Source organism: Trachemys scripta, chromosome 7 (genome assembly GCF_013100865.1).
Source record: "Trachemys scripta elegans isolate TJP31775 chromosome 7, CAS_Tse_1.0, whole genome shotgun sequence".
In the NCBI taxonomy this organism is placed as follows: Eukaryota; Metazoa; Chordata; order Testudines; family Emydidae; genus Trachemys; species Trachemys scripta.
In genome coordinates this window covers 32,356,576-32,425,554 of record NC_048304.1, presented here as the reverse complement: position 1 = coordinate 32,425,554, position 68,979 = coordinate 32,356,576, and the positions used below count along the sequence as shown (strand labels likewise).

The 68,979-nt window shown below is 52.7% G+C and overlaps 3 protein-coding genes across 9 annotated transcripts; 1 reads left to right on the top strand and 2 right to left on the bottom strand.

Annotated features, from left to right (window-relative positions):
• Nucleotides 1-9,699: 9,699 nt before the first annotated feature.
• TIGD3 (tigger transposable element derived 3) lies at nt 9,700-18,554 on the bottom strand. The gene is made up of 2 exons (XM_034776316.1): nt 18,309-18,554; nt 9,700-17,057 (listed from the first exon to the last, which is right to left on the bottom strand). The coding sequence occupies exon 2, from the start codon at nt 17,000-17,002 to the stop codon at nt 15,560-15,562; it is 1,443 nt and encodes a 480-aa protein (XP_034632207.1). The 5' UTR covers nt 17,003-17,057; nt 18,309-18,554; the 3' UTR covers nt 9,700-15,559.
• Nucleotides 18,555-25,071: 6,517 nt separating this feature from the next.
• Nucleotides 25,072-33,513, bottom strand: SLC25A45 (solute carrier family 25 member 45). Of its 5 annotated transcripts, XM_034775067.1 has the most exons (8): nt 33,201-33,512; nt 32,666-32,810; nt 30,360-30,429; nt 29,546-29,589; nt 28,801-28,872; nt 28,345-28,530; nt 27,696-27,963; nt 25,072-27,412 (listed from the first exon to the last, which is right to left on the bottom strand). In XM_034775067.1, exons 2-8 carry the CDS (start codon nt 32,708-32,710, stop codon nt 27,144-27,146), a joined length of 954 nt encoding a protein of 317 aa, XP_034630958.1. In that variant the 5' UTR covers nt 32,711-32,810; nt 33,201-33,512; the 3' UTR covers nt 25,072-27,143. The 5 variants fall into 5 exon arrangements, with proteins under 5 accessions (XP_034630958.1, XP_034630963.1, XP_034630959.1 ...); XM_034775072.1 differs by lacking the exon at nt 28,345-28,530 and having other exon boundaries at nt 33,201-33,513; XM_034775068.1 differs by lacking the exon at nt 32,666-32,810.
• A 61-nt stretch (nt 33,514-33,574) lies between these two features.
• FRMD8 (FERM domain containing 8) lies at nt 33,575-52,900 on the top strand. 3 transcript variants are annotated; one of them, XM_034775065.1, is made up of 11 exons: nt 33,575-33,653; nt 34,467-34,551; nt 35,502-35,669; nt 39,291-39,392; nt 39,863-39,921; nt 41,546-41,712; nt 43,921-44,139; nt 44,516-44,639; nt 45,032-45,178; nt 45,581-45,779; nt 46,370-52,900. In XM_034775065.1, exons 1-11 carry the CDS (start codon nt 33,648-33,650, stop codon nt 46,489-46,491), a joined length of 1,398 nt encoding a protein of 465 aa, XP_034630956.1. In that variant the 5' UTR covers nt 33,575-33,647; the 3' UTR covers nt 46,492-52,900. The 3 variants fall into 3 exon arrangements, with proteins under 3 accessions (XP_034630956.1, XP_034630957.1, XP_034630955.1); XM_034775066.1 differs by lacking the exon at nt 39,291-39,392; XM_034775064.1 differs by lacking the exon at nt 33,575-33,653 and having other exon boundaries at nt 34,449-34,551.
• Nucleotides 52,901-68,979: the final 16,079 nt, after the last annotated feature.

Sequence of the window (68,979 nt, the reverse complement as noted above, 5' to 3'; positions counted from 1 at the left end):
TGGAGAGGCAGCCAGCCTGGAGATGGAGATTCCAAATCTGCCTGGAGGTGTTTGTGTCCATGGTCAGTCGCCCTCCCTGGATAAACTTGGAGTCTTGTTTGTGACTTGAATCCAACCATTGATTCTTCTTCTGCTTTTTGTGGTGAGGATAGAGAGCTCTTCAGTACCAAGATCTGCTCCCCAGGATCGCAATCAAATCCCCTTTCAGTGTGCTTTGTGAGAAGCTAAACAGCCTCCCACTGGCAAGCGTTTTCTCCAGTCTTGGGTGGTTTGTGCGGCTCTTCTGCACCCGCTCTGGTTTTCAAACATCCCTTGTAAAATGCGTCAATATTTTGTTAGAACCCAGGATTGTTAGCCGCCCGCCCTGCTGTGTGGTGTCCGTAGTCCTACCAGAAATGCTCACACAAAACCAATTGGGCAGGTGTTTGTTCTAGGAAAGCCTTTTTGTTGTGTCACACACTGCTGGGCGGCAGGCAAAGTAGTTAACAATGGTGGCATTGTCAGTCCCATTTTGCTTCTGAATTAGCACCTTGAACGGGGCAGTGCAGCAGTCCAGAGCAATCAGCTCAGACTCTCTGCAAATTCAGGCATGTGTCACTTTGTCAGTTACAGGTCCCCCCTCATGGAGCAATTAGCTCCGGCTCTCTGCAGACTCAGGCAGGTGTCTCTGACTCAGGTCACATTTTCAAGGTTTTCTTCACAACCAATGTTGTGCTTGAGTCTCTCCTTTGCTTTCATTTATATATTTAAAAAAAAAAAAGAGAGAGAGAGAGACTTTGCAGAGTGTTTACAAGGTCAGGAGGCTGTGCAGCCCCTGACCTGCTGGGGACCCTCCAATGTTGGTCGGGGGGTGCATGTGACATTTCCATAATACGCCACCTAAATTGTTCTGTCTCACTCCCCATGGAATGGGGATGCAACATATCTGGCTGCTGTGATCCCAAGTGTATGTGGGAGGCTGTATCACCCTGTCCCTCAGCCCCCAGTGTGTGTGACCACTGCTAACTTAGAAACTAGCCATCTGCCAGCCACCGTGTTGATGGATATTGTCAAACTGTCATTATTTCCTGCTATCCGACAGGATAAATCTGATTTTTGCCCCCACCCAGCCCTGTGGGAACAACTGGTGAATGTTGGATGTTTTGTCTAAAATACATCCTGTGATCTAGTGGTTAGAGCAGGTGGGGGCTGGGAGCCAGGACTCCTGGGTTCTCTTTCCCTGCTCAGGGAGGGGAGTGGGGTCTAATGGGGGCAGAGACAGTGGGGCAGGACTCCTCAGTTCCCTTCCTGAACCATTGCTTTTCTCCGCCTCTGCCCCTTAGGTGTGAGGGAGGCTATAGTTAGATATGGGCTATATTGAGCGAAGCACCATGTGTCTGCAAAGACACAGGGTTCCTGGTATAATTCCTTCACCACGGTCCTTTCAAGCCCCAGCACTTCCCCACCCTTTGAAGCCTCTGTATTGAGGACGCCATTTGAATCTGACCTGCTTTTGAGCGGGGGGGATGAAACAAAATCAGAGAATTTTTTTGTTCGTTCTTTTTTTCTTACAGAGAGAGAATTGAAGTCAGCCTGTCAAAATATGTTCGTCTCGTGGGGCCTCCTGGGATGGGGGGGGGGGGGAGTTGTAGTGGGATTTATTATGCAGACTAATTTTATATTTATTCAGGCGCTTTGCATATAATTCTCCAGGCATTAAGTATTCACGGGGAGTAACGCGCTCCAGCAGGTTTGCCTCTTAATGATACTGGGACGGGGAGAGAGCAGAGAACCGTCCATCTTGAGGGTGTGTGTGTGTGTGTGTGTGTGTTGTGTGCCTTCCCCATTGAGGATGGATGGATGCACGCCTGTGCGCGTGCACACGCGCACACACACACACACACAATGCAGACCTCTGTAAAGCAGCCTCCCTGCTGGCACCCAGTGTGTGCCCATGGAAGGATGGGTAGGAAATCATTAAAATGCAAATACCCGCACTGTGATTAGTCAGTTTCTCCCCTCTCCTCTGTGTGTGCTGGGCATATGGAGCAGAGCAGAAGAGAGGTGGGACCCATCCATAGAGTTGCCTGGACAGCAGGCGTCTAGAGGGGCAGGACATGGAGGGAGGGAAAGGGGGAGGTATGGGAGACATGCGGGGGGGGGTGTCCACCCCAATCTCTCTGGGGGGGGGGGGGAAGCATCCACCCCGACCTCTCTAGCAGGATGGGTGTCCCCTTCTATGCGGGGAGTCTGTGCATGGGGGGCGGGGGTCATATCACCCCATATGTCTGGGACTGGGTGTATGTCCCTATTAGCATCCTTCCCCCTTTTTGCTGTAGGGTCTTGCGCTGGTGGGAGCGTGATGGGAGGCTCCGTAGGGGGTGCTCTCCTCTTGCAGACACTGCTGGTGCCCTGGTGTGGTGCTAGGGTGTGCTCTGCGGTAGGGAGCAGGATGGGGGGGACTCTCCCCTTGTAACCAGCACTGACCCCAATGTCCTGGTTCTGGATAGGTACCAAGTCCTCCTGTCCTAGTTCTCTAAGAAGCTGCATTAATTAGCTTTACCCCCTGGAACTCTGTGGATACATGGCGTTAGCAAAGCTAAAACCACAATCTTCCTGGGCCTTTGTTAAAATGAATTCCCACCAGCTGCTAGCAGTATAGGATGAATGAGACACAGTGGTGCAGTTCTGATACCCTCCACCAGGAGGCAGTGGTGTGGAAATGGTCTTTCCCCAGCTCCCTGCACTGAGCAGTTTATATCATTCTTTGTCTCCTCTCCACAGGACTTGGGAGCCATTGACTCAAATTTCCAAGAGTGACTAGTTATGTTGGATGCATCCATTTACTTGCCTTAAGGGGGGCACGTGGCTTTTCAGAAAGAGCTGAGCACTGGGGAAGATAATCAGCCCCCTTTAAGGCTGCAAAACCTGCCCCTGCCTCACCCCCCAGAACCACTCGCCACTGCTGGAAATTCTAAATATGACACGAAATGGATCAGGGGAAAACTGAGGCAGAGGGAAAGGGTGGGCAGGACTTAACCATCTTGCACAGGTGAGGAATGGAGCCCAGGTGTCCTGCATCCCTTCAGCATGAGGGGGATTGTTGCTTGGGCTGGCACTCGGGCCTGGTATAGGGCACACAAACTGCACCTGATGTGCTGCATGGGATAGTAACTAGTATGACAGGCAGGCGTTGGGTTTGGCTGCAGTGCCCCAGCTCAGCAATCCATTCTTGGAAAGTGGCACAGACTGGCATGATACCTCATGCCGCAGGCCGCCAGAGCTGGCTCCAGCCTGGTCTCCAGCTAAGCAGGGTGGGGGCAGGTCAGTGTGTGGGGAGAGCAGATGCCCTCTGAACACCAAGGGTGTTCTCCCAGCAGAGTTACTGGAGTTACTCTCAGTGTGGTGCTATGAGGCCCTGAGCTGCAGGAAGTGGGGTGGGGGCTCACTCAGTAGGGGGTGCTCTCACCTCAGTGCTGGCAGCAAACCCAACTGAAATGCTGGGGGTGTAGGAGGTGCCGTCTTTTGGATGCAGTGCAAAACCAATGTCCTGTCTGCTCGTAGTGATGAAAAATCCCCTGTATAAAGGGATCCCACCCAGCCTCCATGCCCCACCCCAGAGGTGGCTGCATCCCAGCATCAAGCAAGGGATCCCTGTATAAAAGCACCTGCCCCAGCCCAGAGGCAGAGTGTAAAAACTTGCAAGGGTTTTTCTAAGCATCAGCGTCTCTCAGATCTGCTGCGCCTGGATTTTTCTTCCTTTCCAAGGTCTTTATTTAGTGGGTGGCAACTTTATTCATCTTTATCGCCAGAGAGATGGTTACAAATGGGGCCAGTTGTTCGTCCCCAGAGATTTATCCATCCCTCCAGGAAGGCGGGTGGGGGGAGAGAGAGGAGAAAAGGGAAATTCATAAAACACATGAAATGGCTCATTATTTCCTGAAACAGATGGAGATGCCGTCGCCAAGTCACCCCTCACTCTGACAGCGCCGGGGCTGCGCAGGGGGCGGGCAGGGAGAGACGAATGGGAGATCAGCTCTGTGTGTGTTAGGCCTGGCGGAGACGTTTGGATGCAGTTTCTTTGCCCCCAAAATGGGAGACCCATTGGAGGTTTTGGCTAAAGCGATGGAGTTCGGTTTCCATCGAACAGCAAAGCGCCGCCGTGTTTGGCAATGAAGCGTGGTTTGTTCAGCAGCAGACCCCTGGGGAAAACCACCCAGAAACAACCCCTTCCGCCCCCCCCCCCCCTCGTCAGTTTGGGGTCGAATGAAACATTTTGTTTGACGCTTTAGTTTTGGTTTTTCATCTTGGCCGTGTGTGTTTGCGCCTTCAGCAAGATCTCCCTCCCACCCCAAACAATCAGGGAATAGTTGCTGCACTTTGCATTTGGGCATAAGCAGGGGAGTGAAGATGGGGGGGGGGGGGAGTCCATAGGGAGGATCAGGCAGGTTTCAGGTGTGACTGTATGTGGGGAGGGGACGCATGTGCAGGGGGAGGAGAGGCATCACCCTACCCCCCCCCCCCCCAAATAATATCTTCTAATTTCCATCCCCAGTATCTCCAAGGCTTTTACAGACAGGAATGATCCCTGTTTAACCCCACTGTATGAGGGAGAGAGGAAAGAAACTGAGGCATGGAAAGGTCCGGGACTTTCTCCCTTCCCAAAGACCCACAGGCCAACAGCACAGAACCCAGGAGTCCTGACTCCCAGATCCCCCTGCTCCTACCTACTAGATAAGTGCTTCTCAAGGTATCTGATGTGGGGGACCGGCAATTTTTTTTTCCCCCAATGTGCCAGGGACCGGTGCCATATTATTATCCTATTCAGTGCTCTTATGAGGAAACTCGCCGCGGACTGGCACCGGTCCGTGGACCACCACTTTGAGAAGCACTGTACTAGATCCCACTCCCCTCCCGGAGCTGGGGCTAGAACCCAGGAGTCCAGATGCCTAGTCTATAGATTGCATAGACTTGGGGTAAAAAATCTAGCAGTCACAAAATCTGTGGTCAATGCTTGGATGGGTGACTGTTAAGGAAAACAGTCCATGCTGGCCCCACTAAGGCATTAGGGGGTACTGTGCTGCAGGGAGGGTGGAGGTGGCTCAGGAGGGGGCGTTCTCCCCTTGCAGTCTGTGCTGCCCCAGTGCACCATTAGGAGGCGCTGAGCTGCAGGGAGCAGCATGGTGGCCAGGGAGCAGGCTCAGATGGGCGGGTGTCCCTGGCTTGACAGCCAAATTAACACCAATCGATGAACCTCTCCATCTGTGGCTGTAGCATCCCCTGTGTGAGGATGTTCTCAAGCTTCTGAAAATAGCCCCCTGGGCTGATAGAGCTGGTATCTCCATCCAGAGCCCCTTGCCAGATCCCTGTTGTGACCCTAGAGGGGCCGTCTGCCCGCGGGGCCTAAAGTATCAATTGCACAAACTCTCCCCACCCTGGGCCAGAACTATGTATTACAGAACAAGTTTGCCTCTTTAGTCTCTGGGAGGGAAGTGGGGTCCAGTGGTTAGAGCCAGGGCTCCATTCCCAGCTCTGGGAGGGGCGTGGGGCTAGTGGTTAGAGCTGGGGGGGGGGAGCTGGGAGTCAGGACTCCTGGGCTCCATTCCCAGCTCTGGGGGGGGGGGGGGCTAATGGTTAGAGCTGGGGGGGCAGGGGCAGGCCTATGTCCTGGGCAGCAGCGATGTACCTAGGATGTGGCCTGGCATGGCAGGTGGATGGATGGGTAGCCTTGCGTCACGCCCCCAGTTCTCTTAGAGGCCAGACTGTCAGAGCTGAACACAGGGGCGTAGGGGCTGTGGGGGCAGGGCTGGTTCTGCAGAGATTAGGGATGGTGAGCCAGTGACATCCAGATTTATCAGCCCCAAACTTGACCTACTTTTCGCCTCTTCAGTTCTGCCTTTGAAAAAAACATTTTCTTTTTCCTGAGCCGGGGAGAAGCAGCCTGAGTGAGACTTGGAGCCTGGCGCTGTCAGGGGAGTGGGGTCTAGTGGTTAGAGCAGAGGGCGCTGGGAGCCAGGACTCCTGGATCCTATCCGCAGCTTGGGGGAGGGGGGTCTAGTGGTTAGAGCAGACAGGGCTGGGAGCCAGGATGCCTGGGTTCTGTCCCAGGTCTGGTGGGGAACAGAGTGACTGGGATGAGGGCCAGGGTGTGTTTCAAGACTGTGCCTCAGTTTCTCCACTCCAGGGGGCCCACCCGCTAACAACGTTGGAAGCCAGGGCTTGCTCGGCTACCTCCCCAGCAGGACAGAATGTTCCTGACCAACAGCAACGGAGACCAGCTGCCCGTCATCTCTCGCTGGGCTCTGACCTGCCACAGATGCTAATCCCACTGGCTGGGTAGAGGATGCCCTGCTGTGCTTGCTAGCTTCAGGGGTCTGTTGCCATCTGGTGGGAAACGTGTGAATGGCAGCCCTAGAACCCAAGGGGGGGGACTAGTGGGTTTGCACTAGTGCAAATCCTTCAGTACAAGTTGTGACAAAGTGGGGGATTTTCTTGTTTTCTGTGGGTTTCCAATGGTTTGCATGCGGAGGGGTTGGACTCAGTAACACCCAGGGTCACTGGTTTAACAAGGTGAGGGGAGAGGGAGTTTGTTGTTAGAAAGGACCGGAGAGGGAACTTGGGACCCCAGCCGATGGCCTGGAGGATGGATACCCCAGTGACCGGTGACCTGATGACCTGGAGACCCAGCTCAGGAGTCGCAGCCGGTTCAGGCCAGTGGGAGGACAATGGGCTGCAGAGAGAGGACCCAGTGACCTAAGCAGCCGTTTCCAGCCAGAGGACAGAAGCGAGGAGAGGAGGCGACCCTGTTTACCTGGAGAGAAGACAATGGAAAAAGGTGGGGCTTGGGGCCATTGATTCAGATGCCCAGCTGGGAAGCAGGGGGGCTCTGGGCTGGAGAGGGGGAGCAGGCGGAGCCCACCTGGATGCAGGGTGACTGGGTTGTGCTGGGCTGAGGGAGGCCAGGTCTGAGGCCCTGAGAGTTTCCTGTGCTGTGTTCAACTCTCAGTAAACCCTCCTGTTTTACACTGGCTGAGTTGCTCCGGTCTAGAGAACAGGGTTGCATCATCCCCTTCGGGGGTGGAGGCCCAGGGGGTCCAGAGCAAGTGGACTCCCTGAGGGGGCCCATGGCGAGAAACAGGTGTGCTAAGGCTCAGAGGTGGAGGGGCCTGACCCTGAGAGAGGACCTCCGAGAAGGGCTGTCTCACTAAAAGCAGCCCCCACGGACTGCACGGGGCCAAGAGTGGGCATGATCTGTGAGTCTGTGACACAAGTGTATTTCACCAGGGAGGTTATTGCAGCATTGGTGGTGGGGCCAGTGCCAAATCACCCCCAGCTTAAATTCCTGCTCCAGCGTGTCCGTAATGGACGGTTTGCTCCATGCCTGGCAATCAGAGGGCCTCAAAAGTCCTTGCAAATGTTCATTGAGCTCAGTGCCCCAAAGGTCACATTTTACAGCTGGGGAAACTGAGGCACAGAAAGGAGCTGTTCCACCTCACAAGTAGCAGACTTGGGATATATGGGACAGAGAAGCCAGGAGTTCTGACACACACGCACGCACGCACACATGTCCCAAATGCTTTGGGAGGGAAATGGGTTTTGATGGTGAGGGGTGGGAGTCAGGACTCCAGGGTTCTGGTCTTGGCAGTGGGAGGGGAGTGAGATCAAGTGGTTAGGGCAGAGAAGGGGCCGGGATTGGCCACTTAAGATTATTTTTCTGTGTGTTAAGACAGTCTGAAGCTTTTTAAAAAAAAAACTCTGCAGTCACCCGATTTCCCTCGTTATTCACAGCCAAATTGGTCTTAACTTAATGAATTCACCGTTAAGTGTGTGTGCACTGCCAGAGCTGAACAATGTGCTGGAATTGCTGCCGCCATTAGCGTCAATAACTTTATTTGAGGTTATTAACTCAAGTGATAAAATAATATTCGGTTATTAGGGTCATGTTCTCTAGGGAGCTGATTACCTGAGTGAGTTGGGTTGTTAGTAATTAATAGCAATGGTGGGAGCAGATATTTCCACAGCGCCTTTCTTTGCTAAAGGAGTCCAAAGTGGTTTATAGAAAAGCCTTGCCTGGCACTGAGATGCAGCTACCTCTGGGGTGGAACGTGGGGGCTGTTTACACACACATCCCTTGCTTTGCACTGAGATGCAGCTGCCTCTGGGGTGGGGCACAAGGGCCGTTTTATACAGGGATCCCTTGCTTTGCCTCTGGTGTGGAGTTCAGCTGCTTGCTAACACTTGACACACACCTTTAGAATGGAGAATTAAGGACACTCTTGTGTCCAGCTGAAATATGCAGGGGGATAAAGGGAGCTGAAGCAGAACGTATCCTGGCCATTCATGCACTATCTTGCTTCCCTGGTATCGTTAACAAGAGGTGGGCAGAGCCTGTCTTCACAGCTGAGAAATTATGTCCCAGTGCTGCACTGGGGAATTGGGGTCAGCACAGACAGCAAGGTGAGAACACCCCCTACTGCGTCTCCCAGGCTGCAGCACAGGGTCCCCTAGTGCCACATAAGGGGGTTGAGATCAGCACTAACTCTGATGGGAGAGTGCCCCCTGCAGAACAAGTTGTGATCAAACACTAATTTCTCATGTGTGAAATTATGCCCTCTGATATGGAGACCAGGAATATCCAATCTCCACTCCCTTTCTGGAGTCTTGCTAAGCTATTGGTCCCCATGACTTCCTGGGGCAGGGAGTTCCACAGGTTAATGCCTTGTTGTGTGAGGTGAGCATTTCCTTTGATTGTGAATTTCCCACCTTTTAATTTCATTGAACAGCCCCTTGTTCTCATGGTACGAGACAAGGAGAACAGAAGCTCTCATCTCCCTTCTCTAGACCAGTCAGTATTTTAGAGACTTTGATCATGTCTCCCCTCCTTTGTCTCCTTGAAACCCATCCCAGTCTTTTCAGAGAGTGTTTCCAGGCCTCTGATGTCTCTGCTCATTCTGCAATACCCTTTTGGAGATGGGGTGACCAGCAGCATATGCAGAACCTAGCTCAGATACTTGTCTGCACCCCATTACCCTGGTCACTGAGCATCTCACTGGCCATAATGCATTTTTCCTCACCACACCCTGGTGAGGCAGGGCAGTGCTATTATTCTCATTGTATAAATGGGGAAAGTGAGGCACATATAGACTAAGGGACTTGCCCAAGGCCATACAGGAAATCTGTGGCAGAGCAGGTAATTGACTCTGGGTCTCCCAAGTCACTCTAACCACTGGGTCCTCCTTCCTATGCTAGCTAGTATTGCAGATGAGGCCGCATCATTGACATACAGAACAGCAGTAGAATATTTTCCCTATTATTCTCCACCCTGCAGCCTTTTTTGCCCCATGCCCCACATTTTATCTTCCACGCGAGATTCCTCAAGTACCATCTGTGCAAGGGGAAGGCTGTGGATTGAAAGGCCTGGGAAGTGAGTGGCAGCGCTGAGGGCAATGCTAACGCAGCCAGAGGGCACATACTGTGGGGAATGTGCATGCATCCCAGCACCCCCTGCTGGATAGAAGCAGAACTGCTCAACCATGTGTCCTAGATCCAGTATTGCCAAAGGGCAATGAGGATTTTCCTTTGGGCATGGTGGGGGGAGGGGATCAGGGCTCAGGCCCTGCTTGTAGCCAACCCATGGTCACTATTCCTAGGGCCCAATTCTGCACTCAGTATCCAGAGGCAGCCCCACCGTGGACTGACAGAACGGCATTTCGATAGAAGGACTTATTGATAGCATTTTAATTTGCATTCACATAGATTCTCTGAGAAAGAAAACATGGGAAATGACACAGAGGGGGGAGGAAAAGGATGCCTTCCCCCCACCCCCAAAAAACCTTTGTATTAATTGTTACTGGGTCTTTCTGTTCACTATAGCTGCTGTTTCTCACTGTGGCTCTGAATTCGAGAGGCTGGGATTTTCAGGGGAAGTTCAGGACATTCGGCACCTAACTGGAATCCTGTTCTCTGGCCCACTAAGCCAGCCAGTCCCGCTAGAGGGGAAAGGGCCCATATCCCATTCACCTGCCCCTCCATCCCAAGTCAGCTAGTCCCGTCACCTTGGAGCCAGATGGGAGCTGGTGCCCTTAGAGGGGAAAGGCCCTGCATCCCGTTTCCCACCTCACTGAGCAAGCCGGTCCTGCTGCCCTGGGACTGGATGGGAACCAGCGCCCCCAAGTGGGGAAAGGCTTTCAAATCCCTAACACTCTGACGACCCTGAATCTCCCAGCCTTGTGTACCAATATCCAGGCTCCATCTGATGACTGTGCTGGTCATGGGGCTTCAGGACAGTGTTAAATTAATTGTGGGCTTGGAATAGATCCTGTCTTCTAGCTCCCTCCCAATCTAAGCAGCACTAAAACCCTCAGTGCCTGGTGAGTGTGAGCTACATCGAACACGCTTGCTCTTTTGTCCAGCGGTTCATTTTCCCCTTCATTTGATTCACCTTACAAGAAAACCACTGCGGGATTCTAAAAAAACCTCCTTTCCCAGCATTGCCCTGGTTTCATGATATTTGCTGCTTTCTTGTTAAAGCTCCTGCTCCTGGAGTCCTGGTATTATGAGACTCATGTAAACCCAGTGTACACTCGGATTTTGCCCCTGGTAAAACTGTCAGTTACAGGTGTGATTGTTTGGCTTGTTTTAACTGCTCTATTCAGATCTGTACATGTCCTAGCGTGGAGGCGGTTAAAGATATGATGGTGACTTACCCTAGTGTATTTATCCAGGAATACCTGTAGCACTGTAAACATACCTAGCTCTCACACCGCACTTGTCATTAGATCTGCCAAAGCACTGGGTGTGGGCCGCCTGCTAGGATCATCCAGGCATGTCTCATCTCATCAATCCCTGCCTCACAGAGGCCTCGGGGACCCTCTGTCTCTCCTGTTCTCTGTCTGGGGCTCAACAGTGGAGTTAAAACACAGTCCTCAGGAGACTAAAGTCATTGGACTCAACACAGGGGTATTTGGATGGAATTGAATGGCCTGCGTTTCTAAAGGAGGTCAGGCTAGATGATCTAATGGTCCCGGCTGGCTTTAGACTCTATGAAACTAATTCAAAGCACTTTACAAAGCAGTTGGTATCACTAGCCACATTTTACAGCTGGAGAAACTGAGGCCTGGAGCTCTGAAGTGACTTGCCCAAGGTCACCCAGCAGGCCAGGGGCAGAGATGGGAATAGAATCCAGATCCCCTGTCCACTGCTCTACCCACTAAGCCACAGCTCTTCTGTATAGACATGGGCTTGGTTAAACTAATGCGACTCGCTGTGGAGACGTGCTTGTATTGCTTCAAACTGGGTGCAGAGCTGCTTGGCTTGCTTCAGTAAATTTGCAGGTGCCGGCTAAACCAGTTGGAAACCAAAAACCAGTTTAAGTAAAACCAATGCAATCCGTGTGTGCATGTGTGTTTTTGTAGCAAGTGTGCTTTAATATTTCCAGCCTGTGGGTGTAGGGAGAAGCTTGGAAACAACTGAAAACCCAGAAAGTAGATTTACGGGGGGAAAGTGTGTGTTTCAAAAACAAACCACAAAACAAAAAACATTTTTTTGTTTAAGCCAATAGCATGGTGATTTTTCAGCTGGCTCATGATTTTGGAACTCCTAGGGGCGGTGAGACTGATTTCCAGCCGCCTGATCCAATCCAAAACGTTGGCTGTATCCCTGGGAATTGTTTAGCTGTGAAGCGCCAAGTGAATTGGAATGGTGGGGTCACATACCCACGTGGTACTGATGGCAATTCTTAGATTTCTGAGACTGGAAGGGCCCATTGTGATCATCTGATCTGACCTCCTGTATAGCACAGGCCACAGGTCACCCCTCAACTAATTCCTGTTTGAACTGAAGCAGATCTGTCAGCCCAACATCCAGTCTTGATTTTAAAAGTGCCAGTGATGGAGAATCCACGCCAACCCTTCATCAATTGTTCCTTGGAACTTGTTTGTCTGGCTTCAACGTCCAGCCACTGGGTCATGTTAGGCCTTTGCTGGATAGACCGAAGAGCCCTCTAGTGTCAAATTTCTGTTCCCCACGCAGGTACTTGGAGACTGTGACTGCATGAACCCAGGCTGATGCACAATCAAAGTTGAAAATGGGCCAGAAGGAAAATTTTTCATCAAAAATATTTGTCCCTGGAAAGTTGGGGTTTTGATTTAAAGAAAATATTTTGCAAAAAGCACCTGCTTCCCATGGGAAATGTCTGGGCATTTTTTGTATTGGTTTGGGTTTTTTGGTCAAAAATCAAAATATTTCAATTTGGAGATGCTGCTGCAATGCTTCATGGGAGTTTTAGTTTGGATGCCCCATGTCCTTGTTTTTCCTCTATGGGCTGGTCTTTTCCAGACAGATGACGTTTCCAGTGAGGTACCCTTTCAAGAGGGAGGACAGCGGTGCATCATGGGAGATGTAGTCTGACCTGGGAGCCTGGCCTATAGAGGAGAATGGGAGCATGAGGTAACTGAAACGCAACTCCCATGAGACACGGCAGCAGCAGCAAAATGGTTTTTTGGGACAAAGTTTGGGTTTTGGCTGACGTCCTTCAACCTTTGCTGTAAAAATCAAAATGATTTTTATTTATTTTCATCAAAATTTTGCAAGGCAAAACCCCGTTTCCTGACCCGTTCTGTTTACGGCATTTGCTTTCCTGCAGCGACAACCATGGTGGAAATTTTGTAGAAGACGAGTCCAAACCCAGTGTATCTTGGGTACTGAAGGAGCTGTGGGTTGAATTAATGGAGACCTCGGCCCTACAGTCAGCTCTTAGCGGGGTGAACCGCTGAAGTAAACAGGGCTCTCTGGACACGGGTGCTGGAACAATCTGGATAATGGGGGTGCTGAGCATTAAACCTAACTGCAAACCCTGTATATAATGGAAACCACTTCAAGCCGGGGGGCAGCCACACCCCCTAGTTCCAGCACCTATGGCTCTGGAACCACGGCCCCAGACCTACTAACAGCCCCGTCTGCAAAGGGTGGTCTTTTTGCTGGAACTGACTGCAGCTCGGAGCTGACAGCGCAGATACCCTCGTTTCAGGGGAGAGCCTGAAACATTAGTCATTAAACTGGATTGAAGTTTGCAATCTCTGCACTTTTCCCAGCCTGGGCTGTGCAGGAGGGCAGATGAGATGATCCTCAGTGGCCCTTGCAGTCTATTGACTAGGTTTGGGGTTTTGTTGTTGTTCCTGTGTAAGGGCCCTGATCTTGCAAACTACTCAGGTATGTGAGTAAATTATTTCTGTTCTGAGAGTGCCTGGCATTTCTGACTAAGACTGGAGAGCCTCCCCCTACCCCTTGGGCCAGGTGCTGTACAGACACAGGGTGACACAGTCCCTGCAAGAGCCTGGAGCCTCAATAGACGAAGGGCAGGAGAGGAAAAAGAGGCACTGAATGGCAAATTGAATGGCTCCAGTCAGTGACAGAGCCGGGAACAGAACCCAGGAGTCCTGACACCCAGCCCACCCTGCTCTACCTCAGTAGATTCAGCTCCCTACCCAGAGCTGGGATAGAAGCGACTCCCACTGCTTTCCCATAAAGCCATCCTGGTATTTCCAGGCAACAAAGCAAAACCACCTCACCAATCCTGGGGCCATTGTTTTTTGCAGCAGAACAAACTGGGAACATTTAAACCTCCCGACAGCAAGTTAAGTTTCCATTGGAAAAATAGGACCATCGGCTATTGTCTGTGCGTCAAGCCAGGAATTCTGTCTGTGGCCCAGCTCCCTGGGGCAGTACCATTTCCATAGGAAATATCGTACCATTTTACAGTGAGTTTGTTTAAAGGTGACTTGAAAAGAAGGTGGGGGAGGGGGGAATTAATAAAATGAGGCATCTGCTCCTCTTTATGGCTTGTAAGTCTGGTTTGGTTACCTTGCTTTTTAAAAGGTATTTCCTTGTTTATTAGGAGCATTATGGTAGTACTTAGAACCCCCATTATGCTGGGCCCTGTACACCTAGTGAGAGATGGTTCCTGCCCCCAAAGAGCTGAGTCTAAATAGACAAAGGGTGGGAGAGGAAACTGAGGCACAGAGAGGATTTGGGACTTGCTCAAGGTCAGAGGCAGAGCTGGGAATAGAGCCCAGAAGTCAGGACTCCCTGTCTACACTGCAAAGTCAGTCCAGGGTTAGTGGAACTGGAGGTTGCAGATCTTGGGTTTGTTAACCTAGGGCTTGAGCATCTACACTCCTTTGTAACCCCAGGTTAGGAATTGTTGAACCCTGGGTCCCACCCTAGGGCTCCAGCATCTATGCTGCATTATGCAGGCCTGAGTTCAACTACTGTCTCCCACACTTCCTTGCGCCCTCCCAAAATGTGGCTGCTCTAGGCCTTGGGTCGTGGTGCAGGGTGGGAAGCCTTGCCTGGCCAGAGTACAAAGAAAGTTGACCCATGGGATTGTGGGAGACTGTTGGCAGAGTCCCAGAGCTTGAGTCTACTAGGGCTGCCTCTACACTGCAAAGCAATAGGGCTTGAACTCTCTATTCCTGTGGGGTCCTCTGACCCTGGGTTAGCGCAATTTGTGTGTAGACGGAAGGGGGGTTAGGCCTAAATTCAAGCCCTGGGCTTACATTGCAGTGTAGACACCACAGCCCACTCAGAGCTGGGGATAGAACCAGGAATCCTGAGTCCCAGCCTTCTCTGACCACTAGACACCACTCCCCTCCCAGAGCTAGAAATAGGATCCAGGAGTCCTGACTTCCAAGCCAGTGCCCTACCCTCGGCCTACACTTCTGTTCACCTCTGCAGCCATGGAAGTTAAATCTTCCCATCCAAAGATCAGAGGCTGCTGGCTCTGGGGTGGTGTACTACCTCACATTAGAACATCACTTCTCTTCCTCCCTTTCCTTGGATCCCTGGGAAGCTGAAGGAGGATAAGGTGCCTAGAAAGGAAATCCATTGAATGCGGGGGGCTGTTCTCCCAATCAGGCTGGTGTTGCTATTGCTTTCAGGGGGGTTGGTTTTGTTGAATGCCCTAGCGCTCAAACAATTGGGAGGGAAACTGTCAAAATTCAACTCCTCCTTTCTTTCTTCCCTGGATTTATTTCCTGCAAAAGTGCAGTTCTGTGGGCAAAAGTTTCCAAGCCCGACTCGGGAGTGTTGCAGTAATTGTGATTCCATTAGGACAACAGGAGCCTGACTCAAGCCCCCCTTCTGAAGAGGCCTGGCCCCTTTTGGGGTGGTGACTAGCAGGACAGCCTTGAAATGGGGGGACCCCAGAATTGCCAGTGGAACACTTTTGGCTGAGGCTCCTGCTGAGGGGGTGGTAATAGCAGGAACTAGTAGTGTGGGCTCTTTCAGATCTTTATACGCCCATAAAGATGCACCCAGAAGAAAGAAAAGGGCAGTTCCCTAATTCCTCTCCCCCAGAACCAGCTCTCAGAGGCCACGACAAAGAATAGGGACATGAATCCAGTCCCTCTAGTGCCCCCCAGTGGGGGACTGGGGCATGACTCCAGTGCCCCAGCACTCAGGCACTGGGGGACTGGGCTGGAATCCTGCTCTCCAAGCATTGAGTCGGTGGGGTACAGGGCCACCAGCCCCTCCATGCTCCAGCGTTGGGAGGCCGTCAGGGGCAGTGTGGGGAGTTGGGAGATCACTGGCAGCACAGCCGCTCCACCTCCTCCTCGCAGCTGTAGAACTGCTGGAAGACCCCCTCGGCCGAGCCGTTGCACTCGAACCAGCGCCGCAGGGTCCCCAGGGCCTTCAGGGCATCAGCCTTGGTGGGCAGGCTGCCAAAAAGGTCCTCTCCCTCCCCCTCCTCCTCTTCCTCCTCCTTATAGGCCCCAGCTGGGGGCAGGGCTGGGGGACAGGCCAGCTCTGTCTCCAAGTCAACAAAGCGCCGGAATTCTTCCGGGCTCATCCCTCTGGGGGGGGCATGGCTGGGGGGCTCCAGGGACCCCTTCCCCTTGGAGCAGATGGCCTCCCCAAAGCACCGTTCCACCAGGGAGGGATGGACTTTGTCCCAAGCGGCCGCCACCATGTGGAGGGCGTCCAGCACGGTGATGGAGGCAGCGATGGAGGCGGGGGAGCTGTTGGTCTCGCTGCCGATGGAGGACACTTTGCCCAGAAGCCTGCGCTTGTAGCGGGACTTGAAATCCCGGACGATATCAGGATGGAGCGGGCAAGGCGAGGGGCCGTCGTCGTGGCGAGGCCGCGGGGGCAGGAAGACCAGGCGGATGTTGGCAGGCTCCGGATTGGGGCAGCGCCGCTCAGCGTCCAGCACCAGCGCCACACTGCGTTGCTGCCGACCCATCTCCCGGTCAAAGTCCGTCAACCACTCTGAGAAGAGCTCCGGTGTCAGCTGACCATCAGCGCTGCTGCGGTAAAGGACCGGCAAAGCTTCCGTGTTGACCCCAAAGAAACATCGCGGAGCCAGCCGCCTGCCGATCACCACGGGCTTCCGCTTCTCGGTGCCGCTCCCGTTCACGCACAGCGCCACACACAGCTGCTCCCTGCCCTCCCGCTCCCTGCCTGGCATGGCCTTATACAGCAGCACCACCTCCCCACAGCCAAAAACGTTCTCTGGGGCAAAATCCTTCAGCAGCTGGGGCAGGCTGAGGGAAGCCGGCGCCAGCCCCTTGTCGCACGGGGGCTCCGGGGCATGGACTGCTCGTGCCGGGTGCCGCTGGCCAAAGCAGACGTTGTTACGGCGCTTCCACCGCACCAGCCAGCCGATGCTAGGCACAAATTCCTGGCCCATGATGTCCGCGAGCTCCTTGGCTTTCTGGAGCAGCATGGGCCCCGTGACGTCCCACATCTTGGTGCGGGCGATGTGGAACCAGCACAGCAGGGCCTCGTCGATGCTGCTGTATTTGGACTCCCGCTTGCGCTTCCGCTCCCGGTTGGCCGTCCCGCTGCACCAGTCAGCCAGCAGCTTCTCCTTGTTCTTACAGATGCGGGAGATCTGGGGCTGGGAGACTTGGAAGCGACGAGCCACCTCTGACTGGGACATCTTGGATTCATCCAGCATCTCCAGCACCTGGATCTTCTCTGCCAAGGAAAGAGCATGAAGTTTCTTCTTCCCGTTCAGCTCCATGGCGGCCCTGGAGTGGGAGGTGAAGGGATGTGCCAGGCACTGGGGGCTGGAATATCTAGAGGAGAAAGAAGAGACCCTCCCACCCAACCCCCCCAGAAAACCTTGGTCAGCTATTGGTAAGACAGGGAGACAGAATCCAAGGGAAACTTAACAACCCTGGGGATAGAACACAAGAGCCTGGACTCCCAGCTCCTGCCCCCATCTCACTAAGTTCCATTCCCCTCCCAGAGCTGGGACTAGAGCCCTGGAGTCTTGGCTCCCAGAACCATGCTCAGTTCACTCAACCACAACCACCTAAATGTAATTTTAATAAATATGGGAGACATTTCTGGGGAGACCGTCTCAGCTAGTTAAATGCCTAATTTGAAGGGAACCACCCAGCTCAAAATTGCCCCCAAATTTAGGTTGCTTAAAAATTCAGCTTGTCCAAATGACCCATCGTACCCTTCTAAGGGCAGGGCATGCAGCTCCTGGCACAACAGGTGCCTCTGATCTCAGTCAAGCGAGGGCTGGTGCAGAACCATGGGGCCTCATTCTCAGCTGGGAGTCTGTGTAGTGCCTGACACAAGGGGGCCCTGATCTCAGTAGGGGAAGAAAGAGGTGGCCAATGCCCTGCACACAGGGCCCTGATTTCAGCTGGGACCCCTATGTGTTATCACTAACAGCACAGGTTTTCTGTTATGACATTGTATTGTAATGCCACCTTTCTCCTACAGTGGACACAGCCCAAACAGTGCCTCCTTGGGGAAACTGACATGTAATGGGGAAACTGACTACTACAGAAACCAGGCTCTGAATTCATAACCTGTAGATGTTTTTACTAATAGGAGCAGCCCTGCTAGATAAAACCAGTGGGCCCTTCTAGCCCAGCAGCCTGAATCTAACAGTCACCAGTACCAGGCACTTCACAGAAAAGTACCGGGACCCTGCAGCTATAGGATAACTTGCCCTACGAGGGGGAGGGGGAAGATTTTTCTCCTGACCCCAATAGCTAGAGATTGGCTTTATATCCCTTCCAGCTGTTAGAAATCCCAAATGTGGGGGAAAGATGCCCCACAAACAGGCTTCATTTTAACACACACCCACCCGTATTTGTTTAAAGATCCCGCCCCGCCCCCCGCGCGCACACACAACTAATTTAGCATGATGCTCCCGGGGGGAGCGAAACCTCAGCGGGCGGGGGAATGGCTAAACCTGGCATAAGCTGCCCGGGGGGTGAGGACAGGGCAGCAGATCTGCAGGCCTCGCACACACTTACAGCCCCCGGGGGAAGTCCCCGTGCAAGCTGCCTTTGCTCTGTACGTACCTAGGAGAGAGACTGATCCCCTGGCTCTTCGGGGGCTACAGCAGGGGCCATCCCCGGCCTGGTGGGTTTGAGGGCTTTAGGTTTCCGGATCCTGCTCCCCCCCGAATCTTTAGTTTTCAGTCTGTAGCAGCAGCAGCGGCTCGGAGTAAAACCTGGCAGCTGGATCCCGGTGCTTTGGGAGCGCTGGAGAAACCCATCCGTCGGCTCGTTCGGCTCAGCTGCCCAGGTTTCGGCGATCCAGGATCCGGGTTTATACGCTCCTAAGTACCCTGCAGCTCACACCTTGTCTAGGTCCAGAAAGGAATGTAAATGGGACAGCAAAGAGAGGAATTATCGGTCATTTCCTCCCCTCTTGCAAGTGCCGAAAGTCTGGGGGCTGTATCGGGAGCCTAGCGGGCTTCCACTTAGCCAGTGGCGCGGCTGATGGGTCCGTGTTTCTTCTCCCGTGGGGAAGGGGGGTGAATTTCCCTGGCTAGCAGGACCTTGGATGTGAAAATCCTACAGCCAACAAGAGCAAGAGTTTTGTGTCAGATGGTTTGTTATCTCGTAAGGGGGCCTGGGGATACTGCTGGCGAATGGCCCAGACCTGAGCATGGTTTTACTTGAAGGAGATATGCTGCAGAGACTTTTTATTGTTGAGAGCCATGTATTTGTGGGTGCATATTTATCCTCCAGTCGTGGAACGACAGGGTGTTGTGTGGCAGAATCAGGACTTCTGGCTTCTCTTCCCGATTCCCAGCCCCCCCCCCGCACTAGAGCTTGGAACAGAACCCAGGAGTCCTGGCTGCCAGCCACCCCCATTCCCCTGCTCCAACCCAGGAGTTCCTCCTAGGGTGCAATGGGGGCGATATAAGTTAATCAATCAGCGAAGACTGTGAATGAGGAAGACTGCTAAAAATTGTCTTTAAAATGCATCTAAACCAGCTGGCTGCTAACCCAGTCCTGGCTGCATTGGCATCCCAGGGGCACACTAGAGAGGAACAGCAGGGTACTGTAGTAAAGACCAGAGCATTGTTTTCATGTCATAAGCAATCTGTTGTTTCCTGTGCATCTTAGGACATCTCACTGTATTGGCTTTACATCCCCCTGAATAAATACAGATGGGGGACAGACCCTCAGTATCTCTGTGCCTATATCTACGCTGCAGAGACCATATCGGCCTACCCCTGGAGTGTAGACACAGCCTAAGCTGACAGAACGCAGTTTTCCTGCCAGTACAGGAACACCGTGTCCCCCAAAGGAAGTTAGCAACATTGATGGAAGCCCTCTTCCATTGACACAGTAGCATCTACACTGGGGATTTGGTCTGTGTCTCTGTCAGTCAGGCGTGGTTATGTCAATATCACTTTTCATTGTAGGCCATTGCACTACCAATTTTTCCTGGTATAATGATGTTGGATGAGGTGTGGGATATGTCTGTGACATTTTTATACTGGCATAAAAGTCTTTTTGCCTGTTAGAACTTATTTTGCTCAGGGAACTGGTATAATCTGTACCAGCAACAGGGAACTGGTATAATCTGTACCAGCAAAAGGACTCTTTTGGCCGGTATAAATTACATTTCCTCTAGGCTGGGAGTGGCATCCCACTGAAAGACTTAAAACTATTTAGCCTCCCAAAGAGAAGAGGTTGTGGTCTATAATACTGTACTGACACGGGGGAGCAGCTCTCAGAGCAGAGAGCTCTGTAATGTAGCATGCACAGGCAGGAGATCTGCTGGTTGGGGGCAGAAGTGAGAGAAATTCAGAGGCAAATTTCTAACAAGTAACCATTGGAACATTTGACCTAGGGATGTGGTGGATTCGCTATTGTTTGGGGTCTGTAAATCAAGATCCAGTGTCTCTGTTTAAAATACACACATTAGCTCCACTGCCGGTTATGGGCCTGATGGGTGATTTTTTTTTTTTTAATTTTAGAACAAAAAATAAATTTTTGTGGATTTTTTACCAAATTTTTTGCAGTTTTCAGTGGCTCTTAGCTGAAATTTGTTCACTGATTTATTTTTGTTTTGATTTTCTCCCCAGAAAATGTGCTTTGATTTTTTTTATGGGAAAAATAGTTTTTCACAACCTGCAAAAGTGATTTTTTTTCAGTGGCTTTCAGCAAATTTTACAGTTCAAGGCAGCTCTTGGCAGAAAAATTTTACTTTTTTTAATAATTTTATTTGGCCAAAATATGTACATTTTTCTGCCAAAAACTATTTGGGAGGTTTAATGTAATGGCTTTTGGCAGAACATTTTATGTGTGTTGGTGGTTTTCATAGAAAGTTTCAGTTTTTTCCCCCCTTTTTTGACAATTTTTTTCCCATTGTTCATGGTGGTGGTGTAGCCATGTTGGTACCAAAATATTAAAGAGACAAGGTGGGTGAGGTCATCTTTTTTATTGGACCAACCTCTGTTGGTGAAAGAGACAAGCTTTCAGCTCTGTGTAAGCTGGAAGCTTCTCTCTCTCACCAACAGAGGTTGGTCTGATAAGAGATGACCTCACCCACCTTCTTTCTCTCCAATTTTCCATTGACATTTTTGACAAAACAATGCTTTGGTTTTGTCTTCATTTAAACTATCCCCGGCGGGGGGCAAGGGTGTGAATCAATTTCCAATGACCTCTGATGGCGTCTTTTTGCCTTGCTGAGTTCTACACCAACGCCTTCTAGCAAAACCCACCTAGCTGCTCTGGCTGTCACAGGGTGGAGAGAAGCTGTGTGGGGTGGGGCATGGGAAGTGGAGTGTATAATTAGAACAGCATTGGGGCTGCTCTCATTCTGTTCTATGTAGAGTCATCACCAGGGTATCTGGGCACCTTCCAGTGGTCCACTGAGCAACAAGACGCCACATCTCTCATGTAGGGTTTCTTCTCCCCTCCTCTCCCAGGGGGAGAAGCACGAGAAGTGGAATGTCTTGTTTTGGTAGGTTTTTGAATATAGCTGTTGCTCTGGTATTTGTATTAGCGAAGGCAGGGGAAGGAGATGCACCTTGCACTTGGAGCATAAGGTGGCAAGGTTTGGGATGGGCCTTAGCTCCTTGGGGAGCTCATTCTGCAGCCCACAGAAAGATCTGTCTCCCCGCACAGATGAGCTTTACCCTTATTGTAGAGTGCCACTGGGCCAGAAGCGCGGAGTGGGGGTCTCCATCCTGCAATTATAGGCAGCCTTCTTTTGGTACCTTGGGTGCAAGTCATGGAGCCTGCAGGACCCAGACCTTGAACTTGATTCAGCATTGTATGGGAAGCCAGTGCAGAGACCAGAGGACAGGGCTGATGCGTTAACAGTAGCTGGCACTGCTGAGCAGATATGACCACATCAGCTGGAGTTTCCTAAGAGCTGAAGGTGTCACACCCAGGTCACTGCAGTGCTGTGGTCGAGCTAAGCAATGCCCAGGTCATGGTTGGCCAGGCTGGGGCAGCATCTCTGAGCCAGCTGGAGATGGTAGAAAGCATTAGTCACGGAGTGGGCGCTGGTTCGGGGCAGGGCCTGACTCTGATGGGTGCCGGGTAATTTAAAAACACCTGGGGGTTGAACGATAAACCAGACCAGCAGCCATGTAGCTTTGCTTTCTCTGCCTGTGATCAGCAGAGTTCAAGACAGCTGCATCTTTGAGTCCCCCATTAATTTGTGTTTCACTAAAGCATTTTCCAAAGTCTGGATCTGATGGAGAATCTACCCCTGTCCTTGGCAGGTTGTTCCAATTGTTAATCACCCTCCCTTTGAAAAATGTGTCCTGTATTTGAATGTGTCTGCCTTTCACTTCCAGCCTTTGGTTCTTAGTCTGCTTTTCTCCACTAGGTTAAGGAGCCCTTTAGGACCCGGGATTTTCTCCGCGGGAAGGTGCTTACATACCATGATCAACTCACTGCTTAATCTTCTTTGTGATTAAACTAAACAGATCGAGCTCCTTAAGTCTCTCACTGTCAGGTCTTTTTTTCCACCCATCTTAGTGGCTCATTTCTGCCCCCTCTCCAATTTAACCAACATCCTTCCTAAAACGTGGACCCCAGAACTGGATACACTATTCCAGTACTAGTCTCACCAATGTCCATCACCTCCTGCTCCTGCTTGCTACACCCCTCTTTATGCCCTCTGAGGCCCCCTGCTGGAGGCCTCCTGGCCGTACCACACCCTGCCCCAAAACAGAGCAATGGAAAGGGTCCTCCAAGCTGCCTAGAGTGATTGTGTGGGACACAGCCAATCAGGGCCCACCAGTCTATTATAAGAAGAGCTGCAGGGCCAGAGGGAATTCAGTTCCTTGCGGGAGCTGTAGGAGTGTGTGTGGCTGGCAGCATTGCAGAACCCCAGACAGGGCACCACTGCCAGTACCTGGGGAGAGCAAGAAACTGCCCTGAGCTGGTTACCAGGTCTCCATTAGGACAAGGCCCTGAGGTAAAGATGAAGATGCTGTAGGGAAGTGGCCCAGGGAATTAGAGAAGCCATATGTCATAGTTAAAGGGACACAGCAGACAGCTGTGATCTACAGGGTCCCTGGGCTGGGACCCAGAGTAGTGGGCAGGCCTGGCTCTCCCCCCCCCCACCTTGTTAGCCACTAGGGGGAAATGGCCTGGACATTGAGGCACCCCAGAAGGGGAACTGAACTATAGTGGCCCAACTGGAGAGCTGTAGCCAGGAAGCCCAAGAGGGCGAAGACATTATCCCTGCTCTAGGATAGAGCAGTGCCCCAGGGCTTCCTCCCTGGAGATGATCTGTGTGTGTGTGTGCAGGTGTGCACACTTGGCCAAGGAGGTGTGAGAGGCACCCTGTTACAGCATCCCAGGACTGGATCAGCCTGTGATAGGGTATCCACCTCACACTGGCCAGTAAGGGGTTAATAAAGCCCTAGGAAGGCTGAGTGAAAAGCAGCCAATAGGAGAGGGGCTGTGAGGAGTGGCCACTCAGGGCCCATATAAGAAGAGTTGCAAGATGGACAGAGGAGAGCAGGGTGCATAGCTGCCTCTGGAGCTGGAGGACGAGGAAGGTTTGTATCTGGAGTAGGCTGCAATGCTGTAGCACCTTGGACAGAGCAGTGCAGGCAGGACCCCAGGGAGAGGGGAAGGAGCTCCGGATGAGCTGCTGAGACTGAGGAGGTTGCTGTGGCCCCAGTGAAGTGGCCCAGGGAAATGCAGCAATCATAGAGGCAAATGAACGCAGTAAGTAACTGTGAATCAGAGGGTCCCTGGGCTCAGACCTGGAGTAGTGGGTGGGCCTGGGTCTCCCCACTGTGGAAGTAGGAGGACAGTTTACTGAGTCACCACTGAGGAAGTGACTGGACTACTGAGGAGCTAAACCTCCCCCAGAAGGGGGGACATGGACAGTGCCATGGCTGGGGGGCCAAGCCACAAAGAGGATGCTGCAGTCCCTGAGGCAGCGAGAGGGGCTGCAGTCAGATGGCGGAGATCAAGTGACAGTGTGCAGACTGTCGACCTTGAGTTTCTCCCCAGAGCAACCTAGGGGAGGCACCAGTCCGGTGGTGAGTAACACACAGTGACGCAGCCCTTTGGGCCACTGTTGCACTGGCAGCTCGTATTGAATTGCTTGTCCACTGTGACCCTCGTATCCTTTAGAGTCACTGCTTTCAAGGATAAAACCTTCAAAATGGAAGCCTGTGTTTGCCTGGCATGGAAAACAGACCCATCTTGTTATCAGTGCTCTTTCACTTAGTGAAAGGGTTTCCCATGGCATCTTTGGCTGTAACTTTTCTTCCTGTTCAGCTGCACCCCAGAAGTGGCTGCATATCCGTGGGGCTTTCTATATAGACATTGTATCGCAGTTATGGGGGAAAGACCTTGCACTATATCAAGGGTCGGCAACCTTTCAGAAGTGGTGTGCCAAGTCTTCATTTATTCACTCTAATTTAAGGTTTCGCAGGCCAGTAATACATTTTAACGTATTTAGAAGGTCTCTTTCTATAAGTCTATAATACAATAATAGCTTAATTATATATGTAAAGTAAATAAGGTTTTTAAAATGTTTAAGAAGCTTCACATTTAAAATTAAATTAAAATGCAGAACCCCCCGGACCAGTGGCCAGGACCGGGCAGTGTGAGTGCCACTGAAAATCAGCTTGTGTGCCGCAGGTTGCCTACCCCTGCACTATATCTAAGGATAGGTGGTCTGAAGGCAGAGAAGTAGGAGTCAGAACTCCTGGGTTCTTTCTCTAGCTCTGGGAGAAGAGGATGGTGTAAGGGGTTAGATTGGGGGAGCAGGAGGGCTGGGAGTCAGGACTTGTAGGTTCTACTCCCAGGGGCTCCAGGAGGGGAGCTGGTGAATTGATGTTGGGGGAGAGGGGGGCTGGGAGTCAGGACTTCTGAGTCCTATTCCTAGTTTGGCTGTATTATGCATAAAATATTTGACTCTAGTTAACCTCCTCCTGGACGATCTAATTGATGAGTCCACACCAGCCAGCAATGGGTTGCAAAGGACCCATGCGTGGGAAAACAAGATACAGCGTGATATTATTTTGCACTGAGGCATCTATTCATCTTGGAGTAGGGATGGCTTCCCAGAGGAACAGTGGCTTTGCAGATCACACACACATGCCCAAGGCTGTGTTAGCTACAGGAAAGATGTACAAGCCCAAACTATCAGCCATCTTGTCCTGGGTCTGATTACACCCACCAGCACTTACAGTGAACATCCTGGGGGCTTGGATGTGTACCAATGAAGCATTGCTAACCCCATCTCACATGTATCCAAGGCCAGGAGAAGCATATTCCTTTGCACAGTGACGTCTCAAATCTCTGCAAGCTCACTATGTATTCACCACCAGTCTGGGTATTGCTTTAATATACCAGGCCTTTAATCTCGCTTGCCACCGCTTCGGTTCTGACCTCATTTCTAAGAGCAGCTCTGCAGGATTGACAGAGCCTGTGAGGCAGGCTTTCAAACAAGATCACAATGAATTTCAAGCATTGTAACTGGGTGCTACACAGACCCTCCCCCACCCTCCATGACTGACAGGGTAGGGAGGAAGCATCATGCCAGGTGCTGCACAGACCTGGACCAAACTTGGGGACCTTTGTGCTGGGCCCTGCACAGACCATGACCGAGATCAGGACCCCAGTGGGTCGTGCACTGCCCAGCTAGTCCCTGCCACAAAGATCTTCAGGTCTAAGTGGACAAAGGAATAATTATCCCCATTTTACAGGTGTGCAAGTGGAGGCAGAGTGAGATGAACGTTCGAGTAGAAGGCAGGGACTGAGAGTCAGAACTTGTGAGTTCTATTCCTGGCTATAGGAGCACAGTGAAGTCAAATGGGTTAGAACAGGGGGTGCTGAGCTTCAGCACCCCTGGATTGTATTCCTGGTGCTCAGCACATTGGTGGGGTTTCGTGTGTTAAAGCAGGGGGGCTGGGAGTCAGGATTCCTGAGTGCCATCCCTGGCTCAAGGAGCAGAGTGAGCTCTTATGGATAGAGATGGGGAGCAGGAGCCAGAACTCCTGGGCTCTATTCCAGACTCGCTCTGTGAGCTTCAGGGCATGTCCCTTTCCCGCTCTGCACCTTGGTCCCCAGCCTTTTTTGGCTCCAGCCATGAATTCCAACAGAGTTAGGAAGGGAGTGTCCAATCCTGGCCTGGCTTTCCCTCCATTGCAGTGCAGCGAGCTGTATCATTCAGGGAGGAGCAGAGGATGCTGATTTCCCCCAAGGGAGCCTGCGCTCCGACACCTTCACCGCAGCAGCAAAGGAATCCGTCGGCACGTTGTCGGCTTGCGTTTCCTGAGACATCCCCCCAGGAGGATAGGAGCAGCCAGAGGCGCCACAGGGAGCTGGCAAGGACACGGGGCCTGCCTCTCAGATCCGTCCCCCGCCTCCCCCATGGCAGGTAAATGACCTGGGCTGTTCCATCACATCTATGGCAAAGACCCAGCACCCCAGGTGTTGTGGCAAAGAGCTTGTCTTGGGGATCTGCCAACTGCTGGGTGGGGAGTGGTGTCTAGTGGGTTACAGCTAAAAATCCCAGAGCAGGGAGTCAGGTCTCCTGGGTTCTCTGTCAGCTCTGGCAGGGAAGTGGGGTGTGGTGTGTTAGAGCAGGGGAGGCAGGACTCCTGGGTTCAATTCCTGACTCGGGGGATATTGTCTAATAGGTTTAGCTCGCCTCCACTGGTCCCTGCACATTGCAGCCTGCTCCAGGGTGGCGGTGGCAGGGTCTCTGTGCCCGTCCAACTAGACTGGGCCAACAGCAGAGAGTTTGCTGACTGATGAGAATTAAGTAGATTTTCAGTTGCTATGGAAATGCTATAGATGGGTAAGGAGAAATCCTCCTACTCCCAGAAGTCCTTCCCCCACACTGCTCTGCATATGGCCCCTCCTCCCCTGACATGCACCACTAGGCCCCACTCCCCTCCCAAAGCTGGGAAAAGAACCCAGCAGTCCTAACTCCCACCCACTCTAATCCTAGATCTGGCATAGAACCCACGAGGCCTAACTCGTGGCTCAGTCATGCTGCTAAAAAGCACAATTTCCTGTCTCCTACCCACCCCTGCCCCACTCCTCTGTTTTCTTATTCCCTCTTTCATCCCCAGCTCCCAAGTCACTACTCCTCCCCCTCATCACTGACCGGCAGTTCCTCTCCCCGACGTGCTAAGATGCATGGAAATGGGAAGAACCAACATCACTCAGGACATTTAAATCTAGGATGCAGCCTAACCTTGGGGAATAGATTGTAGGAGGGGTGATCCTGCCTTCCTCTCACAGTTGGTGCTGACCTCCATGCCCCAGCACAACGCTAGGGGGCGCTCTGTTGCAGGGAGTTGGGCAGGGGGCTCAGTTGGGGGTGCTCTCCAATGGCCATCAGAGCTGGCCCTCAGTGCGGTGATGGGGGGCCAGATGCTGCAGGGAGCAGGGTGGGGCTCAGCAGATGAGTTTCAGGATGGTCTCATAGCTCAGGAAGGTCACCGCGTTGACAGGGAAGGCACGGATACAGTTCAGGGCAAGGCCCTTTAGGAAGACCTGGGGTCCCTCATGCCGAACGCTGATGCGGATGCAATCCAAGACCCCGTGGTAGGATACTCCCTTCACCCCGTCCATCTGGAGCCGGGCCTTGATCACGTCCATGGGCGTGGCTAAGATCCATGAGGCGGTGCCAGCACAGCCCCCGGCTACGAGAACCGTCATCGGCCCTGGGAGCAAAGGGGAGAGGGAAGAGAGTTAGGGTTCGGCTGCAGGGGCCGTTACCCCTCAGTCCATGCCATCCCCAGGGCAGTGGTTGTGGTTATTGTATGGTTGTTAAACACCTGTCAGTTTCCACCTAAGAGGTGGCTGCATTATAGCACCCTGTGAAAAGATCTGTCTTAATTGTCTCTGGCCCATCAAAGCACTCACATTACGCAACAGGAATCCCAGTTCCCTACCGTCTCTTCCCCAGCAAGGTGGATTGTAGGGGGTTATCCATTTCCATCTCACCTGGTTCTCGCCCCTGCACTGTCATGGCCTGGCAGAGGCTGGTGTAGGTGAGGAAGTAGATGGCCATAGTGGGTGTATCTCGCAGCACCAGGGCCCAGGTGCCCCGGAACAGGCCCATGACCCCCTCCTTGTGGAATATGCTGGCAGCGCAGTGCACTGGGCCCCGGTACTGGGTTCCAGAGGCCCCTGCTGGACTCCTCAGCCCATAGGAGTGAAGCTGGTTCTGTAGCCGAACTTTGATCAGGTCAATAGGAGCCAGGACCACGGCCTGAGATTGGGGCAGGGTGGGTAGGGGGGAAAAAAAGAGTCCCCTCATGAGTTCCTTAAGGAAAAATACTGACATGCAATGACTTCTGGGGCTGGAGAGAGAACCCCACGTGTCCCAGCTCCCATCCGTGCTTGCTCTAACCCACTTCAACCCCATTTCCCTTCCCTGAGCTAGGATAGAACCCAGGTGTCCTAGCTCCCAGCCCCGCTTGCTCTAACCCACTTCCCTTCCCTGAGCTGGGATAGACCCCAGGAGTCTTGACTCCCAGCCGTCCTGCTCTAAGCACTGGACCCAACTCCCTTCTCCTCCCAGAGGTAGGGCTAGAAGCCTGGAGTTCTGCTCTCTACCTCTGCCCTCCACATGAGCTGCCTGGTCCCTCACCTGCATCAGGCCAGAGAAGCTGCCAGCGGTAAAGACGTGGGCATAGCTGGGGGGCTTGGCGCGGCGGTCGTGGTGGTGGGCAGCGCTCAGGTACAGCAGGGCATTGCTGTAGGCCCCGAACAGCACTGAGTTAACCAGGGCCACGCTCAGCAGTGGGAAACTCATCCCCTTAAAGAAGCCTAGGACCTGCAAGGCAAAGGGCACCATGGGGGGATCAACACCAGCCCTGGGCATATGTGACTCATGGCTCGGCGTGAGGGAGTGATTGGGGAACCCCTCTCCAAAGGCTGACACCCATGCGTACACGCACACACTGCTCCCCCTAGCATACAGCATGGGGGCTGGGCTGATCTCCATCAGGGGCAGATGTGCAGACCCCAGCATGAGGGGAGCCTCTGAGCTTGGGCAGGGGTCTCTTGGCACTGCCCTAATACAAATAAATGTGCTGCCTCAAACCGTTTCATTGCGGTATGTTTTGATCATGCAATCCAGGATCCCCCGATAGCCAGACTGCGTCTGCAGCCGCACCTGGAATGAGACACCATCTTTAAGCAAAGAATTTGCAGGGAGATATTAGCAGCAGCAGTTTATGCAAAGGCCAAACTCCTCCTCAGAGGCATTTGGAAGTAGCATTTTCTAGCAGATTGGACTGTGGCCTGGGACTTAGGACTCCTGGCTTCTGTTCACAGCTCTGGCAAGACAGTGGGATCTAGGGAGATAAAGCTGGGGGTGGGGTTGGGTGCTGGGAGTCAGGACTCCTGGGTTCTATTCCTGGTTCTGCTATTGAGTTGGGGCAAGTCCCTCTCTGTGCCTCTATCTCCCCTCCCACCTTGTCTATTCAGACTGTGGACTCTTGGGGCGAGGGATTCTCTCTCACTGTGGGTTTGTGCAGTGCCTCTCCTGATGGGTAGAGGGCCCTGATCTCATTGGGGGTCTGTGTAGTGCCTGGCCTGACAGGGTGGCCTGAACTTGGGCAGGGAGGGTCTGTACAGACAAAGACCCCTATGTAGGTTAGGTCTACCATCATAAGAAATAAAGGAGTTAAAATAGCTATTGCTTGCCCTTCGAGGTGCTGGACACTGCTCTGAGCTAGCCAGTTCCCCAGCAGGGATGTATCGCCTCATTCTATCTATAGGAGAGAAGTTTTGCCTGTCCCTTCCCACCCCCAATCCCTCTACAGCAGTACCAGCTTCATATTCACCTTCACTGTGTCCACTGGATGCCCCAAGGCCAGCCCCACAGCTCCTGTGTCCAAAGGAAAAACAAGTCAGTTGGAAATTAGACCCCGCTGCTGTCCTGGTTAGGCGAATGGAACCCAGGAGTCCTGACTCCCAGGCCTGCTGCTGTAACTCACTAGGCCCACCCCTTCGGGGGGGCTAGGAATAGGACCCAGGAGTCCTACCCTCCTCCACACATCCATAAACACCCCACCGCCACTTCCTCTTTTTCTTGGGGATCCCAATGCTGCCGGCAAACGTTAAAATGGTTGAAAAGGACACAGACCCCCAGTGCAAGACAGGGCTTGATTATTTTTAACTCACTTGTTAATGAGCAACTGGGAAGTGTCATCTTTTTCAGCAAAACAACTGAATTTGGAACTTAAATTCCACTCTTTTTAAAATGCAACTAAATTGGGGAGGGAGGCCAGCCTTGTCATGGTACAGCTAGACTGGGATTCAGGGAACCTGGCTTCATTCCCTGCTCTACTACTGCCTCCCTGGGTGACTTCCCTGCTCTCTGCCTCATTTTCCCCCTCTATAAAGGGGACAGAATAATCTTTCATTTGTCTATTAATTTAGATTATACATTCTTTGGGGGCAAAAACTCTCTCATTGTGTTTGTGCTGTGCCCGGCCCAATGGGGGCCCCAGTCTCAGTTGGCAGGGTCTGTGCCGCACTTAGCCTGGGGGAGGGGGTTCTCAATTTCATCCAGGGTCTGGGCAGCCCCTGACTCTGAATGGCAGGGGCATGTGTCTGGGCAGCACCCAGGAGGGTATGGATCCTTCTCATTCTTACCTGAAATCCAGCCAGCCACAAACTCCTCCACGGGCATGGTGAGTAGAGCACGCAGGGACTGTACAGGGCTCTGGAAAAGAGGAAAGATCTGGTCAAAGTTAATCCATTTAATCCCTAACTTGTTCTCCTGGGTGCTTCAATCTTTAACCTGATTCTCCCCTGCTCTATGAATTGCCCTTTTCCCAACAGCAGTGCCCAGGGGCACGCAGTGAAATGGAAAAGCAGGAGATTAAGCAGGGGTGACCATGCAGAGTTAGCGTAACCGGGGGAACTCAACTGGTGCCATCTCTCACTGAGATTAAGGGCTGGATCCACCAGCTGGTCTTGCTGCTCCCCCCGACCCCCCGGGGCCTGTCCTCCTCCAAAGGGGCTGGAGCCTCGGGGGCCCCCTTTCAGGCCCACACTCAGGGCTGGATTTTCCAAAGCCCTTCATCCTTGGCACACAGAGCTTCTTAGATGCTGAATGAAATTCATGCTGTGCCATTTTGAAAAACAACTCTCACCTCAGGAAGATTCCCAGACAGAGAGAAGCGCGGAGCCTGCTTTCTATGACGGTTGCAGCTGTAAGTGGCTTGCGATGGGTTAGTAAATGACAGCAGGCTGTGCTGAGCATGTTTCAGGATGGGCTGTTATAAAGGCCTGTTCGGGTGCTTACCGGGAGGCATTTGGACGCAGATCCTTACAACGCTGGAGGCACCCAACTCGTGGAGGCACAATCGCAATCGGGGACGGGGGTGGTTTTTGGCTTTCCTCTGAAGCATCGGGGATCACCTACAGCTGGAGCAGGGATAACAGGTAATGGGGCCGGCGCTCTGCGGTTTCTCTGATGTAGCTGGCTGGAGGGTGGGTCTTGTTCAGGGTGCAACTGATCACCTGATGTGGCTGCAGGCAGGAATCCTCCCCCCCCAGTGGCAGGGACCTTCTTTTGCCTTCCTCTGCAGCATGAGGCGGCTGTTGTGCTCATCAAGGTCCTACCTAATCAAGCTCCCCATAACGCCAGAGACCCTGGTTCTCTCCTGTTCTCTGCATGGGGCTCACAACCCCTTCAGCCAGGGGTGGGCAAACTTTCTGGCCTGAGGGCCACATCTGAGAATAGAAATTGTATGGCGGGACACGAATACTCACAAAATTGGGGTTGGGGTGAGGGCTCTGGGGTGGGGCCAGAAATTAGGCGTTCAGGGTGCAGGAGGGGATGAGGGCTCCGGCTAGGGGTGTGGGCTCTGGGGTGGGGCTGAGGAGTTTGGGGTGTAGGAGGGTGCTCTGGACTGGGACCGAGGGATTTGGAGGGTGGGAGGGGGTCAGGGCTGGGGCAGGGGGTTGGGGGAGAGGCTCAGGGGTGCAGGCTCTGGGCGGTGCTTTTACCTCAAGCAGCTCCCGGAAGCAGTGGCATGTCCCTTCTCTGGCTCCTATGCAGAGGCGCCACCCCTGCAGCTCCCACTGAAGTGCCGGAGGGGGGCCACTGGAGCACGTAGGAGCCAGAGGGGGGCCATGCCGTGGCTTCCAGGAGCCCTGCTCCCCAGCTGGAGTGCCAGCGGAAGCTCGAGGGCTGGCGGGCTGGATCCGGCCCACAGGCTGTAGTTTGCCCACCCCTGCCTTAAACTCTTGAGGGTGGAAATGTTAAAGTCATTGGGCTCAACCTATGACTGTCTGGGTGAAGTTTAAAGTCCTGGGATATTCAGAAGATCAGACTAGATGATCTAATGATGCCATCTGCCCTTAAACTCTGAAACCCTAGACACCACTCCCCTCCCTGAGCAGGGGATGAAACCCAGAAGAAGAATAGAATATCAGGGTTGGAAGGGACCTCAGGAGGTCATCTAGTCCAACCCCCTGCTCAAAAACCCCCTGACAGATTTTTGCCCTGATTCCTAAATAGCCCCCTCAAGGATTGAACTCACAACCCTTGGTTTAGCAGGCCAGTGCTCAAGCCACTGAGCTATCCCTCCCCCCAGACACCCTGCTTTAACCACTGTATCTCCTCCTTCCCACAGCCAGACAGAAAGCTTCCCCTCCCCACCCCCTGACAAAGCAATGCGCCCGCACCTTTTTTCCTAGCCAGGATGAAAGCAGCTTCCACAGTCCTAGGCCAGTGCCTCCATCCCAGCACCCCCCAGCTGCCTTTGCAAACCTTTCCTCTCCCCCTAACCCAAGGCCCTGAACTAGTTTGCAGCACGTGGCGTGTGCAGTGGGGCACTAACAGCAAGCTGCAGGCATGGCCAGACCCTCGCAAACCAGCGCTACATCTTGTGCAATGGCCCTTAGCAGCTAACCCTCCAGTCCTCTCTGCACCCCACGGGCAGACTTACCCCATGGTGGTGGAAGGCGTAACGTAGCCGGAAACTAAATCTCATCGACAGCAACCTTGTTTATAGACATGCGCAGAGGTTCCACAAGGACTCCTCGTTGTTTTTGCAGATACCGACTAACACGGCCCATCATATCAAGCTACCACTAGAGGGAAGCAGACACCTACTTCAGTGCACTCGTCTAGGGCAGGGTCTGAAGACCCAAACTGAGATCAGAGTCCCCAGTACGCCCAGTTAATCTTGACTGAGAGCAGGGTAGGGCCCATGTTGTGCCAGGCGCTGCATGGACCCTGACTGAGACAGGGGCCCCACAGCCCCGCACAGAGACCAGGGGCAGGTCCCACTGGATGCTGCTCAGACCCTGACTGAGGTTGTGGCCCATGTCAGGTCACGGGCTGCACAAACCCTAATCCCGGCGAGCTGTGTGCTACACCCACACAGCGGACAGTCCCTGTCCCGAATTGCTCCCAGCCTAAGAGCCACCGGGGGGAGGGGACAGAGAGGCTCCCGCGCTGGCAAAGCTGGGAATACTCACCCCTGTGCCTGCTTGTGATCCGTGCCCTGCGAGCGAACGCCTTCGTGCGGGGGGACTGGGTGCAACTGGCTGACCCCAGCGTGGTGTGTCGCCTGCTGCAGCCCCTTGTGCAGGGCAGAGCCAGCCCGTTTCTCTGCCCCCGTTGGCATCGCTGGCTCTGACGGGTTAACGGTTCAGTGTGGGGTTTGGGGGCCCCAGGTTTGTACCTCGGCACCACAAACCTGCCCGGGACCAGGTTAACCCACAAGTCGAATTCCGGTGCGGGCGCCGCCGCCAACCGTCAGGCTCGGCTAGGCGAATCTCCGTGACGTCACAGCCAGCGCGGGCGGGGATTGGGCGGGACATCCCTCCCTCCAGCTTCCGGGGCTCGCCGCCCGCGCTGCTTCCAGCTGCACAGAGCCAGGCAGGCAGCGGGAGAGATTCGGGCGGGCGGCGAGCGACGGCGCCATGGAGGTGAGAGGGGGGGTTGAGAGGAGGTCCCCTGGGGCTTTCCGGGGGTCTGGGCTCCCCTCCACCCAAGGGATTCTCCAGGCTTCCCGCTCTGGGGCCCAGCACCCCCTCCCCACCGAGGAGACTCTGCCCCCCGCGCTCCGAGGCCCCTCCCTACCAGTGCCCCACACTCCCTCCAACCCAAGAACCCAATGTTCTCCCCCCTGCTCTGGTGCCCCGCACCCCTCTCACACTCGAGACCCTCTGCCCCGTCCCCACAGGGGATCCTCTGCCCCCCTGCTGTGGGGACCTGCACCACTCCTCCTTGAGCCGGCTCCCCCTATGGCCCAGCACCCCCTCTTCCAAAGGGCCATCTGTGACCTCGCCACCCATCTAGAGGGCTCCCAACCTTGGGGGGCCATGCAGAACCCCAGGATCTCCCGATTCCTCCCCCACAAGGCCCTGGGATATCCCTGGCTTCCCCCCAGGGGGCTCCCCGCCTCCCCCCATCCACTATCTTCCCCCCACCCAAGGGTCTCCCAGTGCTATTAAGATACCTAACTAGTGGGCCCTTACACTTCTACTTGGAGGCTCCTATCCCCCTACTTGTGTCCAGCGTTGCCCTCCTCCCCACCAGCCCAGGTTCCCTGGTGCTTGGCTTCCATCTATGCCCTCCTCGAAGCCCCTGCTCTCGCCCACTGGGGTGTTTACCCCAGTGTGTCTCCCCTCCTGCCCCGAAAAACCCTCTCTATCTGGGGGTGCCTGTCTGGGGATGTCTCTGTTGGTGACAACCCCCATCATGGTCTGAAACCCCCCCCCATGTTTGTGTGTCTGCAGATGGAAGGAGCAGATGGGGCTGCAGTCCCCCCCAGCTTGGCCGATTGCTCCCATCGAAGCAGCATCTCTTCCATGTGTGCCCGATGTAGGTGATATTTGGAAGGCAGGTGGTGTCTCTTAGAGGAGAGTGGGTTGTCTGGTGGTTTCGGGTCAGGGATTGGGAACTAGGACCCCTGGGTTCTTTTCCTAGCTCTGGGAGGGGAATGGGCTCCTGAGTGGGGGTGGGGGGTAGAGAGGCAAGACTCTTGGGTTCTGTCCCAAACTCCAGGACTGGCTTTACTAGAGTGTCTCACACTTCGTAGCTTGTGTAGGATGAACTCATTACACACCCCGGGCTCCTTACGTCTCTCCATTTCCACATCACCCCTTCCCCCCAGCTCCCTGTATGCCATGCCCCCATTCTCCTCTACTTCAGGAACTCCCTGCAACCCCATTCCCTTTTTCCCCCCATGTCAGGGGCTGTATATGGCCCCCCCATTTCTCCCTTTCCAGTTTTTGTGACTTTTTTTCACCAAGTTCTATAGGGGGCTGCCTAGAATATTACTGGAATTAGACAGAGTTGAGTATAAAGGTTGATGTAAGCCAACTCTTGGGCCTCCGTTGAGTCAGCTGTGTCATGGCTACAGCAGGTCAGGAGTTTTTCCACGCATTGTTTGTCACCCAAAGATTCAACTTTGCCAAAACCAAAACTGTTCATGAAACAGGGTCAGTTTTGACAAATCTCCGAGCTCAAAAACTTTTTGGGAAAATAAACAATTTTGCGGTTAACAGGCTGTGTTGTCTTTTTTGAACCAGAGAGTTCTGGGGGTTTGAGTCAAAATGATGTGTTGTTTGGAAATTTTAGCAAATATAGATTTAAAAAGATCGAAATTGAAATACATCAAAACTGATCTGGACTGAAATTTTTTTCAACTCTTCGGTTTGTGAAAATGTTCATGTTTTTGACTTTTTATCTTAGTTTGGGAAGAAAAATTTTTTGGGGTATCAAAAACTTTCATGAAACAGGAAAACTGTGACCCTCTGCTCTCCTCTTAGCGCTGGATGTCCTGGTATATCTGATTGATGATACTGCGGTGCAGCTGAGTGTGGACAATCTGATGTCTGTCACTGTTCATGAGCTACATCGCATCGTCCGGGAAGCCCTGCAGCTTCCTGAGTGTGCCATGGAAGTCTTCGCTCTGTGGCTCATCTCTCCCTTGCTTGGTAAGGTGCTTGGTACATTGTCAGGATCTCTTATGCTACACCCTCTCCTATCACCCAGGGGGGCCTGTGCACAGCCTCCGCTACTGTTGCATTACCCAAGACTTTGCAAGTCTCATCACCCACTTTTACAGGGGAAACTTAGGCACAGAGAAGGGAAGGGATTGGTCTGAGGTCATGTGGAGAAATGGGCTGAGGTAAACAGGATGAAGTTTAACAAAGACAAATGCAAAGTGCTCCACTTAGGAAGGAAAAATCAATTTCACACATACAGAATGGGAAAAGACTGTCTAGGAAGGAGTACGGCAGAAAGGGATCTAGGGGTTATAGTGGACCACAAGCTAAATATGAGTCAACAGTGTGATGCTGTTGCAAAAAAAGCAAACATGATTCTGGGATGCATTAACAGGTGTGTTGTGAGCAAGACACGAGAAGTCATTCTTCCGCTCTACTCTGCTCTGGTTAGGCCTCAGCTGGAGTATTGTGTCCAGTTCTGGGCGCCGCATTTTAAAAAAGATGTGGAGAAATTGGAAAGGGTCCAAAGAAGAGCAACAAGAATGATTAAAGGTCTTGAGAACATGACCTATGAAGGAAGGCTGAAAGAACTGGGTTTGTTTAGTTTGGAAAAGAGAAGACTGAGAGGGGACATGATAGCAGTTTTCAGGTATCTAAAAGGGTGTCATAAGGAGGAGGGAGAGAACTTGTTCACCTTAGCCTCTAAGGATAGAACCAGAAACAATGGGTTTAAACTGCAGCAAGGGAGGTCTAGGTTGGACATTAGGAAAAAGTTCCTAACTGTCAGGGTGGTTAAACACTGGAACAAATTGCCTAGGGAGGTTGTGGAATCTCCGTCTCTGGAGATATTTAAGAGTAGGTTAGATAAATGTCTATCAGGGATGGTCTAGACAGTATTTGGTCCTGCCATGCGGGCAGGGGACTGGACTCGATGACCTCTCGAGGTCCCTTCCAGTCCTAGAATCTATGAATCTATGTGTAGAGTCATTGGTGGAGCTGGCAATGGAACCCAGGGGTCCTGACTCCCAGTCCCCTCCACTCTAACCATTAGGCCACTCCTCCCCTCCCAGAGCGGGGAATGGAACGCAGCAATCTGGTTCCCAGCTCTGAGCACTAAGCCACAGTCCCCCCTATTGCTAGGGATAGAACCCAGGAGTCCTGACTCCTGGTCCTATGCTGAAATCATTAGCCTGTCCTGTCTTTCCACTGACAAAGTATTTATCTGCTTCTCACTTCGCATTGTCTATTCTGGATGTGGTAAATGGTTGCTGTTTGATTTCAGGTAGGTTGGAAATATGTCCCTTGGCTGTTGTGTGACTCAGCCATTGTTTGTTAAAATAAATAAGGAATGAGGAAACTTCCTGTATCCATCCACCTGTGTTCCTAAATAGAGGTTCTGAAATGCTTTCTGTTCTAAACAGCCTCAGCGCCTCACCCCGGAGGTGGCTGCATCTCTGTGTTGAGCGAGGGAACCCTGTATAAACATCACCCCAGAGGTGGCTGCATTTCAACTGTTGTCAAAGCAAATGCTCTGTTTGTAATAAAGTGCTTTTGGAATCTGGCTATTGTTTATACAGAGGTCCCTCAGTGGGTACTGCGGTACGGCTACTCCTAGAGTGAGCGTATGATGTTACACTGATTTACTGTGATGAACGCTAGTAACATTCCCTCTCTTGCACACTTCCTGGACAATCATTTGCTTTAAGTGCAACCAGGAACCCTGTGCAAAAGTCCTTCAACTGGCTCTGCCCTGTGGTGCCTGAGCCTCCAGCCGGAGGGGTGTTAGCAGGAAGTGTTGAATGGCAGGCAGTGGGTTAATCTGGGGCTGTTGATCCTGAGTCTTCCCAGCTGGGAGCATGTCGGGAGCAGAACGGAAACTTCCAAGGAACATCCAGGCAAAATGAATCATTTCATGGCACGGTTCCAGCTAGCTTGGCTGATGTCTTTGTCACCTGACTTGCATCTGTTCCCTTATCTCCCATCAGCTTCCCATCCCTAGCACATCACTGCTGTAACCTGTCAGATGTTCCTTGCTTACTCTCTCAGACCTCCCCCAATCTCCCCAGCCTGCTGGTTTTCATTGACCCTCTCCCAGTAATGTCTGACTGTCTTCAAAACTTAGCATCTCGGGCTTTTTAACAGATGCAACCAGTATTGCTGGGTTTGATTCCCTCCAGTGTGAAAGGAGACTGGGAGTCAGGGCTCCCATCGGTTCTATCCCCAGCTCTGGGAGGGGCGTGGGGTCTAGTGGGTTAGAGCACAGAGCCTGGAAGCCAGCGTTACTATGAGTACAAGGTGTTGCATCTGTCATTAGGGCTCAGTCTCTGTCCAGGTGCCTAGATGCTATGACTAAGACTATGTTTTAGTCACAGATATTTTTAGTAAAAGTCATGGACAGGTCATGAGCAGTAAAAAAAAAATTCATGGCCCGTGACTTGTACTATATACCCCTGACTAAAACTTGGGCCATGGGTGCTCGGGAGGGGTGGGATGGGGAGTTGGGGGGAGAGGGCCACGGGTGCTCGGGGTGGGGGGAAGGGGAGGGTGCTTGGGGCAGGAACTCCACTGGTGCTGGGGGGGAGGGTTGGCAGGGCTGGCAGGTTCCTTACCTGGTTCCGTGCAGCTCCCCAGAAGCAGCCAGCATGTCCCTGCAGGTCCTATGGGGGGGAAAGCCAGGGGGTCTCTGCGCTGGCTCTGCAGCTCCCACTGGCCAGGAACCGAAGCCAATGGGAGCTGCAGGGGCAATGCCTGCAGGCAGGGGCAACGCACAGAGCCTCCTGGCCCCTCCGCCTAAGAGGTGCAGGGACCTGTCGGCCGCTTCCAGTCCTCCCCACCCCTCCCACAGCCTGACAGACACACAGCCTTAGCTATGCCAACAGGTGTGCTATAAAGAACTGCAGGAAGTGGAATATGCTTCAAATCAATGAGTTTTTGGGGTGTGGTTTTCCATCTGCCAGGCTCCGTTGCCACCTGTGCTTCTGCTGCCCTCGGTTAGCAGCACCGCCTCCCCCTGTGGCATCTCAACCTGCTGTGTGAATGGCCTTTGCATCTCCTCCCCCTGTGGCATCTCAACCTGCTGTGTGAATGGCCTTTGCATCTCCTGCTTGGGACTCCGATGGTCAGGAGCACAGCTGTTACCCCTCCTCTGCACCCTCCCCCTGGTCTGTGGGGACAGAGGGAGCATTCACAAAGCGGCGGGCGGGGGGGGAGATGAGTTCTCCCATCCCACCCCACCTGCTGACTGTCCCTGGGCCCTGGCAGTGATGATTTTAGCAGGCCAGGAGGGCTGGTCTTTTATTTCTATTATAGTAGTGCCTAGAGGACCCAGGTGACAACAGGGCCTCTTTATGGGGTGTGCATTATTGGTAGCATGACGGTAGTTCCTAGCGGTCTCAACCAAGATTGGGGCCCCATTCTGGGGTGATTCTGTCCTGACGGCAGGGAGGAGAGTGGGGTGCAGTGGGGGCTGGGAGCCAGGACTCCGGGGTTCCACAGTAGTATTAATACCAACTTTGGGCTGTAGCTGGGTTCCCTGGACAATTGACTCTGGGTCTGGCTCCTGGGCTGTAGGGCTGATGCTCTGTTAGAGACTCTCTCTTTCTGTCTTAGAGGTGCAGCTGAAGCCGAAGCACCAGCCATACAAGCTGTGCCGCCAGTGGCAGGAGCTGCTCTTGCGTTTCACTGATTGCCAGGAGGATGAGATCATGCAGGGTGCGTGTGCGAAGCTTCCTCGCTCCTTTCTGGCCTGCTGACACCCCCGCCTCGACCTTGGAATGCCCTCCTCCAATTGCTGAGCTCATACTGCCTGGCTTAGTTGTACGGGGGGTGAGGGGGTGTATGCCAGTGGCTAGAGCTGGGTGTGTGTGAAAAGAGCCAGGATTCCTAGGGGGATGTAGTCAAGTGGTTGAAAGCTTTGGGAGTTAGGAATCATAGGTTCTAGTCCCAGCTGGGGAAGGGGAGGCATCTAGTGGGTTAGAGCAGGGAGTGGCAGTCAGGACTCTGGGTTTCTTGGGGAAGGGGAGGGAGTCTAGTGGGGTTGGTAGCTGGGATTCTAGGGTTCTCTTCCCAGCTCTGACCTGTGTATCCGGCCTGGCTGGCTCCCCAGTTTCCAGGAGGCAGTGGTAAAGCAGACTCTTTTGGACCACGTACATGTCTTTACTGGGGTCTCTTTTGTCTCCCAGATGAGCCTTCCCTGCAGTTCAGAAGGAACGTGTTTTTCCCGAAAAGAAGGGAGCTGCAGGTGAGCACGGGGGCTCCTATCTGAGTCTCCTCTGTTGGTGTCACTCACCTCTATGACTGTGTGGCAAGGCCTTTAGCATATTGATCAACTTCTTATTGTTTAGCCTCTGATTATCTGGGGAGTTAAGAGCCTAACCCACTGCAAGCCCACAAGAGATGGGGTCCTCGGGAAATCCCAGCCTTGTCATTCGCAATTTCTGTTGCAGTAGCTCTGCACGGGTGTCCCCTCCCTGGCAGCCCAGATTGTGGCCCCTGTTGTGCCAGGCACCGCACAGACTATCCCCCACCCAAGGTGAGGGCCACATCATGTGGGGCACTGCATGGGTACATGCTGAGAGACAGTCCTAGAGAGATGGGGGATTATTTTTGCTGTTATACAAATGAGGAAACTGAGGCACAGAGAGGGGAAGTGACTTGCCCAAGATCACACGGGGGAGTCAGTGGCAGAGCCAGGAATAGAACCCAGGTGTCCTGCATACCAATGCCAGGCCCTAAGACCATTCCTCCTACAAAAACATCTGTTCTGTCTCTAGGCTTTTGTAAAATCTTGCTATGACCAACACGGTGTTCTGGACTTTGTGTCAAGCTGTCAAATCAGTCCCTCTGCCTCCTGCTCTGGTTCCTTAGGCATCATCTACAGCGGGAAAGTCACATTGGTTAACCACAGATTTGAATTCTCACTGGTTCCAGCTCCTCTGGAGATGTTATAAATTCAGTTTAATTTAACTCTGTTCCCGGTGCCATGCAGCGAGAGATTTAAGCAGCTCAGTCTGTTCATTTTACTACAAAACAGATTGAGAGAGGATCTGTTAGTATGGGATATCTTCATGGGGAGAAAACCCCACATACCAAAAGGATAGAACTAGTTGGGAATTCGTCAACAAAATGATTTTTGTTTGGAAAATGTCAGCTTGTGGAAACCAAACTCTGCAGAAACCTCTTTTGACACATGTAGCAGGGAAAACTTCTCCAGGCCCGGGAGAGCCACCAAGAGAGAGGCGGGGCAGTAGTGCAATGGTTAGGACGCTTTCCTAGGATGTGAGAAACCCAGGTTCAAGTCCTTGCTCTGCCAGATTTAGATTGGGAGCAGGGTGTTAAATGTGGGTCCCCCACATCCTGCACGAGTGCTTCTATCCTATGGGGGGGCATGAGAAATTTTGAAAAGTTTCAGTTTCGTTCTCCCATTGGAACAAAAACAAATGTTGAAACTTCAAATTTTTCCATGCAATGGAATTGCTTCCCAGCCAGCTCTGCTACAGGACTCTTAACCTAGCAGAGAGAGGTAGAAGAGGAACCGAAGGGTGGAAGTTGAAGCCAGACATGTTCCAATTAGAAATAAGGCACCAGTTTTTAACAGTGCAGGTGATTAACCACGGCAACAAATTCTCAAGGGGAGTGGCGGAGTCGCCATCTTTGAAGCTGGAAGAGCTTGATCGGGGACTGGGCTCAATACAGGGGTAGCTGGATGGAATGTAATGGCCTGTGTCAGACGGAAGACAAGACTAGATGATCGACTGAGCCCTTTTGGCCTTAAAATTAACCACCCAGGCAGATCCAGCTTGAGCCAGAGGTGGAACTGGAGCCACCCTCTGGCCTTAGCTTTGATCACACCCTTTGACCCGCAGATTGAAAACGAGGCTGTCCTGCGGCTGCTCTACGAAGAGGCCAAGTTCAACATCCTGGAGGGACGCTACCCGTGTGACGTGGAGGACTGCGAGCAGCTGGGGGCCCTGGTCTGCAGGCTGCAGCTGGGGCCCTACGACCAGGATCAGCATACGGCCTGTGCCTTGAAGTAAGGGGAGGGAGGGAGGCATTGTCTAGAGCAGGGGCATCAGTCATCTGGAGGATCAGCCTTTTAACTTTGGGCTGGAGTATAAACTCAGGGCTATGTACTCCCCTTGGATGCCCAGTAGATCTCCCATTGGTGTTGGTTTGTCCCTGGGAGCAAGGGGAGAGCAGTCTTCATGCAGTTACTGGGGGCTGTACGCTTGATAGCTTGCATAGGCCAAGCGCATTGCACAGGGGCTCCGTACATCCCTCCACAGTTCCCTATGTGCCACTCTCCATCTCAGGGGCACCCTCTCAGAAAAACCCTTTCCCCCATGCTAGGGGTTCTGGATGCCACGCAGTCTCCCTACCCCCATATCAGGGTCTCCCATTCTCCTCCCTGTGCCAGGGGTTGTGTGCATGCTCCTATCCTCTTCCCCATCCCCTCCCCCCTTATTCTTTCCGTCTGGGCAATTAGTCATTCGGGGTGTCAACGTGTTACTCTTGGGAGGATGAGCAGAGAGAAGCAGGGGTGGTGGTATGCTGGAGGCGTTAATAGAGCCATCAACTAATTGTTTGATTTATGCACAAGTGCTTGACACTGGCTGTGTGAATCAAATGATAAAGGCTGTATGTGTCCTCCATATTTTCCCCTTGTGGTTTTCTCCCCAAATCCATTGGGTTCTGGCCATAGATGCCTAGAACATTTCCTGAAATTTTGGCAACGATCAGATGCAGCAGTCAAAAACTATTGTTACGTCTATACAGAGAAATGCCATTCAGTTGAGTGTAGAGGCTTTGCAAGCTGTGCCGGCTACGCTTCTGTTCCTGCATCCAAAGCTGTAGGCTGATCATTGCTTTCCCACTTTGGTTCTTCATTCTCCCATCTTCCTTTCTCTTTCTCTCCTTGTTTCTTCTCTCCCTTCCCTACAACAGTTGCTCCCCACCTCCTCTCCCTTTCCATCTCCTAAAATGATCAGCCATGGAATAGTCTGACACTTGTCATCTTAGAGCTCGACCTGCAGTGAGATTAATGTGTGTCATGGGGAGTGGACCCCTTAGAGTATCATTAGAGACTCAGGTGTGTCAGTTACATTCAGGGCAGTTTTCCCTCCCCCACCCAAAGCAATTGGTTCAGGCTCTCTGCAGACTCAGGCAGGCCTCACTGTGTTGCTTGCACTCAGGGCATTCCCCCCAATCCATCTCTGAGCTATTGTGTCGTGCTCTTCGCAGACTCAGGCAGGCACTGTGATATCAGTCACACTCCGGTGACATGGGGAAGCTTGAGTTTTTGTACCATTTGAATGTTATGCAAGCCACAAATACATCATACAGGCCACGCTTGGTCTGCAGGCTGTATGTTTGACATCCTTAATCTAGTTGAGTTTACTTCCCTCCCAGAACTGGGAATGGATCCCAGGAATCCTGGCTCCTGGCCCCCTGTTGCTCTAACCACTGGACCCCACTCCTTTCCTGGAGCTGGGAATAGAACTGAGGAGCACCATCTCCTAGTCCCACTGCTGAATGTGCTTTCCTGTGCTTGGAGTGATGCTAGCGAATGAAGATGAGGCAGGTTTCCCCCACTCTGTGCAGCTGGACACTCCTGGTAGGGGGTCTGCTGATCCCACGCAGCTCACTCGCTCCCAAAGAATGCAAGATTGGCTGGGATCCTGAGCCAGGATAATGGCTCATTGTCCCACCCAGCAATGCTCTGTCTGTGGGGCAGCTTATCTGGGCTTGCTTGTGAACAATGGTGCTATTCAGTGGGGTGGTGCTTGTAGCTGTGCAACACCCACCTCTCCTGGAGAGTCTAGTCGCAGCTGTTTAAAATGTGCCCTCCACCGGCCTGTCTGTGCAGAACGGAGATGATGCCAGAGATGTACTCGTAAATCTTCTGTAAGCTGTGATGCTTCTGATCCTGACCGTGGCAGAGCTTGGACTAGAACCCAGGAGTCCTGGCTCCCTTCCCCTCCTTCCTCCCCTCTAACCACCAGACCGGTGGTACCCACACAAGTTACAATCTCAGAGCGGGAGCTGGAGAGGAGGGGGGATGGTTAACCGGATCAGGAGGCTCTCTTAATGGGGGAGGGTGGAATCTCAGTAAAGAGGGTTGGGGGGGAGGGAGGTGTCATAGCCTTGGAGTGGAGGAGCTGAAGGGGAGGGAGCTGTCCTAGCCTAGGGGCTATGGGGGAGCTGCTGCCCCCCTATTCTGAGAGCTGTGCTGTCCCTGCAGGGAGAAGCTGGAGGCCTTCCTGCCCGCTCACCTGTGCCGGCGGGGGCACAGCCTGCTGACGGCGCTCTGGAAGCGGGGGGCCAAGCAGCCGGCCTACGAGCAGGGGCTGCTCCAGGCCTACCAAGCAGTGCGGGAGGAGGCAGCCTGCGAGGAGCCTGAGGCTCTGCGCCAGCACTACCAGGCCTATCTGCAGAGGTGCCACCAGCTGCCATACTATGGGTGAGTCTGGGCACTTGGCAGCTGAATAACCTGGTAACTTCTGCACCTGTCAGTATGGGGAGGAGAGTGGGGGGGAAGTGGTGTTCAGCAATCCCAATCCGGCAATCCCACCATCTCCCCCGTTCGCGGTCTGCCCTCAGGCAGTGGCCTAGTTGTGCAAGAACCATTTCCTGGCCGGAGCATGACAAGATCTCACAATAGCACCTGTATCTTTGCTATCTGTGAGTCGGAGGACATGGGGGAGGAATATGGTGCCCAGGGGGACAAACCCCCAAGCCTTCCCAGTTCTGTTAGTGAGTGCTTGTGCAATCCGAGCACTTCCCCGTGCGAGGCCTACCTGCCCTGGTGCAATGGGTGTGTGTCTCTCTCTCTCCAGTTGTGCTTTCTTCTATGGGGAGATAGACAAGCCAGCCCAGGGCTTCCTGCACCGGGGAGGACGCAAGGCAGTGTCGGTCGCCATCAGCCTGGAGGGTGTGTACGTCATGGATAGCAAGGAGAAGGTAACGCTGCTCAGGGGATCTCCAGTGGCGGGGGGTGCATGAGAGCTGTGCACAGGGACATGGCTGTGGGATCCCCCATATCCCACAGCGCCTCCTAGTGCTGCCCAGTTCCTCCCTGGACCGCCCAGAGCCCCCTAGTGCCGCTCCCCACACACTCTAGCGCCTCCTAATACTGCCCATGTGTGTGCTGTTTTCCACCCTGCTGAGCCATCCAGTCCCCCTGCTATGGGGCCGGATCACAGCCAGTGCCCCCTAGAAGGGAAAGACCCCATGTCCCATTCTCCCCCCCCCCCCCCCTCCCCCCCCCCCACCCCGCAAGCTCTGGAGCTGGATTATAGCTGGCACTCCCTGGGAGAGAAGGGTCCCATGCTCCATCCCTGTTTCTATGGCAGCACGTCTTGCTGGGCCTGCGGTTCCAGGAACTCTCCTGGGACCACACGTACCCCGATGAGGAGGAGGAGCACATCCTCTGGCTGGAGTTCGATGGGGAAAACGAAGGGACCCTGGTCAACAAGCTGCTGAAGGTTTACTCCAAGCAGGTGACTGGGATCTCTGGGGTGTTTTCGGTCTCTGGGCCCCATCCAGCATCTGCCTGCCCCACGGAAGCTGCCAGCGAGCAGCAGAGGGTATAGTCAGTGCTCAGAGCAATGCTCCCGTCACAGCACTGGCCATTTTCCCCTACTGGAGCCTGGATTTGTTTCACAGGCCAAAAAATAGCCACCGGCCTGGGAACAGGCTCTTCTTGGGGCTGGGTTAGAGGGGGAAGTCTCCAGGTCCCATTCCCTGAGCCAGCCAATTCCTCCTGCATTGGGCCCGATCAGACTTGGAGCCCCTATAGAGGAACGGCCTCCTGTCCCATTCCCCACCTCCCTGAGCCCACCAGCCCCCGCTGCGCCCTAGTGGGGAAGACCCAGCTGACCGACAACCCCTTCTCCCTGCAGGCAGAGCTGATGAGTGGCCTTATCGAGTACTGCCTGGAGCTGAACGCAGCAGCGGAGGCATCGGCCCTGGAGAACAGCACCCTCCAGAGCCCCACACTGCCACCTCTGGCCAGCAAGCAGCGCCCCAAGCTGAGACGGCAGAACAGCGTGGTCTGCAGCCGGATCCAGCACCTCGCCACTATAGACTACATTGAGGATGGTAAGGGGGTGGGAGGTTCATCCTGGGGTGCTGCACCCAGCTTGTAGCCACAACTGGGCCTGCCCTGCCCTCTACCAGTCCTCTGGAACCTCCTGTGTCTCTCGCTCGAGTCACCCCTGGTGGAGTCTCATAGCTCCATTATTACCCCCAGCATTACCAGGGGGACCAAATTGGTGGGTGAGTCAGTGGCAGAGCCTGGGATAGAACCCAGGGGTCCCAGCCCCCACTACTGTAATCCACTAGACTCAACTTCCTTCCCAGAGCCAGGGATAGAACCTAGGAGTCCTGACGCCCGTTCCTCTGCTCTAACCACTAGACCCTACTTCCCTCCGGAGCCAGTGAGAGAACCCAGGCATCCTGGCTCCCAGCTTCCCCCGCCCCTTCCCCCAGTATGGATAGAACCCACAAAACCTGCCTTAAGCGCTGCTGTGACTCTCAGGAGCTGTGTCTCGGGGGAAGCAGTCATTTTGTTAGCCATTTTCAGCTCCCACCATTAAGCTGTGGCCCTGTGGAGTCCAGTGAGTGAATCTAGGGCTGACTTGTGCCTGTATCTCTCCTCCCCACCCTCTTACCCGCTCCCTGGACTCCAGGTAAAGAGATCAAGCGTGTGAAACCCAAGCGGACGGCCTCCTTCTTCACCCGCCAGTTCTCTCATGGCCCTACCTCCTACTCAGCTGTGCAGGCTCCAGCGGAGAGCCTGGAACAGGGCTGAGTGCCGTCTTCGCCGGTGCACAGGGAGCAATGGACCGATCCATCTTGGGGCATGCCCTGTGCCCAGCACGCGGGCTCTCCTCTGAGCTAGGATGCCTAGGTGCCTCTCTAAGTTATTCTGTGTTAATTTATACCAGTGGGATCCCAGCTTGCTGCATCGAAAGTCCTGTCTGTTCTCTCTTCTGCAGCCATTCCAGCCTGAGCCCTCGGGTGCCTGGGCTCCTCTGGTTATGTTGCTTTGAGTGTTCACTGCAGCTGGGCAGTGACACCCCCTCCCTCCCTCCCCTGGGTGGTGGAAGCCTCCCGGTGTGGTTCTACTGTATCCGTGCTGGCATGCCGCCGTTGATTTCAGTTGGCACCGATGTACATGAGGGAAAGAGCAGCCATGCCACCTCGCTGAGCCAGTATTGCTCTGAGATCATCTTGCCCACCCCTCCGCGCTCCTAGGCCTCTGAGAGCTGCCCTGATGGAGAGCGCGCTCTGCATCGTTCCTGCCCCAGAGCTCTGAGTCTCTCCTCCGGGGTGAAGTGTCCCGTCAGCACAGGCTTCACGGAGTGCAGGGCCAGAACCTGCCTGCATCTGCCCAGCAGTTCAGCACGTCAGGGTCCTGCAGCACCTCGCTTGTCCTGAGTGGGGAACTCTCCTGTCTCTGAATGTCGCCTCCCCTTGAGGGGAGGGATTTGTCCGGTCTCCTGCGCAGGGCGGGAAGGGCTGCGCAGCGTTGGTTCATTCCACATCTGATAGAATGTTGAGGTGTCTTGGCCATATCCCCTGGTGGGTCGTTCCATTTTCAAACCTGTGTGGGAGTCGGATGGGGAAGGGGGATAGTGATTCTGACATAACCCCGCCTGCGTTTCTGGGTGAACTGATTGCGTAGCAGCTTTAAGACCTTTTGCAATTCAGCTCGGGGAGTCTGATTTCAAAGCTGGCCTCGCCTCTGGTCCATGGCTAATTCAGTCCAGGAGAGGTAATCACGAAGTGTTCAGTGAAGTGAAGCGGGGAAGATTGCTTTGCTGCTGATGCTTCACTGAGAAACGGGCCTCCTGGGCCTATCAGCTCAGGACATCTCACCGGCCCTAAAAATCCCTTCTTGGCTTCTGCATCTACTTCCTGCCCCAGGAACTTAGCCTGCTTTTTGGAGGAGTTTGTATGTATCGCCCTTTCTGTTGATGGGATATTTTTCTCGATGGCTGGACAAGTGAGTTGCTGGTGCAGGAAATGGGTGACTCCCCCACATGAAGCCTTGTTCAGCTGTGAAGGAGACACACTGGGGTATTAACACAAAGGCTCAGTAATTGACTGCAGCAGGTTTCCTCACTGGATGTACAGCTGTTGGAAGGAACAGGCTCCTTGCCTTTCTGAGGCTGCTGGTTGGTCTATTTCAAGTTGGGTGTGGTGACATATGCCGGGTTCCAAACAGCTTTGCCTTTCCATTCAGTTCAGAGAGGCTGTTTTGAACAACTCAGCCTGTGTCTGTGGTTTGGACTTGAGCCAAAGGGGTTTAGATACACCAGCCCTGTTAACTTTAACAAGAGCTGTGCATCTAAATCTCTTGCTTCATTTTTGAAAATCTTAGCCTTAAAACCCCAGCACTGCATACTTTCCTGTAGGTGCTTTATTTCCCTAATGGGGAAGAGCTCTAGTGGGTGCTTATTAAATGACTGTGTTGCTTGTTAACCTCCCTCCCCCTTTTTAAATCTGCACTGTGCAATCTAAGGTAGGTAGAGACCTCCTTTTATTATGGGAAAAAAACTTTTAGGGTGGGATATTTAAAGGGACAGAGGGGATTTAGTCTCTGAACTCCTGTTGAATTTCACTGGGAATTGGGTGCTGATTGGAAACCCTAGCCTTGCTTACTGCAGTGCTGCTTGGAGAGTGGGAAGCAAGCTGAGAGTATGAAAGTGGAATAAGTCAATTTCCCCATCTAGACAACCCCTTGGTGGCTGGCAGTGGCTTTGTGTGCGTGGGCAATCTGGGGGAGGAGGGACATCACCCAGGGGTATTGAGAATCTTAAGCTACACAGACCTGCCAGCTACACACCTCAGCTGCACAAGCACAGCACATGCTGCTGGGCTCCCCAGTCTCCATCATGCACGTCACCTTGGAAATCTCGCTCCTACGGCAGCGAGGGTTTTCCAGGGATTGTACCACAACAGTTCGCTTGTTGCCTGCTCAGCACATCGCACCAGGGAATCAGATGTTCCTGCTCGTGGACTGAGCCTGGGTGGCAGTTCATTCCCCTGCGTTGCCTAGAGAGGGTAAACGGCCATGAGCTACAGATCTAAACTGCTTATCCTGTGTTAGCTGCACTTGTGCCAAAAAAGCTTTGCCTTCTTCCCCCGGGGGTTGGCAGCTGAGCCCATGGTGCGGTCGGGGTGAGGCTGGCATTTTGAGCTCAGTGTCTTAGATTTCCAAAGGGTTTCAGGCAGCAACTCCCATTGATTCCCCTGCACTCCTTTGGGAAAAACACTAGTCCCCATCTGTTGGCTTTGAGCACTTGTCGATGCCAATCCAGCATCCAAACTGATCAGCAATCAGACTGCTTTTGGAGGGGGGGATTGTCAGTGCCTAAGGGGTTGAAGTGTTCATCTCAGGTTTCCCTTGGGAATTTCCAGGTGGTCTTGTCCTCAGTTCCTTTGGGCCCTCCTGGCATTGCAGTGTCGCTAAGCGCTGATGTTGCTGATCCAGTGGCAGCAGGAGTGGGAGGCGTAGGCAGACTTTCCTCTGGGGCAGAGTTTGTTCACAGATCGTAAGGTAGAAAGATGGAGTTTTTCTGTGTGTTACCAAGTGGCTTGGCTGGTTTCAGAACCTGTTTGACAGCAAAAGTGTAAGGTTGGGGGGAGATCCAGTTTGGGGAAGGGAAAAAATTAGGCTCCAATTATTTTTAGGGTTGGCTGGAAAAGCTGCAGCACTTAGAAGCAGGCCAGCTGCTTTGCCAGGGCTGGCTGCATTTGCACCCAAATGGCATGCAAAGCTTTGGCTCTTGTCAGGGACTGCCTGCATGTTGGGAGGGCTGGACTGGTGCTGACGGAGGCGTTGATGCAGCAGGCTTTTCGATACGGCACGATGGACGCACCAGTGGGTTAGCTGGGCCCAACTAACAACTTGTCTAACTTCCCTCTGGCTTTATAGCATGTGCAGTCCCATGATTAGTGTATTTCTGGAGCGTGTGCCATTGCCTTAGTGTGAGGTCAGTCAATGACTCTAGGGGTTCTCCAGCTAGGGCTTGGATCCAAGTGTTGGGCTCTGTCCTTCTCATCTCTGTGGGAAAGGTGGTCTGCTATGGGGACTTCATAAATGATTTCGCTCCAGCCTTAGGTTCATCTGGGTCCTGGTCTGATTTCTAGCTCTGCCAGCCAGTGCTCTGGCTCCAGCCGTTCTCCCAGTATGATGGCACTGCCCCTTCTGCTTCCAAGCCATGTTTGTGATCAGCTCTGTTTTTCCCCAGTGTTGTTCTGACCCAGTTAGCATCTTGCGCTCACTTTGCACTAACAGGCGCCAGAGCACAAAGGTGCAGGACAGCGGTGAATCTCGTTCCAAGTGCTGAATGGAGCGGAGGTGGGGGTTGCTAGTGATTTGAATAAAAATAAAAAATGGTGCAAAAAAATACAGGGCATGATCCTGTTTCAAACTGGGGGTGGGGCTTAGAACTTTCCCTGGGGTACCTAGCAATTTCTCACTGTACTGCAGAGTCAACATGTTAATGTGAGCATTGAAGTGGTACACCACAGAAAGTGTACCAATTTCATAGGGGTAAAAGAAAAGCATGCTGGTTAGAGGTGATAGCCACGTTCTCTGGGCAGAACTCTGATACCCATATGCAAAGGCTGGGCTCTGTCTTGTGCTATGGGACTGAAGCACAAGGCTTTGTGAGACAGACATGAATTCTTGCAGATTTGGAGTGGAGCACAGGGGGGATAGTTTTTCTCCTGCAGTGTCTGAGGTCTGGGAAGTGGATGCAGGACGGAGCTGGGTGTGCAGAAGGAGACGTGGAGGAACTGCTGCAGCTGTGAATGAGCCACAGGTCAGCTAAACACGAGGGCTCTGGATTTCAGTAGTGAGTTTGGGGGAAGTCCAACCTGAGACTCCTCCAATGGGACTGGATTTTCAAAGGGCAGGTGCTCAGCAATTCCTGCAAATCAGGCCCCTTTTAAGGGTAGCCAAAAGTTGAAGCACCCAAAATCCTTATTCACTGTTGAAAACTCTTGGCTGAGGATCATTCATGTTAAACCTGAGACACCCAGTGTCTGAACCCTGAATACTCTGAGCTGTTATGTCAGTAGAAGGCACCTTGAAGCATCTTGTCTCTTTAATGCCGCAAAAGCCTTCAAAGCAGACAAAATGCCTACGTTCTGCATCTGATACGAGGTTCACTGCAGTGCCAAGTGGGTGTGAAACACTGCTGGGTCCTTGCATGCACTCGGGTAAAATTGCTACATGAGGCTGATGGAACCAGGCCCAAAGTATTCAGGGTTCCAGTCCCCCTCTGCGATTGGATTCCAGCTGAGTTGGCGCTTTGGCCAGTGCCTGTTTTGTGATCAGCTTTGGGGACTGCCATGGGGGCTGTTTAAAAACGCTGAGCTTGGCCTTCATTCTGCACTTCCCGTTCAGCTTGTGGTTAGCAGGTTGGGAGGGGCCACGGGAGAAAATAGTTTGCCTCTTAGCCATTTGCAACTGCTAGTGCTTGCATAACTGGATTCCTCCTTTTACTAGGTCATATGTCACATCCTTCTGAAAATGATCCCACAGTTCTTGTTGCAAACAATAGGAAGACTTTTTAAAAGCCCCTGGGTGATTTTGGAGCACAAATCACTCAGAATTGCCTGATACTTGTGCTCCTAAACACCAGGCCATGCGTCAAAATTCCCCCCTTAATGATTAAAATTGGGCAAAATGTTTTTGGGGTTTTTTGTTTTTTTGTTTTGTTTTTTTTTTAACCCGTTTTATATTTTTCTCTCTTAAGGGCAGTTAGTTATAAGTCAGTTTCACACTGAGGTTTTCATACTCTAGCACAATGGCTGCAATGTTTTGGGTTTGCAAGATTTTTTTTTTTTTTTTTAAATAATGTAAACACTGCTGTTGGTTTGAGGTTTGGCTAAAAACGCAGGAGGGGGTGTTTTTTAACTACACTTGGGCAACCTCTGGACCCACTTCCTCTCATTTTTGGAAGGCAAAGGGCTACTGTTTTGGTTCACAGATGCAAATAATGACCTCTAGTACTTTACAGATGATCATCTGGTGTGTCTTCCTCCTCCCCTTCCCCCGGTATATTTCACAACAGCTGCAAGAAGACAGCTTTGTACTCTGACGCACTTGTCCAGATCTTCACTGAAGCTGTGCTGTTTACAGCACCTGGAATCACTGTGTTGATTTAGACCAGCTGATGTTCTGGCCCATTATCAACATAAAACTCCATATTATTAACATAGGTTTTAAAAAACCTACAACACTAACTAGTTGCCACATGGAGAATTTGGAAGAGCCACTATGTTTTTCACAATTGATCCTGTGTCTCACTTTTGCATTTACCATTAAAGTTAAACTGGTCGGTTTCCCTTTTGGGCATCAGTTCACTTTCTCCTTCTGATGCAGTTGTACTGTATTTGAGTCTCTGAATGCCATTTAAATCCAAATAACTTTGTCACTGACTTGTTTTATTTAAAAATTCCAAAAAATGTCTATTCACGCCAGGCTCTGTAAACCTTCCCCTTTGTTTTGTATAGAGTGAATTTTGGGTTCTGTGCATAAGTGTTCCTTTCATTCCAGCCTTCTTCTATGTTTAATTCTAGAAGTCTGTGGAGTGAGATACATATTTTTCATTCTTGGCAAGATTACGTCATGTTTTTCTGGTGCCATGATGCCTTTCGAGATAAAATTGCCAACATGTGTCTTAAACCACAATCAGTACAGCTGGGTCTAAGATCAGTATATGCCCAGCACTTTGTAAATGTGTCTTTAAACGCAGTGCCATGGAAGGAAATTGACTGAAATGTATTCTCTCTGGTAGCCAGTAAGCAAATCATTCTAATGTTACCTGGAGGAGTTGTCCTTTCCAGGCTGAATTCTGCCCTCAGAGATCCGAGTTTGTAATGGAGAATCAAGCCAATAATCATTATACACATCTGTCTGAACTGTATCATTCTGTTTTGAGCTCATTGTATCTTGTATCTGGAAGTGTTAATTCGTGTGTGTGTGTGTGTGTGTGTTTGAATTCCCCTGAACTGGAAATATGTCATACCTATCTATGATATGCAACACAAAATGGCCTTCTCTTTTTACTGATTTCTGTGTGGATTTCATTTTTACAAAAAAAAATTGTGTACATACTAATATTTTTCTTTTGTATGCTACAGATCACTCTTATAATAAAGAGGTTGTTTTCAACAAATAAGGTGCTAATTTGAGATCTGCTTATAAAAGGTATTATCTAAGAAGCCAGGTGTTAAGATGGGCAATGTTCATTACAGCATGTGATTGAGGAAGGGAGGAGAGAGCTTGTTTTCAAAGTTACCCCATTTCGACGTGGGGAAGCAGCAGCAGTCGACTCACCAAAGTGAAGACACCACGGTGAGTAGGTCTAAGTACGTCGATTTCAGCAATGTTATTCACAGAGCTGAAGTTGTGTAACTTGGATCGATCCTCCTATCCCGTGTAGACCAGGCCTTAGTATCCTACCTGTTAGAGGGCTTTCTCTCCACTCTCCCACTTCCCTGGTTCTTGTCACACAGACAGCAAGCAGCAAAAGACCAGAAGTCCAAAGTGCAGACAATGCGATGTTTATTGGGGTTAACTTACAGCAAGTATGATTCCAATTTCCCTACCTACTTCCTGTTTGACCCCCGTTTATATAGTAATATTCTCAGCTATACCTTAACCAATCATTTTACTGAAATTTATCTAACCAGTCCTAACATATTGTAATATAATTCTCTAACCAACTATATCCCACTACCCTAATTAACTTACAACTAGCAAAATTAATTATACAGCAGACAGAAACAATTAGAGAACCAGACAGATTAACAATAGAAAAGTGGGGGACTTAAAGATAAAACAATACAGAAATGAGGGTTTCACAACCATCGATACGTGATTTCTTGCCAGACAGGATGCTGTCAATCTAAGTTTTTTCTTTAACCATCTTAAGATCTGTTTGTTTATCTGGTGGTGATGGGCAGTATCAGGACAGGATCATAACAGCCCAATAGCACCTTATTTCAATGTGACTGGTTTGGGATGTGAGGCTGTGATCGTTCGCTTCCCAGTTTATGGCTGCCCCTGCTGCATAGCCACAGGCCTTAGCCTGAGAACCAGGCCACAGATTATCCTAGTGAGAGAAGGCCTGTACACAGGCGGACTGTGATTTTGATTCTTTGTTTTATACCTCTATAACTAGCTAAGTGATAAAAATACACCTAAGTTCTTAAAGTATAGGCCTTTACAGGCAGGCCTACATATCTATATTCTAACACTCCATAGTCTTAGTCACTCCAGATCAACTTGTCTCCTTTGGAGTCAAGAGGTGGTTGTTAACTCCTGAGCAATTCAGAGTCCGAAGGTAGAGATGTTTCAGTGAGGAGGAGGAATGTGGGAAGATGGTAGTTGCTAGACTGCATCAAAGCACTGGTGCATTTATTTCAGTACCCACATGCTAAGGGGAGGGGGGGCAGTGCCAGCTGGGTCATGGGAAAGTGCAAGAATCCAGGTGGTATGTATTTACAGGATAACTTCCCCACTATTTAGGTAGTGGCTGGTTTATGCCCTGAAGAATGAAGGTTTATGTCCCTTCCAAAATTCCTATACACACACACACACACACATATATATATATAAAATTAATGTTCTAATTCTGAATGTTCTTATACATAGAAATGTTCAGTCCTTGGCATGTCACTGCAATACCATGGATGAAGGTGAACAAAGGGTTAGCAGGAGTTGGAAAGCTCATTTAGCCCACCTAGTTGCACCTGTCCTGGAGGGTGGGTCATTCCTAATTAATGGGGAGGGGATAGGTGATGGTTTAAACAGGAATTGTAGAGCAGAAGGGGCCTGGAGGGAGAAACAACAGTCACTGTCTGCAGTAGGGAGTGAAGAGATCTGTAGGGAACTGGAAGGATCTTGGAGGGTGAGGAGAAAGGCTTGGAAGGAAGAAGACCAGGGAGGTGGCAGCAAGAGGTCTAATGGGGTGACCCTGGACTGCCTGCGTAAGAGGACTGTTGGGCCCTTACTGAAACTTAGTGGGCTTTTTGGCTGGCTCTCTCCCAATACTAAAAGAAAGGGGAAGGGCTGATGGGAAATTAAGACCTTGAGACCAACACTCCAGGTCAGCCTGACTGACGGGCAGGCTAATGAGGGAGACAGGAGCATGGGGTCCCCGTACTCCCTGTGAGCTGGATCTGCCTGGCCAGAGGGGCCAAGCTAAGGAGAGAGCAGCAGCCAGAGCTGGAGCAGCCCAGGGAGCAGATCCATGCTGGGAGCAGAGCCGGAGCAGCAAGAGCCAGAACCAGGGGCCAGAGGAGCAGCCCAGGGAGCTGCACTGGAGGCAGAGCAGCAGTAGAGCTGGGGTGGGAGCAGTCTGGACACAAATATGGTGAGCAGCTGGGGAGAGCAAGGGGGACTCTGGGCAGCGGGCCCAGCGCAGGGAGATGCTCCCAACCAGGAGGTCTTGCAGGCTGGACTAGGAGGGGGGTTTGACAGGGGGAAGAAGGGCCCTGCCACCTGGCGCCTGAGGATGCCACCAGAGCAAGTGTCCAACCCGCTGCACCCCGCACACAGCCAGGGCCTGGGCAGGGGCCTGGGACAGGTGAGGGACAGATTGTGAATGTTCCAGAGACGCCTGGTTGTGGTGTCCCTGTGCCACGGGGGGGGGGAGGGGTTTTCCTTTCACCTTTCCCATTTATTTTTTTTAATTGGTTGCTGTTTACTAAATTGTATTTGCTTTGAACTGTATGTAATGATCAGTGGGTCAGGGCAGTAGCATAGCTAGCGGGGTGCAGGGGAAGCAGCCGCTTCCCCTCAGCACATGTTTCATAAGCGGCGCCTTTCCAAAACCGGCAGAGGAGTGAGGGGGGGTGCAGGCTGGCGGCGCAGCCGGCAGCCATGGGGGGGCGGCGGGCGCGGTCGGAGGAGCGAGAGGGGGGCGCAGCATGCAGCCGGCAACCGCGGCCGGAGGAGCGAGGGGGGGGCGCAGGCTGGTGGCCTGCAGCTGTGGCCAGCAGCCATGGGGGGTGGTGGGCGCGGCCAAGGAGCAGGGGGGCGCAGCATGGCAACCGGCAGCCGCAGCCGGAGGAGCAAGGGGGGGGATCATGGGAGTGGCATGGCAGGGCTGGAGGAGCCATGGGGGGGAGGGGCAGTGTGGCCGGAGGAGGAGCCAAGGGGGCGTGACCAGAGGAGGAGCCCGGGGGGGTGCCTTTTTTATGTTTGCTCCCCCTCCTCCTAGAAGCTGGCTACGCCACTGAGTCAGGGAAGTGTCCAGTGCAGAGAGATCACCCTGGAGTGGGGACACCCTAGACCCTGCCCTAAGTGACCACAACAAGGTTGGGGGTCAAGTCCCCAGGAATCCTGGGCCCAGCCTTGTCGGGGTTATGAGGAGTCTGCCACACAGGAGTGTGGAAGGGGAGCCCACCCATCAGGGGCTCGAGGTCAGGCAGGCCACTGGGGGAGCAGGAGCGAGGACTCAGATCCTTTTGCTAGCTAATTCCACCAGGGTAGTGTATAAGCCAGGAAAGTTCTCCATAATAGCGGGATCCATCCCCTGCTTCCCTGTCCTAGGTCCCTGGCACTGGACTGGAACCTAGTGTTTGGTGGGCCCTCTACACTGATAAGGTGGTGTGAGGGCCCTGAAACAGGGATATGGATAATTGGAAGCCCTGAGAAAAAGGTGCACAGACCACTGGGCCCAGGCTCGAGGGCTGCAAACAAGGCCGAGCCACTGGGAGGAGGACTAGGAAGGCTGGCCGAGTGCTAGGAAGCTATTACTCTGGAAGGGTTGGGACTAAACCCCAGCTGGCCAGACAGCTGAGCCATGTGAAAGAGACAGACCATGGTAGGGCCAGATCAGCTGTCAGCAGGGGGCGCTAGATGAGGTGAGCCCACTATGCCACACCCAGATACTAGATAATTATTAGTAACTCAGGCCAAAACTTAAAAAAAAAAAAAAAAAAAGACTAATGATTTGGGGACTCCAACTGACACCCTTTAAAAGGGGCTGGTTTTTAGTGGGTCAGTGACCCATTTTTTAGTGCCTCAATTCAGGTGCCCAGTTGATACAGATATTGAAAATCTTGTCTGCAACTAAAATCTCTTGCTGGAAGCCAAAGCCAGACAAACACAAGTGAGAAATAAGGCATACATGTAACAGTGCGTATGACTGACCATTGTAATGAACAGCCAAAGGAAGTGGGGGGATTCTCCAGCTCATTTCAAGACTTGGAAGCCTTTCCGGAAGTTATTCTAGTCAAATACAAGTTATTGGGCTCAACGCACCAGTAATGGGGTGAAATTCTCAGGTCTGTGTTATACAGGAGGTCAGGTTGGATAATCTAATACTTTTCTGGCCTTGACCTCGATGAAAAAATCTTCGCTGTGTTGAAAATCTAAGCTCAGAGGCGTGAGGCAGAAAGGGTCTATTGGGCTTTTAGTAGAGCAGCCCAGTTCTCTGCTTGTGAAACTTCTCTGCGGTCCATTTCCTGGACACTACTGTGCTAATAAGCGATGGTCACATAAATACCACCCTATACCGGAAACCTACTGACTGCTACACTTACCTACATGCCTCCAGTTTCCATCCAGGACACACCACACGATCCAATGTCTACAGCCAAGCTCTAAGATATAACCGCATTTGCTCCACTCCCTCAGACAGAGACAAGCATCTACAAGATCTCTATCAAGCATTCTTAAAACTACAATACCCACCTGCTGAAGTGAAAAAACAGATTGACAGAGCCAGACGAGTACCCAGAAGTCACTTCCTACAAGACAGGCCCAACAAAGAAAATAACAGAACACCACTAGCTGTCACCTTCAGCCCCCAATTAAAACCTCTCCGGCGCATCATCAGAGATCTACAACCTATCCTCAAAGATGATCCTTTACTCTCACAGATCTTGGGAGACAGACCTGACCTTGCTTACAGACAACCCCCCAACCTAAAGCAAATACTCACCAGCAACCACACATCACTGAACAAAAACACTGACCCAGGAACCTATCCTTGTAACAAAGCCCGATGCCAACTCTGTCCACATATCTATTCAAGTGACATCATCATAGGACCTAATCACATCAGCCATACCATCAGGGGCTCGTTCACCTGCACATCTACCAATGTGATATATGCCATCGTGTGCCAGCAATGCCCCTCTGCCATGTACATTGGCCAAACGGGACAGTCTCTACGCAAAAGAATTAATGGACACAAATCTGACATCAGGAAAAGACGGTTACTCACCGTTGTAACTGTTGTTCTTCGAGATGTGTTGCTCATATCCATTCCATTAGGTGTGTGCGCGCCGCGTGCACGATCGTCGGAAGATTTTCTACCCTAGCAACACCGGCGGGTCGGCTGTGGAGCCCCCTAGAGTGGCGCCTTCATGGCGCTGAATATATACCCCAGCCGACCCGGCGCCCCCTCAGTTCCTTCTTGCCGGCTACTCCGACAGTGGGGACGGGGGGCGGGTTTGGAATGGATATGAGCAACACATCTCGAAGAACAACAGTTACAACGGTGAGTAACCGTCTTTTCTTCTTCGAGTGCTTGCTCATATCCATTCCATTAGGTGACTCCCAAGCCCAACTTAGGTGGTGGGGTCGGAGTGAGACATTGCTGTGTGCAAAACCGCTGATCCGAAAGCAGCATCGTCCCTGGACTGTTGCACTAGTGCATAGTGGGCTGTAAACGTGTGGACTGATGACCAAACTGCCGCTCTACAAATGTCCTGGATCGGAACTTGCGCCAGGAAAGCAGTCGAGGAGGCTTGGGCCCTCGTGGAGTGGGCGGTGAGGTGCGGTGCTGAGACACCTGCCAGGTCATAGCAAGTCCGGATGCAAGACGTAATCCAGGAGGATAAGCGTTGCGAGGAGACCGGTGAGCCTTTCATTCGGTCAGCCACTGCAACGAAGAGTTGCGTCGTCTTTCTAAAGTGCTTTGTGCGGTCAACATAGAAGGCCAGGGCCCTTCGTACGTCCAGGGAATGCAAACGTTGATCCTGGCGAGTGGCATGTGGTTTGGGATAAAAGACCGGGAGAAATATGTCCTGGTTGATATGAAATGTAGAAACCACCTTAGGGAGAAAGGCAGGATGTGGACGAAGCTGCACTTTATCCTTATGAAAAACTGTGTAAGGGGGCTCAGATGTAAGCGCCCTGAGTTCAGAAACGCGCCTTGCTGAGGTGATGGCTACGAGGAAGGCTGTCTTCCAGGATAGGTACAGAAGTGAACAGGTGGCCAGTGGCTCGAACGGAGGACCTGTGAGTTTGGAGAGAACCAGATTGAGATCCCACGTCGGGACGGGATGACGCTGTTGTGGGTACGTCCGGTCTAAGCCCTTGAGGAATCTAACAACCATCGGGTTAGAGAATACCGAGGACGCGAGTTCCCCTGGGTGAAAGGCCGATATAGCGGCCAGGTGAACTCTAATTGAAGATATCGCCAACCCTTGTTGTTTTAGGGAGAGGAGATATTCCAATATGAGAGGAATGGGTGCCTGCAACGGGGACGTGGCTCGTTGTTCGCACCAACAGGAGAACCGTTTCCACTTGGCCAGGTACGTGGTCCGTGTTGAGGGCTTCCTACTGCTCAGCAGGATCTGTTGGACAGAGTGCGAGCATTGCCGCTCTGCCTGGGTGAACCATGGAGCAGCCACGCCGTGAGGTGGAGTGATTGCAGGTCGGGGTGACGCAGCCGACCGTGGTCCTGAGATATGAGATCCGGACATAATGGAAGCGGGATCGGTGTCTGAACCGAGAGCTCCAACAGTGTGGTGTACCAATGTTGTCTCGGCCACGCTGGAGCAATCAGAATTACCTGTGCCTGGTCTCTGCGCAATTTGAGCAGTACCTTGTGGACCAGAGGAAACGGAGGGAAGGCATAAAACAGGTGGTCTTTCCAGGGAAGGAGAAACGCATCCGAGAGGGAGCCCGGAGCTCGACCTTGTAGGGAGCAGAACATGTGGCACTTCCTGTTGTCTCGGGATGCAAACAGGTCTATCTGGGGAAACCCCCACTTCTGGAAGACGGAATGTATGATGTCCGGACGGATAGACCACTCGTGCGTCTGGAAGGACCTGCTGAGTCGGTCCGCTAGAGTGTTCTGGACTCCAGGGAGGAACGATGCCGTGAGATGGATTGAGTGGGCGATGCAGAAGTCCCACAGGCGAATGGCCTCTTGGCATAGAATTGACGAACGTGCTCCTCCTTGCTTGTTGATGTAAAACATGGCCGTGGTGTTGTCGATGAGAACCAACACACAGCGGCCACGTAGGAGATTGAGGAATGCCTGGCACGCCAGGCGCACCGCCATCAATTCCCGAACATTGATATGCAGGGCTAGCTGGGGTGCAGTCCACAGGCCCTGGGTATGGTGTTCGTTGAGATGGGCGCCCCAACCCAGAGATGAAGCGTCTGTGACCAGGTGCAGAGAGGGTTGTGGGGCGTGAAATGGCATCCCCTCGCAGACCACATTGTGATCTAGCCACCAGGTGAGGGAGGCCAGGACCGAGTTCGGGACCGTGACCACCATGTTCAGGCTGTCCCGATGTGGACGGTATATTGATGACACCCAGGTCTGGAGTGGGCGAAGCCGAAGTCTGGCATGCCTGGTTACGTACGTGCAGGAAGCCATGTGACCCAGCAGGGTAAGGCACGACCTCACCGTGGTAGTTGAGAAGGCCTGTAGCCCTTGAATGAGGTTCGTGATGGTGCCAAAGCGGTTGTCTGGCAGGATGGCTTGTGCACGTTTGGAGTCGAGAACTGCTCCAATGAATTCTATTCTCTGGGTAGGTTCTAGAGTGGATTTGTCCTTGTTGAGTAGGATGCCCAACTCGTTGAATGTGTGCACTATTGTGTGGACGTGAGCTTGAACTTGCTCCTTGGTGCGACCGCGTACCAGCCAGTCGTCTAGGTACGGGAACACCTGTATCCCTTGTCGACGAAGGTACGCTGCCACGACAGCCATACATTTCGTGAACACTCTTGGGGCCGAGGATAGGCCGAAGGGAAGGACTGCAAACTGGTAGTGCACCGTGTTTACCACGAATCGCAGGAAGCGTCTGTGAGGTGGGTAAATTGTGATGTGAAAGTATGCGTCTTTCATGTCGAGGGCGGCGAACCAGTCTCCAGGATCGAGGGAAGGGATAATGGCCCCCAAAGAGACCATGCGGAACTTCAACTTTACTACGAATTTGTTGAGTCCGCGCAAGTCCAAGATGGGCCGCAGACCTCCTTTGGACTTGGGGATCAGGAAGTAACGGGAATAAAATCCCCTGCCCCTTAACTCTATCGGAACCTCCTCTATGGCCCCCAAGGCCAGGAGCGTAGAAACCTCCTGTATAAGAAGTTGCTCGTGAGAAGGGTCCCTGAAGAGGGACGGGGAAGGGGGGTGGGAGGGGGGGATAGAAGAAAACTGGATAGCGTATCCCCTCTCCACCGTGCAGAGGACCCAACGGTCCGAAGTTATAAGGGACCAGGCACGGTGGAAGTGGGAGAGGCGATCCCGAAAGTAGGGGGCTGGATCCTGGTGGATGACTGGGGCGCCGTCCTCGACCGCACCTTCAAAAGTTCTGCCTGGGGCCTGAAGGTGGTCTAGGTGGCCCTTGGTTCTGGCCGGGTTGAGGGCCGGTCCACCTTCTCCTACCACCTCGCCCTCGCCTCCGGGCCGAGTCTTGTCTCTGGCGAGGCGGGGGGGGGTAGAAGCGCTGAGGCTGCGGCCTAAATGGCCTGCGCTGAGGGCCCACAACATGCATCCCGAGGGAGCGCATGATTGTTCTCGAGTCCTTGAGGCTCTGCAGGCGAGAGTCCGTCTTGTCCGAGAACAATCCATGTCCCTCAAAGGGCAGATCCTGTAGGGTTTGCTGCAGCTCCGGAGGCAAACCCGAAACCTGAAGCCAGGAGATCCTCCGCATAGCGATACCCGAAGCCAGGGTCCGCGCAGCCGAGTCTGCTATGTCCAAGGAGGCCTGCAAGGAGGTTCGAGCCACCTTCTTACCTTCCTCTACCATGGCTCCAAACTCTTCCCTGGACTCTTGGGGAATCAACTCCTTAAACTTCCCCATAGAGTTCCAGGAGTTAAAATTGTAGCGGCTCAGTAGCGCCTGTTGGTTCGCCGCTCTAAGTTGCAGCCCTCCGGCTGAGTAAACCTTACGGCCAAACAAATCGAGCCGCTTAGCCTCTTTTGATTTAGGCGCTGCAGCCTGCTGGCCGTGCCGCTCTCGTGCGTTCACTGATGCCACCACCAGTGAACACGGTTGGGGGTGGGTATACAAGTACCCGTAGTCCTTAGACGGGACAAAGTATTTCCTTTCCACCCCTCTCGCTGTGGGTGGGATAGAGGCAGGAGTTTGCCATATCGTATCCGCATTAGTTTGTATCGTGCGGATCATGGGTAACGCTACCCTCGATGGGGCATCCGCTCCGAGGATATTCACTATCGGGTCGTGCACCTCCACTACCTCCTCCGCCTGCAGGTCCATATTACGGGCCATCCTGCGCAGAAGATCCTGGTGAGCCCGAAGATCTATTGGAGGTGGGCCCGTGCACGATGTGCCCGCCACTGCCTCGTCCGGCGAAGAAGAGGAAGATGCCTCCGGTGGAACAGGATCCAAGGGCTGGTCCTGGTCTCCCTGTTCCTGTGCCGGAGCATCACCTGCGCCTGGGTCCAGGGCGTCAGGCGGTGCGGACACGGAAGCCTCCATGTCCCCTGGTGGAGGCCGAGAGATGGTGGACTCCGGGGCCCTTCTGACAGAGTGACTCGAGCGAGAGGTCGAGGGTATTGGAGCCCCTTGCTCCTGATGGTACGCCCACGGGGTCCAGAACGACCAGTGAGATGGGCCATGAGAATGGTCCTCTGTCATCTCCCGCCAATGGCCCAAGTCCTGTTCCTCGGCTTGCCCTTGAGGGGGATATGCCGATCTCGAGAGGTCCTCCGAGGAGTGGGACACCGATCTCGATGGCCACGGCGGTGCCGAGAGCGTCGAGACGATTCCCGTGGGCTGCGGTGCCGCACGGTGCCGGTCCGGAGATGATCTATCTCTACGCGGTGCCGGCGATCGGTGCCGGGACCGTGACCGGTGCCGATGACCTCGTCGGTGCCGGGAGTCAGATCTGGACCTCGACGAGGACCTGGAGTATGCCCGGTGCCGGGAGCGGCCTCTCGACGTCGAGCGTCGACCGTAGCGGTGCCGAGAACTACGTCTCGACGTTGATCGGTGCCGACGATCATAGCGGTGTCGAGACGTAGAGCGGTGCCGCGAAGAAGATCTTGGCCGCGAGTACGACCGGTGCCGAGGCGATATTCGGTGCCGGGACTGCGAGCGGCGTGGGGACCTGCTTCGGGACCTGGATCGGTGCCGAGGTTCCAGCCCTTGCGATGGAGGGCGCATCAAGGCAGGTTTCCCCCTCGACTGTACCGGGCGAGTCAACGGTGCCTTCGGTGCCGGTGGTTGGGGCGGTGCCGGCTCTGTGAGAGCTATTAAGTCTCTTGCCGCCTCGAAGGTCTCTGGAGTCGACGGGAGGCACTGTATAACCGCCGGTCTCGGTGGAGACGCTATCTGCACCGGACTCAACGGCTTCGGCGCCGGAGTCGACGGTGCTGGAGGCACCTGTTTCCGGTGCTCCACCGGCGGACGCGGCTCTACCCCCGGCACTGGGGGAGCCGGCGTCTTCGGCACGGAGGCCCCCGTCTTATGGGCTTTTTTATGCCCTGGGGATAATGAACGGCGCCTAGGCACTTGCTGTGCTTGCGGTGCCGACAAGGTCCGGTGCCGGGGAGGCTTGTCCGACGCCACTCGCGTGGTCGTCGTGGCCGGTGCCGCCGGGGCACTGCGCACCGAGGCGCTAGGTGCCGGGGCCTGACTTGTAGATGGAGCGTCAGGACTAAGTGCCGCCTCCATCAGAAGTTGCCGGAGCCGAAAGTCCCGCTCCTTCTTGGTCCTTGGTCTGAAGGCCTTACAGATCTTGCACTTATCTGTTTGATGGGACTCTCCCAGGCACTTCAGACAGGAGTCGTGCGGGTCGCTCGTGGGCATATGTTTAGCGCAGGAGGCGCACTGCTTGAAGCCGGGAGCTTTGGGCATGAGCCCGGACCCGCGGCCGGGGGAGAAAGGGGGAGACGACCCCCTTAATCCCCTGAACTAGTATAACAACTAAACAACTTTTACAAACTATTTTAACTATTTAACTATTTAACACTAGAACTGTAACTATAACTGCTAACGAACGAAGCTAGGGAGAGTGGAGAACAGCTATGCCGCGCTCCACAGTTCCAACGACCGTCAGGGGCGGTAAGAAGGAACTGAGGGGGCGCCGGGTCGGCTGGGGTATATATTCAGCGCCATGAAGGCGCCACTCTAGGGGGCTCCACAGCCGACCCGCCGGTGTTGCTAGGGTAGAAAATCTTCCGACGATCGTGCACGCGGCGCGCACACACCTAATGGAATGGATATGAGCAAGCACTCGAAGAAGAATCATAATACTCAAAAACCAGTGGGAGAACACTTTAACCTGTCTGGTCATTCAATGACAGATCTGCGGGTGGCTATTTTACAACAGAAAAACTTCAAAAACAGACTCCAACGAGAGACTGCTGAGCTGGAATTGATATGCAAACTAGATACAATCAACTCAGGATTGAATAGGGAATGGCTGAGCCATTACAAACATTGAATCTATCTCCCCTTGTAAGTATTCTCACACTTCTTATCAAACTGTCTGTACTGGGCTAGCTTGATTATCACTTCAAAAGTTTTTTTCTCTTACTTAATTGGCCTCTCAGAGTTGGTAAGACAACTCCCACCTGTTCATGCTCTCTGTATGTGTGTGTGTGTATATATATATATATCTCCTCAATATATGTTCCATTCTATATGCATCCGAAGAAGTGGGCTGTAGTCCACGAAAGCTTATGCTCTAATAAATTTGTTAGTCTCCAAGGTGCCACAAGTACTCCTGTTCTTTTCTCTGCAGAATGGAGCTGAAAAAACAGCTTGCAGAGACAAATCCTGCCACAAGGTGGTGCAAATGGACCATGTCCCATGGCTGTTTGTTTTTCCAAGATAGGGCTGTTTTTGTTCCTTTATTCAGAAGCAAAGCTTGCTAGGCCACGATGCCTCCCTAAGAAAGACCCATTGGGCCAGTGCTGCTTCTGTGTCAGTTGTGCTGTAACATTTTCAGAGCATCCAAAATGTGGCATTAAAAAAATTGGGCTGGACAGCAGCAATAACCAGTGCTAAGGCCCCATGGAAAGGGGCAGAAACAGCTGGATACAGCAAAAACTGCTGTCTGGAACCCACAGCAAGTTCTGCCTTTTCCTTGTGCAAAATGGGGGGGGGGAGAGGTGTCGGGGGTGGATGATGTCTTCCTAGGGTCCTGTCCCAGGCCTTGGATACAGTATCTTGTGGCATTTAAATGCCTGGCAGCTATTATTTGTATCTACGACATCTGTCTGTGGTTCTTCCATCCCCCACCCTGACCCCCACCACCGCCACAGATCTGAATGCCGCACACTCTGTCAATGGATCCTCCTGTGAGGGAGGGCAGTGCTGTTACCCTGTGGCACAGAGAGGCTTTGTCTGTGCTGGAGCTGGAAGGTGTAAAGGCCAGCTCAAGGAGACGTGCAACCACTGGCTAAGTGGTGCGAGCTGCAGGAGGGGCATGTGTCTCAGGTGGGTACGTACTTGAGATGGCCAGCTCCTGCCACTGCTGCTACTGCAGCTACACTCTGTTTTAGCCTGCTAGCTGGATGAGAGCAAGCATGGGTATGTCTCCTTGAACGGTAGACAGGCCCTTGATGACGTGCCCAAGGTCACGCAGAAAGTCTGACAGTGTTGGGCCTTGAACCTAGGTCTCCCAAGTCCATAACTAGTGCCCCATCACTGGGCCAATGCTACCCCAGTATAACTTCCTCGTGGTAGGATGACCAGACAGCAAGTGTGAAAAATCGGGACGGGGTGGGGGGGGGGTAATAGGAGCCTATATAAGAAAAAGACGTAAACAGCGGGACTGTCCCTATTAAATCGGGACATCTGGTCACCCTACCCTGTGGGGACCCACTGATTTAGAATGAAAGTGGCTTCTTTGATTTACCTTAAACTCCATCCCAAATGCCATAAATTAAACCAAAAAAGACCCTCTTCTACTAGAACAACAATGTCCACCTGGGAGGAGGCGTTGTGCCTGTTTAAATAGATGGGTTTAAATGTATAGCTCAGGCTATTAAGTGAAAATGTTGCCATGTAGACAAAACTTCACAGTACCACAAGATGCTGCAATCAGGATCAGGTCCCTGTGGTTGGGGTGCTTGCTGCTATAAGAGTGCTGTACCAGGACCCGGCCTTCCTCAAACACTGCACTGCTGCTGAATCCATAGTGCAGAGAATATGGCATCTAAGCATTGCCTTTAGGGGAGCACTCACTGAGCCACTTTGCTCTTTGTGAGAGCCGGAGAAGGTGTATCTGAGTGTTTCCATGCACTGAATCCACCAAGGGACAGGGCTGTCTAAGGGTACACTGAGATAGTGGCAGGGGTGGGAATAGAACCCAGGAGTCCTGATCCCAGCCCTGTCCTTTGTTTTAACCTGCTAGAACCCACTCCCTTCCCTCAAGCTGGGACTAGAACCCAGGGGTCCTAGGACCCACTCTTTCCCAGAGCTACAGATAGACCCAGGAGTCCTGGATCACAGTTCTGTACCTTGAATAGTGTGGCCAGGCCCAAGCATTCCAAAATCATGAGACTGGCTTTTAAAAAAAAAAAAATCATGAGGCTTTTTTAATTAGCAGCATTGGGTCCAGTCACTTCGCCTTCTGGGTTTGGAGGGCCTAGGGGTCACGTCGCCAAGCTAGCAAAGGCTGCTAAGCAAAACCCAAATCCAAATGGAGGTGGGGAGTGCTGGCTCAGCTGCTGCAAGGGGCTGGCCTTGTTCTGATGAGGCAGTTGCAAGCTGTGCCAGGATTTTAGCACTGTAAACCTTGTATTTTTCCACACCGTCTCCCCTGTCTGTTTTCCAGCTCAGTGCTGGTCACAAGACAGGCTTCAAATAGACTGACCCATGCTCTCCGAACCTCTTTAGGGACAGGGACCATTGTTGTTTATACAGCACCTAGCACAGTGGCGTCCTTGGCTGGGGTTCAAAGGTGCTACCACCATGGAAATAATAGGAGTACTTCTGGCACCTTAGAGACTAACAAATTTATTTGAGCATAAGGACTCACACGGCTGCTACTCTGAAACCTGTCATGGAAATACTATTATCTCCATTATTGTTCTCTTAGCTATGGCCTTTGTCTGAAGTTAAACAGGACATGAACCATATCCAGTGCTCGGAGACTACTATTATGAACTGGGTGAAACCTTGTGGTGGTTGAGTTAAAACCTCATTGAGATTGATAGGTGTGCAGTCACCCTTCACGTAAGGTGCCTAAGAATACCCCCCCCCCCCCCCGTCTAAGACAAAAAGAGTTTGTGAACATGCCCGGGAGCTTTTGCTGATTACTGTTTAGGGTGTGGGTGGAGGGTGGCAGAACAGACAAAAACCTGGGAGAGACTGAGAGTCAGGGACTGTGGCTGACCCTGGAAGAAACCCCACCATTATGGAAAAGTTTTTGGGTCAGGGGAGCAGGTTGAAAAGCGGGCTCCTGGTGCCATGAGCAAAGGAAGCTGTTTCCTGCTGTTTGATTCCTTCCCTATTCGGGGACTCAGGCCTTTGTCCATTCTTAGCAAACAAAACAGCATCAAAGACAAAACCGATCACCAAATTTCTGGTCCCATCTGGAATGCCCCCAGGGCCCTGAAATTTGACTAGCTATTCGGGTTGAAAAGAGGCAACACTATTGAGAAACTGAGACCCGCGCTAACAATAGCTGGTCTACCTGCATTTGTCCCTTCTGCAGCTGCCCAAACAGCATTAAGTCATTCCTAGCATGCATTTTGCCTCTAGCCGAGCAATGAACGTCAGGGCAGCAGTGGAAAATTCCTTCCACTCGTTCCTGCCTTTTCTGGAAAGAGCCAGATTTGGGCGTTGCCTCTACTGTTGCAGAACTCGGGCACTGTAGAAAAAACCCTTTGGGGACGGAGATTGTGGTGGTTTGGGCGGGGGGGCATAGGATGGTTGTGTGTGTGTGGAGGGAGGGGCCCATAGGATGGTTGTGTGTGTGTGGAGGAGGTAGGGGCCATCCTGATATTAGGGGCTTTGTCTTATATAGGCAACTATATCCCTCTCTGCCCCTGAAAAAAAAAGTGTCCCAGTTTTTCAGGAGGAAGGCTCCAGGGAGGGTGGAGGGGGGGGAGGTGGGTTTGTTTGGAGCGGGGAAGCCGCGTGGGGGGGGGGTTGTGTACGAGAGTGAAGTAGAGAAGAGTTTTTTGGAGGGGATGGGTGGAGTGCATTGGCTCCAAGAGGGCAGATGGTTTTGTGTGTGTAGATGGGATCGTTGTGGTATGCAGTGTGATGTATCAGGAGTTGTGGTGGTGTGTGTTGTGTACATAGGGGTGTTCACGGTGTGTGTGCAGAGGGTGCTGTTATGAGGCGGCAGAGGTGTGTTGTGATGGGGGCTGTGTGAGAGATGGCGGGGTTGTTGCATTGTGTTGTGTACAGAGAGGCTTGTGCTGTGTGTAAGGCAGCAGGCTCTTGTGGTGTGTTGTGTACAGAGTGGTTTGTACCATGTGAGGCGCCATAGTCATTGTAGTGCGTTGTGTATGGGGTGTCATTCTGTGTGAGGCAGCAGAGTCATTGTGTTCGGGCATCGCTGTGTGTGAGGCAGCAAAGTTGTTGTGGTGCACTGTGTACAGGCGCTGTGCTGTGTCAGGCGGGGGTTGTTGTGCATTGTGTACAGAGACAGTCGGGTTGCTGTGGTGCATTGTGTACGGGGGCTGTGGTGCATTTTGTGTACTGTGTGTATGAGGCGGGGGTTGTTGTGGTAGGTTGTGTATAGGGGCTGTGCTGTGTCTGGCAAGGGAGTTGTTGTGGTTCATTGTGTACTGGGGATGTCAGGCGGGGGTTGTTGTGGTGCGTTGTGTACAGGGTGGGGTTTTGGTTGCCCAAAGCTAACCCCCCTCCTAACCAGAGACTGTGATTGTACCGAGCTGTCGGTCCCTTCCCCTCCCCCAGTCACGTCCTGCATGGGCGGCTCCCTCCTCCTCTGCAGTGATGCGACTTCATGCGCAGATATCCCTCCGCCCCGGCCCTGACCCCCACCCCACCCTCCTCACTGTAAACACAAACCAATAAAGGTTAAACCCAGACACGCACTGCGCCCTCCCCGTGCAGGGCTGGCTGCTGG

Coding starts and splice junctions, on each gene's coding strand:
- SLC25A45 (XM_034775067.1), bottom strand. CDS start 32,710: ATGAGATTTAGTTTCCGGCTACGTTACGCCTTCCACCACCATGGG. Junction 29,590..30,359: donor TGTGGCTGGCTGGATTTCAG/GTAAGAATGAGA, acceptor CTTTGGACACAG/GAGCTGTGGGGCTGGCCTTG. Junction 27,964..28,344: donor GCTTCTCTGGCCTGATGCAG/GTGAGGGACCAG, acceptor CCCCAATCTCAG/GCCGTGGTCCTGGCTCCTAT.
- TIGD3 (XM_034776316.1), bottom strand. CDS start 17,002: ATGGAGCTGAACGGGAAGAAGAAACTTCATGCTCTTTCCTTGGCAGAG.
- FRMD8 (XM_034775064.1), top strand. CDS start 34,449: ATGTTTGTGTGTCTGCAGATGGAAGGAGCAGATGGGGCTGCAGTCCCC. Junction 35,670..39,290: donor GCTCATCTCTCCCTTGCTTG/GTAAGGTGCTTG, acceptor TTTCTGTCTTAG/AGGTGCAGCTGAAGCCGAAG. Junction 45,179..45,580: donor TGAAGGTTTACTCCAAGCAG/GTGACTGGGATC, acceptor TTCTCCCTGCAG/GCAGAGCTGATGAGTGGCCT.